This window comes from Vulpes lagopus, chromosome 1 (genome assembly GCF_018345385.1).
Source record: "Vulpes lagopus strain Blue_001 chromosome 1, ASM1834538v1, whole genome shotgun sequence".
Lineage (NCBI taxonomy): Eukaryota > Metazoa > Chordata > Mammalia > Carnivora > Canidae > Vulpes > Vulpes lagopus.
The window spans coordinates 38908142-38980230 of record NC_054824.1 but is presented as its reverse complement, the minus strand read 5'-3'; the positions used below and the strand labels follow the sequence as shown (position 1 = coordinate 38980230).

The following is a 72089-nucleotide window of genomic DNA, read 5'->3' as shown; positions in this document are numbered from 1 at the left end:
AAAATATTGCTAGAGAAACTGGGAGTGAAGAGAAAGCCTGCCCTGGCTGAGTAAGAGTAAGAGCTTTTAGTGGAGCCCAGGATGAGGTGTGAGGAGAGAAAGTTTAGGACTGATATGAGATAAAATACAAGTGCAGGAAGAATGGGAGTGGAAGAGGGAATTTTAAGGTGTGATTTACATGTTCATGGTCATCAAGGGACATGAATAACATTTTTAATAAATATTTAATTATTTTGTTGTGGAACTGTTTCTTCAAACATAACTCCATATGAGGCCACATAAACCAAAAGATTTATTTTGGGAAAGAAAAAAAAGTGCTTTTTATTGATACTCTCATATAGCTATCTCATTTGATTCGCAATGGAATCTCACAAGTAGTTTGGATAAGTATTATTATAACCATTTTACACGTAAAAACTGAGACTTTGAGGAATGAGTTAGAGGCCTAACCAAATTTATAGCTAGTAAGGGAAAGTACGGGAGATTAGCCAGGTCCTCCAAAGTTAGTCCCACCTACCACATGTGCCCTGAAGCCCTTCCACACTACCACAGAAAAAAAGCAGATAGAATACTTTATTCATTATTTTATAACTAAGCTTTTAAGAACAAAAAAATGGATAACACTTAAGAAATCATTAAGAAAGTAATCTTACAAAGTTTTCACAGAACTATACTAAATAGGGATCCCTGGGTGGCGCAGCGGTTTGGCGCCTGCCTTTGGCTCAGGGCGCGATCCTGGAGACCCGGGATCGAATCCCACATCAGGCTCCCGGTGCATGGAGCCTGCTTCTCCCTCCGCCTGTGTCTCTGCCTCTCTCTCTCTCTCTCTCTGTGACTATCATAAATAAATTAAAAAAAAAAAAAAAGAACTATACTAAATAACTAAATCTTGTCTTTATATACTTTCAGTGTCAGGTTAATATGCCTATTTGCCAAAAGAGGAACTTGTATTTATTTAAGTATGTTTCCTACAATAGGCTACACCATTATCTGACTAATATTTTTGTTCATTAACTTATTAATTTATTCAGCAAACATTTATAAGTACCTATTGATTCTAATCAGGAGCCTGAAAGGTAAATTAGGCACAGTCCCTCTTCTTAAGAAGTTCATTCATAGTGTGCAAGAAGATGCATTATTAGAAAAGGAGAACACAATGAAATTAAATGCAATGATAGAAAATAGACACAGCAAAATAAAACAAACAAACAAACACAGCATTATGGGAGCACCAAAATAATAAATAAAATGATTTAATCAGGAGATCGGATTAAGAAAGTCTTTCTAGAGCTTGACCTAAGCTAAGTCTTATAGGTTGAGGAAGGATTTCAGACAATGGAGCCAATGTAACTATAGACTGTAAATTGAGAGGAAGGACACTGTGTGTGTGTGTGTGTGTGTGTGTGTGTGTGTGTGTGTAATTTGACTATAATCATGTGCATGTCTTACTCAAGCATTATCACATGGTAAGGAGTGGAAATAAATATGACAAAGAATGAAGGGGCTTCATTCAGATTGTGTGGTATAGGTACACAATGAGGGACTCATTCACAAGAATACCTAGATTCTATCTATACTCAGATAGGTAACCCTGGATAATGGTTGAAAGATGGATTGAAGAGCAGAAGACTGAAGGTATTTTATTTCATTATCTTTAGACCAATTTATCCTAGGAAGCAAAGACCAATTAAATTCATATATTCATGAAGGAAGCAAAGGCAAAGCAAATGAATAACAGTAGCAAACTACAAGAATAGAACACACACACACACAAAGAATAGAACACAATTTGTAAAGCCTGGGTGGCTCAGTGGTTGAGTGTCTGACTTTGGCTCAGGTCATGATCCCAGAGTCAGGGGATCAAGTCTCACATCAGGGTCCCCACGAGGAGCCTGCTTCTCCCTCTGCCTATGTCTCTGCTTTTCTCTGTGTCTTTCATGAATAAATAAATAAAAATCTTAAAAAGAATAGAACACAATTCAATTTTCTTATGTTGTAAAACTAAAGTTTTGTTTACATGAATAGTGTCTGAAGATTTTAGGACTTCAGATTCTTGACACACATTTCAAGTTCCCAGCATAAAAATGAGGAAGCTATCAAATGATGAAAAAAATTCAACATAAAATCTCTATAAAGAGAAATTAACTGCCCAATACAGAAAAAAAAGATTTTTAAAAAAGACATTTCTGAAAAAAACAGCAAAGAAGTCACCAAGAGCCCATGATATGTAACAGTGATCAAGGTCAACACATTAAGTTGACATCAGATTTGGATATTTGGACCACATGATCAGAGGCTCTTATCTGACTAGATTTCTATTCATGAGAGAGAGCCTTAGTATCCCCAAACAAGAGAGACTTAAGCCAACCAATGCTTTAAAACCAGAGGATCAAAGCAGTTAATATTATGGACAAAGATCTATTTTTCTTATACTTCGCATACATAAAATGATGAATATAGATATACCTTGGATTTAAAATCATACAAGGAAAATATACTACTATATTTGGGATGGCAAATTGTTTTATATTGATCAGTGTTTCCAGGACTCAGAGAAGTAAGGGAGAGAGATCAATCTAAGCTTTAAGGGCTAAGACTGAATTTCTGCAGATGGTCTTAATCATCTTTCTGAATGATAATAGTTACTCTATTATAAAAGGTGATATTCTTAAAAATAGTCCAAAAGAAGAAAAATTGGTGAACTATTTCTCCAACCTGCACCCCAAGGATAATTTTAGCTCTGCATTGCCTGTCAGGCTGCTGTAATGCTAGAATCTTAAGATATAACAGGTTCCTGGGAATTCTTCCTTAACTTGTTCTAATGGATAGAGTCAGAGGCCTCAAACAATAACTTTTCTTTCAAGATGCTGCTGGAAGGAAAAAGCAGGTAGAAGATTTGAACACCCATTCAAAATGGATGTTTAAAAATTCTGCTATATCCAGCCATTCTGACTACTTTAACTGTTCTTAAACTTTGTAGGAATCCAAATCACTTGAAGAGCTTTTTGAAAAAATATCCCTGGGCTCTACCCAAAAACTACTGAGTTAGATATTATGGGGTATCTCAAAGTTCATTTTCACTTTGTGAAGTGTACAGTGATCAAACTTCTTTTTCATGGGTGACTTATGGTACAGTGCAATAAAGTGAGTTTTTAAAACACATGGCTACTCTCCCTAGTTTTCTCCCTACTAACACATACCTACTTCTTCAGTTTTGTTGATATAATCCATGTAAAGGAGAGCTCAGTAGGAGTTGGTTAAGTCAAAGATTTTATTAATTGTGGCAGTTCTAGTTATTTAAGTTCAAGAATTGAGTTTTCCAAAGAGAAAAAAAGAAAACAGTCATGGTAATATTTGGACTTTTGCAGTGATTATTATCTGAGACCTGCTCTTTGTAGAAATCTAGATCTGTAGTGGAAGGAGTGGTCTTAAATCTGTAGCTCTGATTTGGAACTACAACAAAGTAGAGGCAAAATTTAAGAGGTTTGCATACTAAATTTTGAAATTATTGGCACAGACATTTGGGAGTTAGGAGGTAGAAATGCCTAAGATTATTAAATCTGTTTGGTTACCCCTGCTGTCTGTGGTGGAAGTAGCTCCTGAATACAGCTAACTTTTAGGACTCCAGGAATTAACGCAGTTTTCTAGTGAGAATTGAGTTTCTCTGCTTAGGAAAGCTCAAGGATTGCCTTTCTTTAATCTTTTGGATTTTGGATTCCACATTATATGAAAACTGATTCATAAATTGGTTTCTTTCAAAAATTTTTCTTTATTTCAACTTATCACAGAAAATGAGATGAGTTGAAGATTATCATTGGTTACTTTGATCATTCTTTGCTATGATTTATGTCTTTGGTATTTTAGAGCTCCTCCCCCAAATAATGAGTAGATGCAAATCAAAAATAAATATTTCAAGAATTCACAGAATTGGGAATTCTAGACTGCCTTTACTTACTTTTAAGAGTTGTATACATTTGCACATTACAATGAATTTTATACAAAATTTTGTTCTTCTCAGTGTATGTTCTTTAACATTTATTTGCATGATATTTGTAAGGTATTGATTAACTGCTTAAAAAGGGGTGACGATAAACTTTCTAGAACACTCTATCATGGCCGGTGGGTTGTAGAACATCACCAGCTTGCTTTTACAATGGAAACTTTCATTTCCTGTATCAAAAAAATTAGACCATAGTGCAGTGACACCAGGGAATAGCTTATAAAAACAAGAAGTGTCTTCCTAAGTGACTTTTAGTGATCTTGTAAAAAAATGTAAAGTAAGAAATAAAAACTTTTTATAATCACAGATGCATTTTTATTTTCATGTTTCACTAATAATTTATTCTAGTGTATGCAGGTGGTTAACAATCATGTATTTGTACTTCTTCATATAGCTTACACAGAGAGTAAATAAGGAAATGGGTTGATTGAACAGATAGACAACATTCATCTACATTAAATATGTGCTACATCTCAATTTCACTGAATGATTTCTCCACTTTCCTCATCCCTTAAATAAAGAATGAGATCGTTTCATCTTAGTGTATTCTGGAGTACTTGGTATATACCCAGCTGCCTTCCCTGGTATCCATTTGTCACTCATTTGACTGACCTAATCAAATAATCAGTGACTGTCATGCACGTATCTCCTGGGGATTAAAGTTTGCAGTACAAGCCTCTTGACAATGCAGACACCAGGACAGCAGCATTAACAGCATGGAGGCAAGATATTATGGGGAAATGTGGAGAGCAAGAGGCAAGGAGCAAATGTCTAGGTTGAAAGAACAGATAAGTTTAGGGGACGTAGTCAAAGGAACAATTGAAAGAATAAGAAGATACATAGAATGATCAGTGTTAAAGAAGGTGAAAGCTCAGTCTTTTATCCTCATGAAGCCTCATAACTATATTTGATATAACAATATCAACCTGTCCCCAGCAACACCCTCACCTTTGGCACTGGATATTCTTTATTGTACCCAGGAATTATCTGTAGGCATATCCCTTTTCTGGAAGAAGTAGTCAGGTAAAGAGTTCCTCAGGTTAAGTTGTCATCAGACTTGTCTTACCAAACACTATCCTTCTTTGGCTTTTGAGTTTCCCAACCAGCTTTCAAAATGAGAGTACTGTAAGGCTAGGCTCTATGAACTGAGGGACACATACGTCCTAAGTTTTCAAGTTTTCAGGGGAAAGCCTGATACAGCATCAATTTTACTTTAGGTGAAGGAAGTTAAGCATTAATTAAATTACAGGTTTATTAATTTGTAGAATAAATATGTTATTACATAATATTGTATAATAAAAACATATGAGATATGAGATAAAATGCATACATTTTAAGACAAAACAGAAAACTTTAAAACAGTTTAGAAAATAAAATTTAAATTGAGACTTTAAAAGACTGTAAGAAAAGAGTTGGGAGATGAATAACACATATAACGGTATTATATAATGTATTGAATCTTCCAAGTATACTCTTGTCTATTTTTTTCTTTTTTAGAATTTAGTCATATCCCCATTATTTATATTGAGGCTAGATTGTAATATGCATACAAATTTATAATTATCATAACTTCCCTATCGATTGGATAATTTACCACAATGAAATAGACTTCTTTATATTTACTAAAGATTTTGCCTTAAAGCTTACTTGGTCTAAAATTAATATAAATATACCAATTTTCTTTTGCTTAGGGTTTGTATATTTTCCTTCAAAATTTGATTACCATTATACTCATTTAAAAAATAGGTTGGTACACTTTGTATTCTATTCAGAATATTTAGCTCCTTAAATATAATCACAGTTATATTTGAGTGTAAATTTACTATCTTACTATTTTTTTCCACCACCAGTTCTATTTGTTTCCTTTCTTTTTCTTCTTGTTCTCATTCTTCTTTATCCTCCATTTTCTTTTTCTTCTGAGTCAAATATTTTTATTATTCATTTTTTCTACTTTACTAGCTCGTTAGTTATACTTTAAAAAAAGATTTTATTTATTCATGAGAGACACAGAGAGAGAGAAAGGCAGAGATACAGGCAGAAGGAGAAACAGGCTCCATGCAGAGAGCCCGATGCGGGACTCAATCCCGGGTCTCTAGGATCATGCCCTGGGCGGAAGGCAGGTGCTAAACCGCTGAGCCACCCAGGGATCCTCTATATGTTTTTTTTTTATTATTATCCTTTAATAGTTAGAGACTACTGAAATTATCAGAGTACAATAAAAATTGGTATTTTATTGCTTTTTACATAACACAAAAATCTTAGATCATTTTAACTTTTTTAACTCTCTCCCAACTTTTGGGCTGCTTGTTATGCATTTTTATTCTATGTATAATTTATTTTTTTTTATTTATTTTTTTTTTTTAAAGGATGGCTCACGTTTATGAAGCATTTACTGGGTGTGTCAGACCTTCCTGTAAGTGCTTGGCACAAATAAGGCAGGGAATATTATTATTATTTTTCTTTATTTTTTATTTATGATAGTCATACAGAGAGAAAGAGAGAGAGGCAGAGACACAGGCAGAGGGAGAAGCAGGCTCCATGCACCGGGAGCCCGACGTGGGATTCGATCCCGGGTCTCCAGGACCGCGCCCTGGGCCAAAGGCAGGCGCCAAACCGCTGCGCCACCCAGGGATCCCTCTATGTATAATTTAAATCACACAGATCTTAATAACGTTGCTATATAGATAATACATTGGTTTAGAGTTACCCACACATTTAATGTTTCCATTGCTTTTAGCTCTCTTTTACACTGAATCAAGTTTTCAGTTGGGTACGTTTTTCTTTTGCATAAAGAGTTGGCTTTCATCTTTATTTTAGATGAGTTCTATTGTAGAAGAGTTTTCTTAGTTATTTTTCAGTTTTGTTTTTATTTTTTGAGAATTTTTTTTTGTAGCATGTAGAATTCTAAGGAATCAGTTATTTTCTTTAATCCCTTTGAAGATATGATTCTATTTTTTCTGGCTGATATTATGTCTGTTGAGAAGTTAGCTTTCAGTATTACTGTTGCTCATTTGAAGATAATATGCTATTTCTCTTTAGCTGCTTCAAAGATTCTATCCTTGTCTTTGATTTTCAGAAGTTCAATTATGGTGCACATATTGTGATCTCTCTATTTATCTATCTATCATCTATCCATTCATCCATCCATCTATCTTGGAATATGTAGGGATTCTTGAATTTGCAGTTCATATATTTCATCATTTTGAATTTTTTTTATTTTGAACATTTTTTGATCACTCTATCTCTATATATTGCTTCTGCCATTATTAGCTGTCTACTCTCCTTCTGGTACTTCAGTGGTTCACAAACTAATACTATGTGCCTCACATGTTTCTCATGCTCTTTTTTTTTTTAATATTTTATTTTTAATTAATCTTTACACCCAGCACAGGGCTTGAACTCACAACCCCAAGATCAAGTCACATGCTCTTTGATCCAGCCAGGCGGCCCATCTGGTCTAACTTTTTAAATTTTTTTTTTTTTTTTTTATGATAGTCACAGAGAGAGAGAGAGAGAGAGAGGGGCAGAGACACAGGCAGAGGGAGAAGGCAGGCTCCATGCACCAGGAGCCTGATGTGGGATTCGATCCGGGGTCTCCAGGATCGCGCCCTGGGCCAAAGGCCGGCGCCAAACCGCTGCGCCACCCAGGGATCCCTCTCATGCTCTTTTTAAAATGTTTCCTATTTTTTACTTTGTTTTAATCTGGGTGCTTTCTATTGACCTATCTAATAATTTGTTATTCCTCTCTTCTGCTGTATATAATCTTTCATTAAATCTATTTGTTTCTAAAAATTTAGCAATTGCATTTAATTAATTTTTAAAATTATTTTGTAGATTTGATTGGATTTTGTAATAGATGCTGATATCACGGTGAAATTCTTCATCTTTCCATCTATTTTTCTGAGCATTTTAATTACACTTACTTTAAAGGCCTTCTCGGATAACTTCAATTTTTTGATCACCTGTGCATTTGTTTTTATTGCCTCTCTTTTATCTTGGCTTTTAACATTTTGTCTTATCTCCCGGCATTCTTAAAAGCGTTTGATTGAAGGTTGAATAATATGGATGAAAAATATGAGGGCTTTGGCTGCTGTTTAATTCTTCTGGAGAGGATTTATTTTACTATCTCACAGGCAGTTAGAGTGCAGGAGCCTGGACTGGAATTGATGCAGTTTTGTAAGATCTACTCTAATTTTTTCTTACTCCTATGATAGTATCCTGAGTCTCACCTGGAAATCTTGGCTGTTTATCAGGAGGAGACTCCTCTCTTCCTTCGTGGTCTCTGAAGTCCAATTTTTGTCTCTCTAGTTTTATGATTTTTGCAAGAGCTCTGCTCATCTTTCCAGACTCCCTTCATGTGTTGTGATTCTCTGTGGAATAATTTCCCTGCCTGCCTCAGTAGCCCTGAACTCCAGGTTTTGCCTCCCCAGTCTTGGGAAACTGCCAGCAGCTCATTTTCAGTTCCTATGTTAGAAGCCTCTTTCTACTTTCCTGTTTCAACTTAAAAAATTAGTGAATATCTCAAGTGGAAAAGTACTAAAGAATATAATGTTTACCTCAATGTGTTTTTCTCCTCCCTGGCACTCTAGTTTGTTAGGTCCTATGTTCCATTGGTATCTCACTGATGCCTTCCAATAGATGTTTTTTCTGGTTTTGTCTAATTTTTCTAATTGTTCTGGGTGAGAATTTTGGTCATCCCCAGCTATTCCACAAATTGGAAGTGGAAATCTTTATTGCATATTTTCTTTCCATTATTTTTTCAGTTCTAAAATTTCCATTTGGTTCTTCTTTGTATCTTCTATTTCCTTGCAGAAAAATTTCTATTTCTTTTTCATTTTTTTCCCTAGAGCACTCCTAATTATTCACTGAAACTTTTTTTTTTTTTTTTTTTAACAATAGCTGCTTTAAAATCCTGGTCAAATAATTCCAATATCTATGCCATCTTGACATTGCATCTGGTGGATATGTCCTCTCATTCAACTTGAGATTTTCCTGGTCTTTGGTGTAAGAAGTTATCTTTTATTATTTTTAGATGATGTTGATCAGTGAAACCAGGCTAGACCCTGCACATGCAAGCACACAGTCTCTACAGACACTTACACCCCACGAGGGGGAGCCATGCTATTTCTGCTGAGTTATGGTCACACTGATCTCTGCTCACATAGTCCTGGTGTCATTTACCACAAATGACAGGTTAAAGAAGGCACAGCTTTTTTCTGCGGTGTGTCTGGTGTTGTCCAAAAGGTTATGCCCTACGTGGCCACTCCCTTCCAGGTCCTTTGGCTAACGAGGCCAGGCTTCTTATTTTCTTATATTTGTTTGCTCATGGCTTTTGCCTGTACTTGCTGTTCTTTCCAGCCTGTGACCAGGATGGGATATATATAAGAGGCAGAAAAAAACCCAAAATTCACCAGGCCATTCCTTGAATCCCAAAGTCCTTATAAATGCTCCCTTCTTTTTTTTTTAGAATTTTCTGATGTTTATTTCATGTTTTTCAATCTAGGGTTTATGGTTGTAAGAGGCAGAGAGGAATAGGGTAAACTGTCTACTCCATCATATCTAGAACTGGAAATCCTCATTATCTTTTAATATTTATCTTCCATTTAAACATTATTTTACAACCTTTTAATTTTCTAGCTTCTTGCAGTATGAAATTCTTAGAGTAATCACACTTCTGAGCAGAAGTAGCCATTGGGACAAGATGCTGTACAAATGACTTAGATTCTAACATCTCAGCTCATGCCCAGAGAACTGCACTCTGGTGGCCAGAATTCTTTTGTTTCTTTTATAAAATGAAGTTCATGGTCCTTATTTTTCTGAATATAAAACAAATCTTTGTTTACTAGAGTAAACTTTTAAAATTCCTATTGTTTTATTTAAGGCTTTAAAATTGCTCCAAATCACAACTTGTAAGCAAAAAAAAATTTTTGTTTTGATATATTTCATATCATTTTTAATTATTTAATACTTTTCTTTTCATTATAATATGTAATGTCTTGATAGCTTTCTCATTCAAAATAGACCACCACAGCAAATTTCTAGACTTCACAGTCTTCTTTAGCTACCACCAATCGTTTACTTTATCTGCCAGCCAATTTGTCAAAACACTTCAGTCTCCACTTCATTATGTGACACTCTGCAAACTGTTGCTGCCTGGTGTTCTCCACACAACCCTACCTCTGACCTTCACAAGGTCACTGACAACGTCCACATTTCTAAATGCAGGGAGCACTTTCTGGACTTTACCTTGCTTGACTTCTGACCAGCATTGATTACTATTTGACATTCCTCTTCCTCTTTCTTTTATTTGAAACAAAAACAGCATCTCTATTTTTTTCCCAGATGATTTTTTTAATCTTTCTTTTTCTCTTCTTACTGTATCAAAAATATAAAATCATAGAAAACATTCAAATCATACTTAAGGAAAACTAAAATTTAATTTCCTTATCAATTCTCAGTGTACTTCTCCAGAGGAAGGCATGGTTAGATTACTGCTTATACTTTCACCAAATAAAAGCTTTATATTTGACGTTAGTATTTTCATATGCTTAAAATGCATTTATAATTCATATTAATTCTTTTATTGTCCTTTAACAGTCCCCCTTCGGACAGTGTTAGCCCATGTCTTAAGAGAGTAAAAGAAAAGAGAATTAAAAAATCATTCCCGAGTTTTCTGAGTTTCAAATAGACTACTAAAACTTATGTTAGGTAGGGTGCCTGGAAGGCTGTTGGTTAAGCATCTGCCTTTGGCTCAGGTCGTGATCCTGGGGTCCTAGGATCTAACTCATGATTCCAGGGTCCTGGGATGTAGCCCCACATGAGCATCCTGCTCCCTCTAGCCCTCCCCACTGCTATGCTCTCGCTGGTGCCTGCTCTCTCTCTCTCTCTCTCCCCCTCCCTCAAATGAATAAATAAAAAGTATTTTTTTTTTAAAGAACTTACATTAGAGAAGAGTTTTGAGAAGAAAAGAATTTGAGTTTTAAATTCATGCACTTTGAGTTATATATTTTTCCAGGGTCTCCTTTTTCACCCAAATGGTGTCCCATCTATATAATTTTGCAATTCAGAAACTCAGAAGTCACCTGAGCACCTCATTCCCACGTTCCATTCACTATTATTCTTATTTCCTAAACATCTCTAGCTTATTCTAGTTTTTTGTCCTTACTACCATCACCCTAGTCTAAACTACTAGCATCTCTCCTCTGGATTTCTTACTATTGTAATTATTATTCTAATATATCTCCACCCAAAACTTATCATACTCATCTATGTGGCTCATTTCAAAATGGTTTCCATATTTGCAGCTAGAATATCCTTGTAGAGTGAAAATACTGTGGTCTCCTATCAAACTCCAGAAATTTCTCATTGCCTTAACAGAGAAAAAAAATATAAATCATGATTTACAAAACCCCACATGTTATGCCTCAACTTTAAGCCACCAGCTTCCTTTTTCATTCTCAACCTCTCATGCTCAGCTCAAGCTATACTGGCTTCTCAGCTCATTCCCTTCTGTTATGGTCAGGACCCATTCATAATCCCTGAATCCACTTTCTATGGTTTCTTCAAACGTTTATTCTTAGATAATTTATCTTTTCTGATTTTTATTGTATATTCTGATGATTTTTTTAGTTTTTTTATTTCCCAAATCCTCTTATTGCTTCATTACTTTCTAGAATGATTCCCTATAATTTGCAAATGTAAAATATTATTGTACTTAAATAATAATAATTGTGTTACCCACTTAACAATATGTATTCTGCTTGTTTTGTCCCCTTGTTAAATTGCATTGGTTATACTCCTAACAATACTGTCATAATGGAGAGAGCAGGCATCTCTTCTGATTTTTTAATGTGTCATCAGCCATCATTCTGACTTTTGATTTTTATCACTCTTCCAAGAGTCACCCCAATTCCTAATAGCTTTTTCCATGCTAGTTTCACTTCATATGTATTACAAGTAAGGAGGGGGAATTCCCTCTTATTTGAGTGGATCTCTTTTCTTTGACATAAGAAAAAGAAGTTAAACAAGTATTTTCACTTAAAGTTTTACAAAATTCTTTTAATAGTTGAATATATTCAATGTGGATAATGACAATAATCAACAGTTGATTGCTGTTTATTCAAAATACTTTCTTTTTATTAAAATCTCTCTATAATAAGCACTTTTATACTTCAAAGTCTTTGCATTTTAAATGATTTATTCTTAGGGTGTATTCTTAGAAATTATGTTCTGTATCAAATATCTGACATTTTTTAAAAGGCTATTGATAGGTAAATATGGCCAATTGCTTCCTGAAAATTTTCTACTAATTAATAATTCCATTAAAATGAGCTTAATTTTCAAGCTTCTCCTGCAATAAAAGAAGTAAAAAGAGCCTTAGGCTGCTAAGTCAGGCTGGCTGCTCATACTCTGACAATTTTGCATCTTCTCCTCTACACCTCTTCAGTCTCTTCCCCTAACCCTCTTCACCATTCACAATGGTGCTGACAGGTCAGGCATGATGAGGATACCGGGTTTGACTTAGGAAAGCTATAAACACAGAAGAGCTCGCTGACTCCTGGTACAGTAATAACAATATTGGTGTTACTATTTCTATTCCTACTTGCTTTTGGCACATGACAGCCTGCTCTGGAAAAACTGAACATGTTTTTCACTGCCAACATGTCCTACTAATGATCACTGCAAAAATGCCAGCTGTAGCTACAAAGGGGAAGATTTTTCTGATTTTCCTGCTTTTAGGGACAGGAAGGGGGGAAAAAAGTACTAAATAAATGTGAATTGGAAGCCAGTTACTTAGACATTCTTCCTTTTCTGGTTTTATACCTTTACCCAAATCTCTTGTGCTGTGCTGCTCAAGATAAAATTTTCCCTATTTGCTCTCTAACCAGGTTTTTCTGCTTAAACGTGGATTACATCCTCATTACATTCAGAAATGGTGTGGGCTGTATCATTATATTCATATGAAAATAGGAGAGAGGTGCTAGGTTCTCTTCTAAACTATTCTGCTCGCCTGCATTCTTCGATATTTCTGCAAGGTTTGTTGGGAGAATCAGTGCTTCAGGCAGTGTCCATTTCATGTTCTCTGTTCTCTGGAAGTGGCTCTGATCAGGACCATACTTAGGGAGCACAAATGCTATTTGGAATTAATATCCAGAACCAAATTCAGCCAGTGACAAGGCAACTACTTCTCTCTTGGAGCATTCTGTGAGTGGAAATGAGGAGCTTAATTGCACTCCACAATCCCCAAGGCCACCTGGCCATGGTGTTCACATTTATTTCAGCCGTGGCCTTGTCAGGTTGATTACATAGTTAAAACCAAGACTCTTTTGCATAGGTTTCTAGAGCAGTTCAGCTGCTTAGCTGCCTAGAAGCATTAATAACCTGGAATCAGAGTGACAGGAAAGTTCCAGGCCCCAGTCCTCTACTGGGAGCTCCGGCCAATGTCTGTTTGTCTTTGAAAGAGCAACTAGAAAATGTGAAATTTGCTCATGCCATTTTTTCTTTAATAATAAATATGTGTAGTGCTCAGTGAGGGCTTACTCTTTTCTAGAGGCCTTACATAAATAATTTTCAATTCTCATAACCTTGCTAGGTAGTTATTTTGGATTTTATTTTTGAGATAAGGAAAGCACAGTTCAGAGTCTTTAGGGGTTCCACAAGGCCACAGCACTAAAACTGACAGAGCCAAGATCTGATTCAGGATTGCCTGACATCATAAGGTAGACTCTTCCTCCCAGGAAACACTTTTGCACAGTCTTCATTAGTATCTTCATGAGACCAGCAAATGCATCCTGCCTAGTATTAATAAATGACATGACAGAACCACAGCAAGCCAGGGTTTGGGTCATGGAGAAAGGCAGCTGAATATGTTAGCACTGGGAAAGAGATGTGGTATTTAAATTTAACTAGAGATTTTAACATGAGAGAAGTTCTTTATACTTAAAGCCTACTATTAATATTTCACAGCAAAGATCTAAACTGCTTTGCTTCCTCATTGGCTCATTGGCTCTCATTCTGTTCCACATGGGGAACAATTTAGGGCCTTCCTCAGACTGTGCCAATCAGATTTTGTCATCCCTCCACTTACAAATCTTAAACGATTTTCATCACCTTAAGGATCAATTCCAAACTCCTTAAAGTGGCAAATTGAATTCTTATCTTTCATTGCTCCCCATCTATTTCGCCATCCCATCTTTTTCTCTCCATATGAATTATCTGGAGTTCCTTAAGCAAACCTTTCTTACCTGTGTCTCTAAGATACTGTATAAACTGTGGCTCCTGGCAGGAACACCTCCCTAAATGAATTCATCCTGCACTCCCATTTCTGTTTTCCACTGTACAATAACTTAAGGGCTGGTCACCTACTCTCAGAAGCCCTCCCTGACTGATCATTCTGACTGAACAGCACACAGCATGCTGAGCTGTGATTTGGTTTACTTGAATTCTCTTGGTCTAGACTGTGGAGTCCTTTGGAATGTATACTATCCAGGAACACATATTAGGCTGTTAATAAACACTGACCACAAAGAATCAGGCAAAGGTTGGGTGATCTAGTACCTAAGTTCTTATTTTTATTGGTTCAAAGAAGTAAAAGTCTTCCGGATTACCAGTTTTCCTAAAAGGGATAATTGATTTTGAATCATTTCAACTTCAAATATTTATTGAGCTTTTACTACAAGGTCTTCTTGGAGTCCTATTTCTCCAGGGTAAATAAAAATTGTACTATTTATCTAAAAATGGGGCTTCAGGAGATAAGATTACAAGCTAAAGTTTTTGAAACAAGAATTTACTTCAAATAATGTGAAACATGTACTGTATGCCAAATTGATCATATTCAGCAGTTTATAACATAAACTAAAGCCCTGGTTCAGTTAATAAACTGATGTGTGCTGTGATACCAGGTACAAGGAGTGAATGCTAATGTCCTCTGGAGGAGTTAAACAAAAAAATCAAATATCTCCTTAAAATATATCCTCATATAAAACAAACCTTTGAGAATAATATGGTTTAGTTGGCATCAATATATGTTCTTAAAATTTTTTTTTCTATATGCAGTTAGAGAAAATAAAGTATAGGGTTTAATGGTTTAAAGAAAAAGTTTAGTTGAGCCTGAAATTAACATGTACATATTCAAAATGTCTTATCTTGAGCAATACTCTTGTGTCCAATCATAGATTTAGCTTCAGTGATTTAAAAGGCACATGGGTTGCTCAGTTGGTTAAGCATCTGCCTTTGACTCATGTCATGATCCCAGGACCCTGGGATCAAGTCCTGTCATTGGGCCCCCTGCTCAGCAAGGAGTGTGCTTCTCCCTCTTCCTCTGCTCCTCCACCCTGCTTGTGTGTACGCTCTCTCTCAAATAAATAAAATCTTTTAAAAAAATAAGTAGAAACATAGGTGCGATAGTATTATTTTATACATAAATATCAAATAGAAGTGGTTGAACCACAGGATTGGACTCCAAGGAGAAAGTCTGCATTTTCAGTGGGTATACTACTACAGACTCTGTGGTACACAAATGGAATGTGGTATACACTCCACAAGTAATGATAATAGCAATAATAGAGTTTCTTACACATTTAAGGAAGAATCTATTCACTCTCCTAATTCTCATTGTCCTTTTCTTTAGGAGAGTACTTTAACTCATTACTACAAAAAAGAATGAAAAGTATTATGCATACTTTTTTATTTTCAGAATATATTTTCAAATTATTAACAAACTAAAATAAATATATATGGATTATCTGTACTGGTATTTCACATTTGTGAGTTAAAACAAATATTGAGAAAGAACAAAGCTAGAGATATCACAATTCAAATTTCAAGATATACTACAAAGCTGTTATAATCAAGACAGTATGTTACTGGCACAAAAATAGACACATAACTCAATGGAAAAGAATAGAGAGCCCAGAACTAAACCCACAGTTGTATGGTAATTAGTCCTTGACAGAGGCAAGAATATCAATGGGGGAAAAGACAGTCTCTGCAATAAATAGTGCTGGAAAAGGGATTGCTGAATGCAAAAGGATGAGTCTGGACCACTTTCTTTCACTATACACAAAAATAAACTCAAAATAGATTAAGAACCTAAATATGAGACCTGAAGCCACAAAACTTCTAGATGAAAACAGGCAGTAATCTCTTCAGATGTTGGCCTTAGAGATATTTTTCTAGATATATCTCCTTATGCAATGGGGACAAAAGCAAATATAAACTATTGGGACTGTATCAAAATGAAAAGCTTTTGAACAGTGAAGGAAACCATCAACAAAACAATAAGGCAACCTACTGAATGGGAGAAGATACTTGCAAATGATATATATGACTAGGGATTAATATCCAAAATACATAAAGAATTTAACTTGACACCAAAAAAAAAAAACCCACAAATAATTTCATTTAAAAATGGGCAGAGGACCCAAATAGACATTTTTCTCAAAGAAGACAGAATAACCCTTGCTCACTGTTGATGGGAATGATAATTTGTACAGCCACTGTGGAAAATAATTTGGAGGTTCCTTGAAAATTTAAAATAGAATTACCATATGAACCAGTAATTCTACTCCTGAGAATTACCTAAAGAAAATGAAAACACTAATTCAAAAAGATTTTTGCACCCCTATATTTATTGCAGTGTTATTTACAATAGCCAAGATGTGAAAGCAACCCAGTGTCCACCAATAGATGAATGGGTAAAGAAGATGAGATATTTATACACACCCCCCCACACACAAACAATGCAATATTTCTCAACCATAAAAAAGAATGAGATCTCACCATTTGCAATGACATAGATGGACCTAGAGGATATAAGGTTAAGTAAAATAAGTCAGACAGACAAAGATAAATACCATATGATTTCACTTATATATGGAATTTAAGAAAACAAATGAACAAACAGAAAAAAGAGACAAAAAACAGACTCTTAAATACAGAGGACAAGTTGATGGTTGCTGGAGAGGAGGTGGGTGGAGGGATGGGTAAAATTGGTGAAGGGGATTAAGAGTACACTTACTGTGATGAGCACAGAGTAACATATAGAATTGTTGAATCATTATATTGTACACCTGAAACTAATATAACACTATGTTAATTATACTTAAATCTAAGAAAATAGGGATGAGTAAACTATAAAAAATAAAAAAGCAAACAATAACAGAATAAGTAGAGTTGATCAGTGTGATCAAAGAATAAGCCAACTACTACAGTTAAAGAGCTTCTTTTTAAATGATTTAATTTCTCAGCCTTTTTAAAACCATCAGCCCCCTTGATTAGGAAGATTTTATATAGAGTTTAACTTTCTGCATTTGGCACTGGGTTCAAGCTCACATTATTTGTTTCCCAATTATAACAGTGTATTATTAGATGTACTTTTGCAAATTGCATAGTACCCTCCTCCTATCTACCTTGAAAATCACATGTCAGCTTTTGTATACACAGAAATTTACCCACCACTTAGCCAATCACCAGACTTGAAAAGATATGCTTTGATGAGAAATACTTTGATAAGGTCAGCTTCTACCCAGAGTCATGATGCAGTCCTTGTCAAATGGAGGGAGACCCCATCCTGCAGGAGGGGTTGCATAGAGTGATTAACAGTCAGGAAAGAACTCACGATATGTAAGTCCACTTCCTCAGAGGGAACACAACATAAATGGAAAATTGGGAAAGCACTCATTTTACAATTGTAGTTTCAGCTTTTTCCTCGAACTCCAAGAATTTTGCTTATACATACATATATATATAAATCTTGTGTCTGTATAAAACTTCACTTCTAAATATCATAAAACTATTGCTATGTTTTTAAAAACAAAATATAAAAATCTTTCAGGATGTATACTTTATTTAGTTACATTGTAAAACTTCATTAAGCCTTAGATAGCTAAAACTCTTGATTAATGATTTGAAATTTGAGGGGTGCCTGGGTGGCTTAGTTGGTTAAGCGTCTGCCTTTAGCTCAGGTCATGATCACAGAATCCTGGGATTGAGCCCTGTGTGGAGCCCTGCATAGAGCTCTACATTTGGTTTTCTGCTCAGTGGGGAGTCAGCTTCTCCCTCTCCCCCTGTGCCTCCTTGTGCGCTCTCTCTCTCTCTCTCTCTCAAATCAATAAAATATTTTTTAAAAAAAGATTTGTAATTTGAAGAGATGAATATTTTAACCCTTTTTCCCCTTGGGGACTTTCAATTTGGTAATCTATTTACTGTTTCATTAGGTGAGCAATGTAATCAGAGACCCATAGTGCTAGAGAAATTACCAAGTTTAATGATTCAGGAATTCCCCTGAAGTGAAAATAATAACTAAACTGAATAATCTAAATTGATTAGTTTTACTTGTATCATAACAACTCTTGGGACCATAATATTAAACCTATCACTTCATGATTTTCCATGAATTCATTTGTATATCTCAATATCCAAAAGCAATTTTGCAAATGCAGTTACCATTTCATTAAAAAAAAAATGCTTTTGGTTTTGTCCTTAACGGAGTTTTTATCTTTTATAATGCAAAATCATTAGGTAAATCTCATAACAAAATCAAGTTATTTCCATTATGAGGGCCATTCTCTGATTCCTGAATTATACACTAAAGCACTGTATAGATTGTACTGATGTCTGTTGGTGAGTACACTCTGGCCATCTTATCAATCAAGAATAAAGTTGTTAGGCATTGGGAAGGACATATATTTGGGAGGCTGAAAATCTGTCCTCAGGGAGCTTAGAATCCGTGATTTTTTAGAAGACAACATATAAAATAATTATTTTTGAAAAATATATGGCACATTGGGATGATTGAAATATAAAATGTAATCTATACATTCAAAAGAATATTGTCATTCAAAGGGCCATTTTGGCAAACTATCTGTTAAGTGTGTTAATACTGCTTCAGCATAATAATTTTAGAATTGACATTAGTAGAATTCATCAATATATAATATATAATATTAATAACATAGTTTGTGATAAGAATTATTCACCAAAAATAATGGTTTATTCCAGATATGCAAGACTGCTTCAATATTCAAGAATTAACCAATCAAGGTAATCTATCATATTAATGGAAGAAAAATCACATGATCATATCAATCAATCCAATAAAAGCATTTGACAAAATTCAACACATATTCATGACCAAATTCTTAGTAAAAAAAAAAAAAAAAGGCATAGAGGAGAATTTCCTTATCTTGATAAAGAATATCTATTTAAAAAAACTCTACACCTAGCATTGTACTTAATGGTGAGAATGGTTGCTTTCCTCCTAAATTAGGAAGAAAGTAAGATGTTCATGTTACCACACTCATTCAACATAATACTGGATGTTCTGGCCAGTGAAGTAAGGCAAAAAAAAAAAAAAAATGAAATACAAGATACACAAACCAGAAAGGAAGAACTAAAACTGTTTTTATTTGCAGATGGTATGATTATCTACAGAGGGAACCCCAAAGAATGCACAAAAAGCTTCAAAATTTTGGTCATAAGCTTTAAAATTCAGGTAGATATGCAAAGGACCCAGAATAGCTGAAACAATCTTGAAAAAGAACAGTGTCAAAGGACTCACAATTTCGATTTCAAGACTTATTATAAAGCTACAGTGATTAAGCCAGTGTGGTACTAACATAAATATAGAAATATAAATAAAAATTTTTAAAAAATTTAAGAAATATAAGTCAACAGCATAGAATTTAGAGTCCAGAAATAAGCCTTTATATTTATGGTCAATTGACTTTCAAAGCAAGAGTGTCAAGATAATTGAATGAGAAAAGAATAATCTTTTCAACAAATGGCCCCAGAACAACTGAATATATGTATGCAAAAGAATGAATTTGAACCCTTACCTTCCCCCTACCTCATAATACACAAAAATGGACTCAAAATTGATCATAGCCCTAAATGTAAGAGATTGGGCTATGAGCTCTTTGAAGAAAACATTGGAATAAATCTTTGTGGTCTTGGATTAGGCAATGGTTTCATAGATACTACACCAATTTACACTGACAAAACAAAAAGTAGATATATTGGAATTCATCAACATTAAAATATTTGTGATCCAAAGGATACTATCAAGTAATTGAAAAGATAACCCACATAACTGGAGAAAACATTTGTAAGTCATATATCTGTTGAGGGATTAATCAGAATATATAAAGAATTCTCACAATTCAACAATGAAATATTAATAACCCAACTAAAAAATGGGCAAGGTGTTTGAATAGACATCTCTCAAGAAGATACTATACAAATGGCCAAGAAGCAAATGAAAAGTTTCTTACTATCATTAGTTTTTAGGGAAAAGCAAATAAAAGCTATAATGAGGGGATCACTGGGTGGCTCAGCGGTTTGGCGCCTGCCTTTGGCCGAGGGCACAATCCTGGGATCCCAGGATCAAGTCCTGCATCGGGCTCCCAGCATGGAGCCTGCTTCTCCCTCTGCCTGTGTCTCTGCCTTTCTCTCTCTCTCTCTCCCTCTCTAGGTCTATCATGAATAAATAAATAAAATCTTTAATAAAAAAAAAAAGGCTACAATGAGATACCACTTCACATCCACTAGAAAGACTATAATAAAAAAGATGGACCATAGCAAGTATTGACAAGTATTTGGAGAAATTGGAACCCCCATACATCATTTGCGAGAATGTATAATGTTGAAGTCACTTTGGAAAATAATTTAGCAGTTCTCCAAAAAGTGGAATAGAGTTACCATAGACCCAACACTTATACTTGTAGGTACATACCCAAGAGAATTAAAAACATGCTCACACAAACATTGGTACACAAATGTTGATAGTAACATTATTTATGAAGATGTGGAAATAATCCAAACATCCATCAATTAATGAATGGATAAACAAAATGTATTATATCCATACAGTGGAATATTATTTGGCCATGAAAATGAAGTACTGGGATCCCTGGGTGGCGCAGTGGTTTGGCGCCTGCCTTTGGCCCAGGGTGCGATCCTGGAGACCTGGGATCGAATCCCACGTCGGGCTCCCGGTGCATGGAGCCTGCTTCTCCCTCTGCCTGTGTCTCTGCCTCTCTCTCTCTCTCTGTGACTATCATAAATAAATTAAAATAAAATAAAATTCTTTAAAAAAAAAAGAAAATGAAGTACTAATACAAGCTACAATGGGGATAAATCATGAAATATTATGCTAAATCACATCAGTCACACACAAAAGTCCTCAAATTATGTAATTTCTTTATCTTAAATGTCCAGAATGGGCCAATCTATAGAGATAGAGAGTAGATTTATGATTACAAGGGACCCCAGGGAGAAAAATGTGGGGTGACTGCTAAGTAAGATGTGGTTTCATTTGGGGGTGATGAAAATACTCTAAAATTGCAGAGTGTAATTATTGTGCAATTGTATGAATATACTAAAAGTCATTCAATTGAACAATTTAAAGGGGTGAAGTTTGACATATGAATTATATCTCAATACAAGATTCATTAAAATAATAATAAGCTTAGTGTATAGAACCTTTAAAAATTGTCAAATTAAAATTTTTTATGTAATATCATATATTAATCAGAAGAGTAACATGAGCTGCCTGTGGTTGTAGACCCTTCTCCACATCTAATCTTTCCACATTAGAGGAAAAAAAATAGGTTGTTGGATTAGAAAACTGAAAACTTTATACAGCAAAACACTTTGCAATACCAAAGTCCATTTATATTTACCAGATAATTACTACTGATTTTAGTTTCTAACACCTTAGAGTAAAATAAAAGCATTGTAAATTTGGAATACCTCATAATAATGTAAGATTTCTAATTTTCAAATTAACAGTAAATAATAAAACATCCTGAACAATGTAAATATCCTACATTTTGAAAATCAGTTGGAATCTGGTAAGTCAATACATACTTTCATTATTTCAAATTTTCATTTAAGAACTTTGAATATTTTTTGGCAGGAACAGATTCAGAGTTATGAACATTCATTAACATATAAACAATGAACAGATGTTATTAAAAAATATATACATCTTCTCCAAATTAGATAAATCATTCTTGCCTCATGAAAAAAGTCTTGTGCGAGGTGGTTGAATTTCTCATGATGATAATCATATTGAGAGTTTATAATAATAAAGCAATCCTTCTGTGTTGATCTTTGTTTTTACAGTTTATTTGCTTAACTATTATGAGAAAATAGGAAGGAGGGAAGGGAATGGAATAATTGAGTTGGTCAGTAGTTTGTTTCACTGCCACAGGCCTCCTATTTTGGATTCAGGAGAAACCCCTCTGCCTCTGTCTTTATTGGCCTAGTCTATGTAAGTAGACCAGCATTTTGTTTATTCGTTTAAGTGCTGAAGTCCTTCTTGGGCAGCAAGCCTACTCCTCACATCTTGCTTAACTCTAACAAGGTTGTTCTCCTGCGAGGGTGGACCTTTTTAGGAACTGGTCTTTTGCCTACCACTTCCAGTGGGATTATCCATTTGCTAATTGCTAATTGCTAATGGCTTCTGTCTATTACTTGACCCCTGATGCAACATTATGCTAAACGGAATAAAACAGTAACAGGTGGTAGCACAAGACCAAATAGTATGATTTTGTTTGTATGAAATGTTTTTAATAGGCAAATCTATAGAACATAAAGTAGATTGGTACTTGCTTAGGTCTGTGGGGATGAGAATACAGGAGAGTGGGAGTTAAAGGATAAGGAGTTTCTTTTTGAGATAAAGAAAAAAATGTTGTAAAATTGACTATGGCAATGGTTTCATATGTGTGTGAATATACCAAAAAATGTTAAAGTATATACTTCAAATGGATGAATTTGGTGGTATGTGAATTCTCTCTGTGTGAATAATATTTCAATAAGGATGTAATAAAAAAGAATGGACAAGCAAATGTGAAAAATACTGATCTCTGTTGGAATCAATTCTAAATTTACAGCATCCCTCAATAGGAGTCCTGGTAACTCCTTGCATCCTTGTTCTCCTTCCATGCCTTCCACCCCCCTACCTCACCCCCACACACCGTGAGCTAGCTTAGTTTCTCTGTTCTTCTTTATTCCATCTTCCTAACTTTCCTCCTGATCTTTTCATGATCTTTGAAAGAATCATTTCAAGAATCAAGTATACCTGGTAAGTTGAGTTTTCTAAGGATTCCATGGTTTGAGATGTTGTCCACACTGTTCCCAGTGTGGGAGCTGCTCTCTATAAATTTGCCCAATGTCTAGTCAAGTTTAAGGCTGTAGACTTGACAATGTCTAGTCAAATTTAAGGCTATAGCTGAGACTATTTTACTTCACGAAAAAAATAATGTTTATCAGACCTCAATAGGCTTTATCCAGAGATGTTTCACTGCCATCTCTGTGTGGGAAAGGGTTCATACTCTAGCAACAAACATGAAGATATGGGAAAGCCCTTAGCAGTTTTTAAGAAAAGAAAATAGCTTTGCCAAAGCAAGGATTGAGTAAGTAGGACACTAGAAAAGCAAGCAGGGACAAGAGTATTGGGGAGGGCTTGTATCCTGTGCTGAGAAATGTGAGAAGGGGATTACCCTTAGGCAGTGGAGGATCTCTGAGTGTTTGATAATAGTCAAATACAAGAATATATTTTATCTCTGTATTATTTTGGTGCTTTTTGATGGTTTCTAAATCTATTCTCAATTTGTAGCATATGGTCACACAAAACTAATTTTCTTCCCTTGAAATGATCATTTCATGTTTTAAAACCATCGTTAATTTAATTTTATACAACTCTAATGGTTATCATGAGTCATATTCATTATCACCATTTTTATTATATAAGTTTTTGGGTTAAATATTAACTAGGCTTTTAAATTTCTAGCTAAATATTTTATCACAGACCCTTTGATTTTGTGGTAGTTGTTTCATAGTAGCTATTTGGTAGCCATAACTGAGCAACCTGAATGTTTCAAATTTTTGGCACAAAGGCTACATAATTTAGAAATAAGAGCTTTTTTAAAAATTAAAAAAAATTGACAATCTATAAACATAAAACTGCTAAATAAAACTAATACAAAACTCCTAAGAATCACAGTGATCAGATTGTTAGATTGATTAATTTTCAAATCAGAGCCACATAAACAAGGTGCATTTTAGTCATAGGCTCCCTGTCCTATTTCTCCTGAAAAAATTTTAGTAAGATTCTGACAGGACCCAGAGAATCAGTTTTGATCACTGCCACTCTATTTTCCTTTCAACCCATTTAGATAATTATTAACTTAGCTATGCTAATTATCATCACTCTATTTATGAGCAGTCTCTAGAACATTCTCAAATGGAAGTGATCTCTACCTCTCTTTAAGTCTCAAATGTTTCAGTTGTCACTCATTATACCTTTTGCTTCCTACCTAGTGTCTAGTATATCTCATATGTATGCCTAATATCTTTAATTGTTGATAAGCCACTTGAAGTCCAGATCATCTTTTTTTCCATCCCTCGTTGTGCTTAGGGGAGCATCAGCAAAGAGTAGGCTCTCAAGTATCTTTGAACAAATGAATGATATCTTTTTCTCATTATCCTCTCTTAAGTTTCTCTCTCTTACAGCAACCTTGGTTAAAATTCCTCCTTTCAGGGGCAGCCCCGATGGCCCAGCAGTTTAGCGCCGCCTTCAGCCCAGGGTGTGATCCTGGAGTCCTGGGATCGAGTCCCACGTGGGGCTCCCTGCATGGAGCTTGCTTCTCCCTCTGCCTGTGCCTATGCCTCTCTCTCTCTCTCTCTCTCTCTCGAACAAATAAATAAAATCTTTAAAAAGAGAGAAATTATTAGCATCCATTATATTTCAATGTAAATTAGTGAATATCTACTTAGAAAAAATAGCACTATATGAAGAGGCTAAGAGATGGACAGAGTAAAAAAGACCCTCAAGGAGACTATATAGATAGATAGATAATATATATATTGAAGTAGTATATTATAATCTTTCAAAAAACAAAGATCATAAAATTAGAGATTGTCCAGATATATCTTACACATTTTTGTTACTCATTTTTGAAAATTGAACTAAAAGAAATTTTCAAAGAATAACTAGAAACACATCTATTTCAAATAAGCAATCTCGGTTTATCTGCACTCACACACACACACACACACACACACACACACAAATGCATCTTTTTTGTCCCACTTTGATTTTTTTCAAAGAGAACTTTTTATGACTTTTATGTACAGAAAATTCAACAACACACAATTAGCCCAGTTTGGTAGCCAGTTCTTTAGCTGTTGCCTTTTCCTCCTTGGCAACTTGAGCTGCTGTCTTTGGATTTAGGACATTGCCTCCCTAGTGATGGCAGATCTCATCGTATCTGTCATTGTATTTGGTCCTGATGGTTTCTACCTACCTAGCCAGAGTTCCTTTGTCTTCCAAGTTAAGCTGTGTGAAAATGATAATGGTGCAGATCTTCCTGTGGACCAGACACCCCTATTTGGCCTTCTCCTTGATAATGCAGTAGGGAACTCCAACCTTATGACATAGGACAGGCAGGAAGACAGCCAGCTCATTGAGATCCACAACATGTGCAATCACTACCAGCTGAGCTGCTCATTTTCCATCAAGGTGGTGACACTATTAACCCTAGCTTGAAGGACAGGCAGCCTCTTAGTGGGGACATCCCCTTTGCTGGCAGCTTTCTTTTCAGCCTGGAGCAACAATCTCTGCTTCTTCACCTGCTTGGTCTCTGGTCTGTATTTGTGGGCCAGCTTAAGCAGTTGAGTAGCTGTTTGGTGGTCTAGGACCTTGGAAAACTGGTCATCTCAGGAGGCACTTTTTGATATATAGAGAGAATAGCCCTTTGCCACTGCAGCCAGATGTAAAGGGGCCGTTTGACAAAGTGGATGAGGTCCCTTTTGGGCTAGAAATTCTGTCTGATGCCAAAATCTTGGGCCTTTTCTCAAACAGGGGATTGACCACTTTCTTAACCTCCTGCTTCTCCATGACAGCAGGGCTGGGGGCTACTTTTTTCCCCTAAGCCTTCCTTCCTTCCACCACCCTGGATGGCTGGAGCCATCTACTTTGATTTTTAAAAAAAAATTTTCTTATTTGAATATAGTTGATATGAAATGCTACATTAGTATCAGGTGTACGACTTAGTGATTTGACAAATTCATACATTATGCTATGTTCCCCACAAGTGTAGCTGCCATCTGTCCCATTACAGCACTATTACATTATCATTGACTGTATGCTTTATGCTCTGATTTTTATTCCCATGACTAACTCATTCCATAACTGGAGGCCCTTTCCCCTTTCCCTGTTTTGCCCAATGCCCTTCTCTGCTCTGGCAACCATCAGTTTGTTCTCTGTATTTTTAGTTATGATTTTGCTTTTTGTTTATATATTCTTTTTTTCCACATTCTATTTATGAGTGTAATCATATGGTATTTGTACTACTTTTGATTGATATCATTAACAGATGGGTTTCTTTAAGTTAGGGTCACAGATCAAACTTACTCATACTGTCTTTCTCTAATAGAAATCATGATTTTGGTTGACAGTTTAAGCAACTATTTATTTTTAACTTATTTTAAGGTTGTTTGATTTAACTGTTTTAAACTTTTTAAATTCTCAGTTTCTATTTAACTGTTTTTAAACTTTTTAAATTCTCAGTTTCTATATAAAGTGTATGGCTCATGATCGTAGGATATATCCAGCTGTTGCAATTGTTTTTAGTGCCTCTGTGTCAAGTGACATAGAGGAGGATTGATGGCAGGCTTTGGAATTCTTTTTCTGTAAATGAATATACAACACATTCCAAAATAAAATATGTAATATGCCCATAACTAGTAATGAATTTAGGATACACAATATTATTGCTACATTTATAAGTTACCCAACAGAAGGAAGCAAATTCTAGATCTCACTGATCTTCATCAAGATTTAATAGGTAACCTGGTTGCCCCAAGGCTTTCTTGGCTGGTGAACAATCTTGGCTGATGTGAAAAGATTCCTTTGAAGTGTTGCGGATTTGTTTCCTAATTTAAATTAGTCAAGGACAAGGAAGACTTGAAGACAGATGATAACTCAGTGAAGAGATAGACCATTGTAAAGAAGGAAGAATCTTGCAGCACAACAATTCTGGGAAATAAGAAACTTGAGTAACTCAGGCAGTATAAACCCAAGTATTGGAGGATTTGAGGTGTGAAATAAAAATCTAATAGCAAGGACAGACCCTTTCTGAATGTTTAATCACAAAGTACAAAAATTAGCTGAGTGCAAAGTCATTGCTGAAAGTTGGAAACTGTGAGCTCTTAGGGGGTTAAAGCCTGTGGCAATATATCATAAACTTGGAAAAAACAACAGTATTTTGGTGCTGCTAGGACAGGCAATGTAGAGAGAACACCTTATGGTGGGGAATGCTCCTCTTATAGCCACGTGCAGCAGCCTCCACAGGATTAAGGGTCCTGGCCTCCCGCCACACACTTTATTCACTATCCCTGTGAAGAAGGCATGCATTATCCCTTTGATGGATCACAGGTGTTGATTTGCTTCTCCACTGGGGTAGAGTAGGGAGGGGATAATCTATTGAAATGACATTGTTTGGTATTTGCTGATTGCATTTCTCCCCTCTCTTCTCTGGATTAACGTGAGGTGAAGATCTTTTATTTTTAGAATAAATTACAATGGAATAGAGAGTTCCCACATACCCTACACCTAGTTTCCCTTATTATCTTCTTACAGTATTAGTGTGGTATATTTGTTAAAATTAATGAACCAATATTGATACATTATTATTAAATAAAGTCTATACTTGATTCAGATTTTTCTTCTCTGTTCCACCGAGGTTATCATGTGACATTTAGTCATCATGTCTCCTTAGGCGTCTCTTGGCTCTCACAGTTTCTCAGACTTTCCTTGTTTTGCTGACCTTGATGGAGTTTTGACGATTTTTGGTCCAGTAATTTGTAGGATGTCTCTCAGTTGGGATTTACTGGTGTTTTTCTCATGACTAGAACAGGATTATGGTTTGGGAGAGGAAGATCACAGAGGTAACATGCCATTCTTAACAGATCACATAAAGGGATAAACTATCACCATGACTTTTCACTGTTGATGTTGACTTTGATCACCTGGCTGAGGTAGTGTTTGTCAAGTTTCTCTAGTTAAAACTTGTGTCCTTTCCATAATATATTATTTGGAAGGAAGCCATTGTACACGATTCACACTTAAGAACTAGGGAGTCCTGCTTCACCTCTTTGAGGACTGGCTATACACTCTGTTCAATGTTAACATTAAGCATTTGATACATGTATTTGTTGCTTTGCAACATTTTATAAGGGAGTTGTGCTGTTCAGTTACTGGAGATATTTATGAACTTATAAGGCAACTGACAGAAAATTGTGGTTTGGGCAAAGGTACAGAAATGAGTAAGGAAAAAAATGTATTCTTCATTCATTGGACATTTTTTTTTTATCATATGGCCCTGGCTTCAAACTTGATGTCAATATCAAAGACTTGCTCTCACGGAGGTATAGTTAAGCACAATAAACAAACAAATATACAAAAAAAAAAACCAGCAAATCTATAATAAAACATGTAGGCAGAAATTTAAGATATAACTGTTTTTGCTGCCTGAAGGCAAATTTCTATAGAATAGAGCAGTGTTTCCCGGAGTTTAGTGGGGATTTATTGCAAATGACACAAAAAGGTGGATCTTTCAAGTAAGCCAGAATATGACCCTGTTGATTTCCTAGAGAAGTGTGGTACATAACTCTCAGTCTTCAAAGGTGGGTCCCCTACAGGGCCTGAAGGCAACATGATCCTCTGTGAGTTAAACAACAAAATGACTGGGCCAGTGAACATAATTCTCTCATCATAACCAAATGAATGTTTCACAAGCAGCCTATTTATTCATATCACTTCCATTTGAATTAAAATATTAATTTTACTTTACTTCTTTAACTATCATTTAGGCTTTAGATCCTTACCTATATAGCCTAGGCAAGAAGTTCCTAAAGAATATTTCAAATCACGAGGTCACAGGATGTCAATAGACAGTACACACAACATGTTAATCTTGGAATTCATTGAGTTTGATGAAATCTGAGGTTTATTTTCTATTTTTTCTTTGTATTAATTTTTTTAGGTTTTATTTATTCATGAGAGACACACAGAGAGAGGCAGAGACATAGGCAGAGGAAGAAGCAAGCTCCCCGCAGGGAGCATGTTGCGGAACCTGATCCCAGGACCCTGGGATCACGACCTGAGCCAAAGGCAGACATTCAACCACTGAGCCATCCAGGTGCCCCTTCTTTGTATTAAGTAGACTTAAACATGACTGAAATCAGGAGTTCTGTGAATGCCAAATTATTCATTTTATGCTTCTTCCATGTTGAAAGAGCCCCAATATTATATGATGTCCAGCTTTCCCCAGATTGGCTCCTAAGCAAGATATGACTGTTATAAACCCATTACAATGATCCTATTCTAGCAAGTGATTTATTTAGGCTAAGATCTGCCCTAGTTCTGAGACATGAAGGAAATCCCCTGAGAGTAGGGACTTTGGGAAAGAGTTTATATCACTTCTTCAATTAGATGAACAAAGAAGAGATTGTATATTTTCCTATATGGATTGAGTTCCTGGTCTGTGGCCATTTGTAAGCACCAAGGGTGCTAGCTTGGGATACTCAGAAGTGTTAAGAATGACAAAACAGTCAGATGAAAAGAATTTTAGTGTCATAATGTCATTGAACAACTCAATTAACAAATTCTGGATCATTTGTTTGTGAAATGACAAGCTTTCTACCTTTTTGTTTAAGCCAATTGAGTCAAGGTTATTTGCTATTTGTAACCAAAGCATCCTGTAAGATACTAGGGTTATATACATAAAATCCCATAGATGAAAGAATTTAAGACTATTTAAGATATTTCAAAGATAATTTTGTCTTTAAATGGTTTTTCAGTGTATGACTTTAGAGCCTAATCCCTGCTTAGAGGCAATTCCGCATAATGTTTGTTGATGAAAGACAGTAATTACTTCTTGGTCTAGCATCTCTCTTGTCTTATACATAGTCTGAGTTAATATCCTAACCTAGATTTCCCTTGTCTTGGAGTCTTCACCTCACTCATTGGGTGGACTTCATTGTGTCTCAATATCCTTAACCTCTAGATATCTTTTGGACAAGCGTAAGCATCTGGCCCAAGTCAACCCATTTAGACGCTTTTTCCAGGCATTTTGGATTTGGGTCTGTGAGACATTGGTCAGTCTCTTTTAGCTCTTTCACTGAAAAGAGCCATGTTTGGCTTTATGCATGCCAAAGCAGAGAAAGCAATTAAGCAAAAAAAAAGAAAAATTGAATGGGGAGAAGCAGGAGTAAGAGACTACATCAATTCAGAGAGACAGAAAGAGTAATTTTGATATCCATTTTCTGGATCTATTTGCTTCTGAGGGCTGGCTTTGGATTTCATGAAATAAATCTATATTTGCTAATGTTTCATTCTTCTTGAGAAAAGAAATCGAGGGGATCTATGCTACTTGCAACCTTTTGATTTGAATAAGGTACTGATAGACTAAAAGAGAATTACTTAATAAGATTTGATTTTTTTCTGTTTTGGTAACACCATAGCAATTGACATTCTTTTATGGCACTGATTTCAATCTGCCTTATATTAGAGAAACTTGGTGACTTGTATAATCCACTTAGTCTGTGAATTTAAGAGCAAAGATTAGCCTTATTAATTTTTTATATTAAATCATGGAGTAATATCTTTTGCCTATTATAGAAATTTAAAATATTTGTTGAAAGAGAACTATAGCCTGAGGGAGCAAATGGGATTTTTACCCTTCCAAATTGAATGTTCATTTCAGTTATCCAAGAAATACCCTGAACCACTGAATTAAGGCATATCCAAATAAGAATCATTTTGTTTGTTCAAAGTTATCTAATACAATTAAATCGTTTTCAGCACTAATCAGCATTGTCACTCTAGGAATGTTTCAAAATCAAAACAAATGCCATTGTAAGGTTTTTTAATATTGTTGGAAGTTAAGTAATTCTTTTTAAAACAAACATGTTCTTTTTTAATTAATTTGAAGACAATGAATTCCAAATGTGATTTTATTGACAATAGTCTTAAAAACTTTTATTAAGAGGTGGCATTGATGTAGGATTGGCATTGCTCTAATGATCCTTCTTTGAAATAGTACATGAATTATCCTCTTTGAGCAGTGAGAGTCAAAGAAATCCTCAAAAATTCTGACTAAGATGGCTCAACTCTAGGTCCCTGACCTCTCTTTTCTTAGAGCATTTACTTTGGAAAACCTGTAATTGCAAATTATCTGCTCCCTTGGAAATGTATGTAAATCTTTCCCCTGTCTTTTGCCAGTATTTCCATTAGGAATGTCTTTCTCAAGGACCTGGGAACCATTGTTTGTTCTTGTTGTTGTTGTTGGTTTAATTTAAATTCCATTAGCCCACATATCATTAGTTTCAGATGTAGAGTTCAATAATACATCAGTTGCATATAATATCCAGTGCTCATCATATCATGTGCCCTCTTTAATGCCCATCACCAATCAACCTCATCACCCCACCAACCTCCCCTCCAGCAACCCTCAATTCGTTTCTTGTAAATAAGAGTCTCTCTTGTTTTGTCTCACTCTCTGATGACTTCCCATTCTGTTTTCCCTCCCTTCCCCTATGATCATCTGATCTGTTTCTTATATTCCACATATGAGTGAAACCATATGATAATTGTTTTTCCCTGATTGACTTATTTCACTCAACATAATACCCTCCAGTTCCATCCATGTCGATGTAAGTGGTTAAGTATTCATCCTTTCTGATGGCTGAGTATATATTCCATTCCATACATATATGTACCAATCTTCTTTATCCATTCATCTGTCAATGGACATCTCAGTTGTTTCCATAGTTTGGCTATTTGTGGACATTACTGCTGTAAACAGTGGGGGTATACATGCCCCTTTCAGATCACTACATTTGTATCTTTGGTGTATATACCTAATAGTGAAATTACTAGGTCTTAGGGTAGCTCTATTTTTAACTTCTTGAGGAACCACCATACTGTTTTCTAAAGTGGCTACACCAGCTTACATTCCCACCAACATTGTAAAAGTGTTCCCCTTCCTTCACATCCTTGCCAACATTTTTTGTTTCCTGGCTTGTTAATTTTAGCCATTCTGACTGGTGTGAGGTAGTATCTTATTTTGGTTTTGATTTGTATTTCCCCGATGCCAAGTGATGTGGAGCATTTTTTCATGTGTCCGTTGGCCATTTGTATGTCTTCTTTGTAAAAAAAAATGTCTGCCCATTTATTGACTGGATTATTTACTTTTTGGGTGTTGAGTTCGGTAAGTTGTTTATAGATCTTGAATACTAGCCCTTTATCTGATATGTCATTTGCAAATATCTTCTCCCATCCTGTAGTTTGTCTTTTAGTTTTATTGACTGTTTCCTTTGCTGTGCAGAAGCTTTTTATCTTGATGAAGTCCCAATAGTTTACTTTTGCTTTTGTTTCCCTTGCCTTTGGAGATGTGTCTAGCAGGAAGTTGCTGTGGCTGAGGTCGAAGGGGTTGCTGCCTGTGTTCTCCTCTAGGATTGATGGATTCCTATCTCACATTTAGGTCTTTCATCCATTTTGAGTTCATTTTTGTGTATGGTGTAAAAAAATGGTCCAGTTTCATTATTCTACATGTAGTTATTCAATTTTCCCAGCACTGTTTGTTGAAGAGACTGTCCTTTTCCCATTGGATATTCTTTCCTGCTTTGTAGAAGATTAATTGACCATAGAGTTAAGGATCCATTTCTGGGTTCTTTATTATCTTCCATTGATCTATGTGTCTGTTTTTGTGCCAGTACCATACTGTCTTGATGACTACAGCTTTGTAAGATAGCTTGAAGTCTGAGAGCCATTCCTTTGTAGTGTAATCATCAAAGAAGATAGTGCCTCTATCATCTGCTATCAGATATCGGGAATCTCCCAATATTCTGGGAGAGTAGAAGCTAACTTCCCTAGGCACGTTGCTTCAGATTATAAAAGTACCCCTGACATGAAGATATGAGAAAGTTAACTTTCCTTTAGGTAAGGCCAGTTAGCAAACACAGGTTCCCTGCCGTCCTCCCAATCTAGTTCTTAAAAATTCTCCAGCTTCTTTTTAGCAGAGTTTAGTTCAGACTGAGCTATTGTCTCTCTCTTATTGCAACGGTTGAGAATAAAGTCTTCTTTGCCTGTTTAACTTAGGCCTATGAAGTTTTTGCTTTAGACAATTTCACTGAAAGGAAAAGGTAATTTCTTTCAGCAATATTTATAAAATGCTATTAGGAAACTATCATTATTACATGTCTTCAATTTAAAGATGCTTATTTGCCTTACAAATTTTATTTTGAGGTAATAATAGACCGCCCTTATATTAGAATATGCTGATAGGCTTTGTATCACTTACAGGCAACAAAAGAAAAGGCACACATATTCTCACCACTCAAGATTATCAGTGAACATCAGATTCCTTTTTTTGTGTGTGTGCCTACCACTGCACTCAAGAATTGAAATGAATTCAATTCAATTGAATATACTAATTAAATGGTAAACATACTATATCTCTTCCTGTGATACTAGCTATTCCACAGTCTGTTAAAGAAGAGGTCTAAAAGGCCTATAAATCTGAGACAGGAATTATGGGATCATTAGCATTAGAAAAAAAGTTCTTACAAAAATAGATATTAATCCTCTTTGAATATTTAGGATTTGTTAAAGGTTTTTGCTTAATTTGTAGTAACTATTTTTATTTAGAATCTCCAGATACCAGAAGTGAGTTCCTTTCTATCTATCATCCACTTTAACTAATTGCTATCTCATGATAAATTTTAGGCATAATGAGCTGTCAGTATTTATTTGACTTCCCCACTGTAGTCTGGTCATATGGGAGAAGTTGCTAAGTGTAAACTGGTCATGGGCTGTGCATATGACAAGGAAGATCTGTGTGCAGGGCCTTGGAGAGGTACTAGTTTGCAGAGGACAAGGCCATGGGCTGGTGGATGGTTAGAGAAAGTGATAGGAACCCTGGATAGTAGTGTGGAAGAAGAATGATTTAGGGAAGAACAAAAATAAGGAATGTAATGTTAAGCTGATTGATGTGGGGTGTGCATTTAAATCTCCTCTATTTCTCCTCAAAATCTAAAGTAGAACCTACTGGATGAAATCACTAGGAAAAATCCACATTTCTTACAGCTACTTCTGCTAAGAGTTAACTCTTTGTGGTGAATAAAGAAGGGCTAAATTTGACTTCAGTAGAGGCTCACTTGAGCCAGCCACCTTAGGCTTATCTCCGAAAGTCTTCATGTGGAAGTCCTTCACCATGTACAAATGGAAAAACAACTCAATTGCTAATGTTTAATGAGTGCCCACGCTATGTAGATCTTGCATTAAACTGTTAATTGAATTTTATATCTGATAAGAATTAACACAGGCTATTGGGATTATCCATTTTACACATTGAATACAATGGTTTGTTCCATCATTTTTATACAGCCTGGCTAGACTTAAATATATAAGCATGGTTTTATTATTCCTTGGTCATGAAATTACTCACTAACTTAGCTAACATTTATTAGGCAGTATTATGTTAGAGGCCATAATGCCAGAGATGGCTTTTCTTAAGTTGCTCCTGATTGAGGAGCTGAGGCAGACATCTAAACAGATTATTATAATACAGTACAACCTGTGTAATAACAAAGGAATTTTTAAGTGGGGCTCCTGGGTGGCACAGTCAGCTAAGCATCCAACTCTAGGTTACAGCTTAGGTGATGATCTCTGGGTCATGACCTTAAGGTCTGAGATCAAGCCCTATATAGGGCTCTTCCTCTGCCCTCCCTCCCCAATAAATAAATCTTTTTTTTTAAGTGTTACTTAAGCACAGGAAAAGGGAATGAGTATCATTTGGATGCAAAGCAGCTTAGGAAAAATGCCAGAGAGTATACCTGCAAATTCTATTATCTTCCATACCAGAACTTTCTACAGACTATTATAAAGGCTTTCTAATTATGGTTTAGGGGCAGGAGCTGATCTAATAACATGGATTTAGTTTACTAGAATGTGATTTTTTTTTTTTTGTTTTCTGGTCAGTTAACAAACATTGGCATTAATGTACTAGCTATAAAGCCTGGCACCCACATTTTAGAGTGGTTGAAAACAATTCAAAGCAATCTGCTCCAAAATGAAGCCAACAAGATATTTCTGCCAAGAGATGATGGCAGTGTTCTAAATAGAATCATTTTGTGATGGTAGAACTGTTTCTCATTTTCTTTTCCTTTATAGCATATCTTGTTTACATTTGGTTAATAAATGCAAATGCAATTGTTACCACAGAGCAGGCCACTTTAAACCAGTCTATTTCTAGACACTTCCATTTAGGTTATGTTTGACTCACATTTGTCTATGGAATTCTGTCACTGTGTTACCCACTTAGAATGCATCTAGGTAACACCAAGTAACAGGACCCACTGAACACATATTTGAGTTTCATGTGAGGCATATGTTCATTTAGGCAGCTACTGTGGTTTCTGTGTTATCAGTGGAATTCTATAAAGTAATTAAGACAGTATGTACAAGCCCAAAGACCTGAAAACCTGTAACTGAGTAGTTCCCCTTTCAAAGTTGAGGCAAAAGAAATCTTAGATAAAGAGGCTGTATAGGCATGCAAATATTTGAAATTGAATAGTAACAGTAACAATTTTTATTTAAAAGAAAGGTTTAGGAGAAAATGTGGTATGAGTAGATTATAGGACCCCTACAACAAGAAAATACATTGAAATCTTGGATGGGTAGAAGATAACAGGTGGAGAAGGAAATGTCCTCTCAGTAGGATACCACATTCAGATGCAGTATTTGTTTGCTGTTGTTACTATTGGTGGTGTGGTGCTGATTTTTCCTTTCCGTACATATATTGATACTTACTTTAGAGAATTTAAAGTTCATCCCAATCCTTCAGAACCTCTTGAAGAATGGGATCTGTGGAAAAGGGAACCTGAGAATTGAGAAAAATAGCAAAGGTTGACATGGATCTGTAGGGAATTTGCAGACAGAAATGGGAGATGATTCAGTGGCTAATTATATATCAATAGTTCGGGATAGAGGCCTTTGTAGTCCCTTCACTTTGCATCTTATGAGGATGCAACTTTATCCTCTGGGTGGACACAGAGCCCATCTCAGAGAAAAGGCAGAGGGAGGTGTCAAAATATAAATTAAATTGATTTCTGAAAAATTTATTCCTATATGCTTTGTATACACCCACTTTCTGTATAGTGATTGGCTTGGTAAGATGTCACCATGGAGGCCATGTCCTGAGGCCTGCTAATGTCATCAGAGAAGGAAAGCCAAAATATCCTCTATAGCATGGTCTGGAGTAGGGCCACCATATGGACAAAGAGTCATGGGTCAAAGAAGCACTCTTGAGTCCAGGACATGATTTTCCTCCGGATCATCCTGAGTCTCAAGACAGCTTTGTGTTAGTGGTGTTCTGGAAGTCCTTTCTTTATCCTGATTACCAGTGTGGAAGAGAACAGAATGAGGTTTCAGAATAGGATGCCACCACCTTTTGCAGTAAGATTTTTGTCTACTCATCAGTCCCCTATGTGACCTGTGCTGTCAGTGGATATACATAAGGTGAGTGGCTCAGATTCCTGCTTCATCTTCTTTTAATTTGCTCTTTCTTAACTCCCCTATAATTCTATAGTACAGGTTCAATTTAGTTGCCCTGAGTTTTTTAACCAGGGGGCTAGCTTTCCAGCTTCTAACCTCTGGGTACATTTCCTTTTTTTTTTTTTTCTGGGTACATTTCCTGACCTTAGATCAACTGTTGGAAAATGTTTTCTTCAAAGGGCCAGAGAGTAAATATTTTAAGGCTTTGCAGGCTGTTTGGAAGTAAAGCCTTTTTTTTTTTTCTTTTAGGTAGGTTCCTTGCTCAGTGTGGAGCCAACATGCAGCATAGAGCCTAAAGCTCAGCATGGGGCATGAACTTACAACCCTGAGATCAAGACCTGAGCAGACATCAAGAGTCAGATGCTTAATGATTGAGCCACCCAGGGATGCACCCCTTGGACTTTGCAGGCTGTTCATCTCTGTTGCAACTACTTGACACTGCCATTATAGCACATAAACAGCCATAGATGATATGTAAATGATGGGCATGGTTATGTTTCAATAAAGCTTTACAAAATAAGCAGCTGACCAGATTTGGCCAGTAAAGCTACTTTGACAATTTCTGTCTTAGACCATGGCTCACCCCACTTTTCGTCTAAAAATCTGCGGGTTGGAAATCAGGATTTGGACTATGGTGGGAGGGATAGTCAAACTAAATCTTTTATTTGCCTCTCCAAACAACATACAGGACTAAGCTTGCATACCCTTATATAGATTAGATTATTGGTATTGTTAAGACTGAGTAACCCAAACTTTGAGAAGGGGTTTGAGCTCTGGTCCTAGTTATATGAGTCAATTAGGCCACATTGGTAGAGAATAAAATTGCCAAAAGTGCAGCGGATTTTCTCCTAATCAGCCTAGGGCATGAAGGACAGAATCTTCTCTCTGGGAATGTGAGCACATGGTATAGGACTTAGGTTATACTTCACTTCTGAGGCATGAAGAGTCCTGTCATTATGGACTCTTGGGAGCCTGATAGGTCCTTAATGCTAGATTTGGAAGAGTCAGGTTGGCCACTTCCAGCAGCAGTAATTGCACCTCCTCCACTGTACTTCCCTTGTCCCCAGGCTTTCTGAGACTTCTGTTGTGTTGGAGAGACATGGGAGGCAGTATCTCTCTATAGGGCCAGAAGGGGCACTTTGGTGGTGATCACTCATCAGCTGCTGCTGTGAGTAAGAGCCCACAAGGAAGCCAAGGGGTTCACTTTCAACATGTATGAGCTAGAGGTCAAGAAACTCCTAGAACAGCCACTAGGAATGTTGTAAGCAAGGCAAACTTTTGACAAATACATAAATGGGGTCTGGGATTATGATAGTTGGAAAATACAAAGAAATGTAAGCTCATTTCATATTTGGCAGCAGATGAGGCCACTAAGATAGTCTACAACGGATTTCAAACCCACCCATATGCACTTACCAATATACATATATTCTAAGGTTGCTTTGTTATATGTACCTTATTCATGGTCAGTTTTATTGTTAGGCTTCCTGCAAATATTTAGAAAGATTCAAACTTTCAACTGTTATAAATACCTTTTATAATTATCTTTGTGAATAAAATACAGTCTGTGTTTTTCAAATGATGTTCTTGAGATAGATTCCTAGAAAGAGATTTGCTGAGTCAAATTACATGAGCATTTTTAAAGTTCCTGGTACATGCTGACATTTTGCTTCCAACAAAGTATGAAAGTGCCTGTCTCATTTAGCTTTTACTAACACTGAGTATGTGGGAGATCGTTGCCAATTCAACAAATATTTTAATTTTATTTATTTTATCACTAATTAAGTTGAATATTTTATGTTTATTAACCATTTTTATGTTGCTTATTTTTTAATTGGCATGCATCATTATCTTCATCTTCCAAACAAGGAAGCTGAGACTCAGAAAGCTTAAGTGACTTGCCTGGGTCAAACAGCCAGAAAATTGCAGGCATGGTGCTTCATTCTATGTTCTGGTTCTTCTTACTTATTCCATTGAACAATAATGTCCTGAAAGAAGAGGAAATAGGGCTTTCATAATTTCTGTTTATGATCCTATCACAGTATTTTTTTATTATAAATTCCTGGAAATTGCAACTGATACCAAAAATCTCTGGGGAAATTTATTATAAGAGCTTGTGAAGCCTCATTCAAAGATGAAGGTCAACAGACACAAAGTGGATCCAATTTTAATCTGTTTTAATAATCAAGCCTGATAGAAATAATTCCTTTCTGTGTGTGTGTATATATATATATATATATATATATATATAAAGCTGTTGCCGTGGTTTCTTTTCAAAAGATTTGATCAACTAAGCAGTACCTAGTACAGTAGTCCTCCTTATACATGGATTCACTTTTTGTGGTTTCAGTTACTTGGGGTCAACTGCAGTCCAGAAGCAGATGATCCTCCTTCAGACAAATTATCAGATGGCAGTAGTAGCCTAAAGTTACGTGGCCAAGCTTGTGTCATTCACCTCACTTCATCTCATTATGTAAGTATTTTATCATCTTACATCATCACAAGAAGGATGGTAAGTACAGTACAGAGACCACATTCACATAACTTTTATTACAGTAGATTATTATAATTCTATTTTATTATTGTTGTTAGTCTATCACTAATTTATAGAATAGACTTTATCATAGGTGTGGAGGCAGAGAAAATTAATTTTCCATTCCACTTTAAGTTCAGCGTTAGCACAAGTACAGCCATCCCAGGCCCCTGTGAATAAGAGCTGAACTTTACATTACTTCAATTACAGGAAAAAAACCAGCTACAGCTTAACGTCCTAGAAAGCCCCATATGAGAATGAGAACAGAGCCCAAGCCAATGGCAGGAAGTCCCATATTAGAATGAGAACAGAGCCCAAGCCAGTGGCAGAAAGTCCCATATCCGAATGAGAACAGAGCTCAATGCCCTTGAAAGCCCCATATCAGAATGTAAACAGAACTTGAGAAATTCCTCCACCCCTTCTAGAGGTCCCCTAGACCAGCCCATAAAACTAAGCTGAAACCCACCTCAGAGTCCAAGTCCCTGCTCCGCTGTGTCGGGACCCAAGCTCGAGCTTGTAAATAAACCCTTGTGTGTTTGCATCGGTGTCAGCTCCTTGGTGGTTTCTTGGATTCGCAATCTTGGCACAACAATAGGTATATACATATGTATAGGGAAAAACAATATTTATAGGATTGGGTACTATCTGCAATTTTAAAGCATCCATTAGGGGTCTTGGGAGAAAGGGAGACCACTGTATTTCACAGATAAAATTAACCTTTTTCCTGGTGTAGAAACACCTTGTTTTTCGGGATCTATACTTATTTTCTATTAAAAATTAAATTTGTGAAAAGTAGGATTGAGTTATGTCAGAAAGATGAAAGAGAAGACTAAGAAAGTCCTTCAGCAAAAGCCAAATGGGAGTATTTACTCCAGTTCAGAATTTCTATTGAGTCGTTTCCTCTTGTCTTGAGACTTTTGTCTCCTCTGCCTCATTCTCTGGTATCTCTGGAGTCTATAACCTTTACTTCCCACTTTGAATTGTCCTTTGTCTTCATATTTCCTCTCCCGAGGAGTCCTTTCCAAAAGGCTTCTTAATTGAGGCAGCTGCCATTGAGCCTCTGAGTTTCTTGGATAATTTTCCTTCCTCTAGCATTAGAACACATTTCCTTTCCAGCTGGCTTTTCCTGAGAGCCATCCTTTAGTGCAGGTACTTAGGTTCAGGGGCATGTGGGAGGAACTTATCTGTAGACATGATTGGATTTGCATTACTTTGGGGTACTAACAAGGAGAAAAAGTAATTAGAATAGCACCCAAGAGGAAGGGGCAAGGACCTGTCGCAGATTCACATCTAGTTTGAGTCTGGTAGTAAAATAGCCAAAGATTGATGAGAGTCATATGTGGGCTTTTTCAAAAGGCAGGAAACCAGATGGAGACTTTGAGCCAGGCCTAAGTTAGTAATAAACAATAACTAGAGAACTTAATGTATGGGGCTTTCACAGTAATAGGAAGCTGTTGAAGACCTATGTATTTGGAAAGATAATTATCTCTTTCTCTTGAACATAACTAAAATTTACTATAAGCAATCATGTTATTTTTCCTTAAATATCAATACAACAGAAGGTCTTCAAAAGATACTGTGAACAAAAATAAATTTAAATCCTAAATTGTCGCTTGGTAGATTTGGTTTTATATTTTCACTATTTTATGTTTTCTTAATTTGTAAGCTGAAATTCTTAAGTTCTTAGAATCATGTAACCTTATTTTGCTTTAAAATAGTTGAAATAGGGTGCCTAGGTGGCTCAGTTGGTTAAGTGTCTGCCTTTGGCTCAGGTCATGATCATTGGGTTCCCTGCTCAGTGGGGAGTCTGCTTCTCTCTCTCCCTCTGCCTGCCCACTCCCTCTGCTTGTGCTCTCTCTCACTCTCTCTCAAATGAATAAATAAAACATTTTAAAATAAAATAAAATAGTTGAAATAATTTCCAATCCCTAATTATGACATGCATTAGTTTGTTTTTTTTCATTTGACTCTTTCCCTTGTCTCTATAATGTATGTGCATAGTCAGTTTATTTTAAAGCAAAAATTTAAGTAGTCTATCTAAACAGATCTAATTATCTTCTTGAATATATTTCTTTTTTAATAACAGAATTTTAATGGTAAATACACCATTTAAGGTCTCCAACAGCAACAATGTTTTATGTACATGAAACAAAGTATGTATGTTTCATGTATGTATGTAAGTATGTAAAAATAAAAATTACATTCAGAATAAGAAATGACTTCAGAGTTATTACTAGAATTAGTGGCCCTCTGAATCCTTTAGTTATTTAGAAACAAAGGACAAATAAGATATTATTTCTGTTTACTATTATTTCTGTGTCCATTCCAGCAAGAAAAATAACAATCCCAAATACTTTTGCAAACATAGTTTTCTTTCAATTTAAGCATCATATTGAAAATTATTTGATGTGGTTTATTGATTTGTGATATCTTTAAGATTACATGTTAATATAATAATGTTCTTTAACTGAAAATAATAATGTGTGTATTTTAAACCCTTTGTGGAGAGAAATTGAGAACTTGCAATTACATGCATTACAAACATCTATAGTTGAAATGTTATTCAAATGTAATGTTCTAAATGAGAAAAAGGCTGTTGGGAGTATATCTTTCATTGTTGCTATTAGTAGAACTATGTGATTTTGCTTTAATTGAAATTTTATTAACAAAGTTCTCCTTGAATGATGGGCTTTCTTATTTTAGCAACATTCAACATCAATTTAAGAACTTCCAATGGCTTTCCATTTATTTGTCCCTTGCCTACTTGTTTAAGTTAAACAACAAATATTGATTCATAATTAAGGAAACAAGTCCCGAATGTTTCCATGGATAATGAGAAAACAGGAAATAATTCCAAGTCTGTTTAATAGAAGAATATAAAACATTGTTGCTGTTGGAGACCTTAGAAATCATAGTGGAGGGGTATCTGGGTGGCTCAGTGGTTGAAGGTCTGCCTTTGGCTTGGGTTGTGATCCCAGGGTCCTGGGATGGAGTCCTGTATCAGGCTACCTGCAGGGAGCCTGCTTCTCCCTCTGCCTATGTCTCTGCCTCTCTCTCTGTGTCTCTCATGAATAAATAAATAAAATTAAAAAAAAGAAAAGAAAAGAAAAGAAATCAAGGTTATGGTGTAGCAGGGAGAGGCCTCCATGCCTGGGAGTTGTGAACACAGACCGCAGGATAGAACAGGCCCAAATCCAAATCACACCTGCACTCATCAACAGCATATCTTGGGAAGCTGACTCTCTGAGACTGCATTTCACTATCTGAAAAATAGAGATCATAATAGTCTCCTCAAGGAATCTTTGTGAGTATTAAATGAGAGTGAATATAAGGATTTAGCATAGTGCTTGGCCCTCAATTCATTGGAGACTTTACTATTATCTTTATATTATTATGGTGATGGTGAATAAGTCTATCTCCTTCATTTTATTAGATGGAGAAGTTGAGGTTCAGTAAGGTAAAATGACTAGCCTAAGATGCTTCAGCTTATCTTTTTCTTTCTGTGTTAATTTTATAGAATCCAACTTGATTATCTAATTAAAATAAAAATTTCAGTCTGAACACTAGGGTCTCTAACATCCCTAGACATTCCCTAACATCTCTCTGTCCAGAAATATAAAGATACAGCTACTAAACATTTGAGGGAAGCAAACTCAAATCACACATACTACAAAGCAAATTGGGGCTTATGAATACATGCTCATATATTGAGAGAGAAATAAAATACATTATTGGTTTATTTGTCATGTTCCTGGAGAACACTTAATCCCTGAATGACCAAGAGAATGTTTTTATGTGTATTTTTATGAATGTTCTAATCTAGAGACATCTGTGGGTAGTCAAAGCTAGCAACTGTCCAGGGGTTGGAACATCTGCTTCTTAGTTCTGGTGCCCATTCTGAGATATGACATAAACAAGAAAATCAACCTCTCTGAGCTGCCACGTACTCATATATATATATATATGGAGAATGATGATGTTCATCTTCTAGCTCTGTTCAACACTTTTAAAAGTATAAATGTATATTTCAAACTCTAAACACTATACAACTGAGAGAAATTAGTGAACAAACTTAAAAACCAAGTAACAGGTAATTATCATAGTTTATATGAAAAGAAGTTTTAGTTAATAAGTTAAAAGGAAAGCATGGATTTTAAAGTCAAGGGAAAAAACACATCAAAAGGATTTGAAATTTTTATTTTGCATTGACCTATCTTGATAGTGTAATAATAAGACTAATTTCTTCTTACAATCTTATGATGTTTTATTTGAAGTTATGGTCTTCTAAATAATTTTGTTTTGATTGGAATACAACAGCAAAATCTATAACTAAAAATTAGCCAATTTTAAAGTTCTGTTATTTATAAGCAGTTACTAATTACTAATTTATAGGCTTATAATTTTGAAGATAGGGAAAAGAAATGAGGAATTAACACCAGACTCATAAATTGGAGGAGTATGAAAGAGAATGAGTAATGAGAAAAATGAGAATGGAGAAGACTTAAGGGGGAAAAACCATTGTTCTTAATCTTTTCAGTAATCTTGAATTTCAGTTTGTCTTTAGTCACCAGGATGAAATCAGTTAGGTATTGAGATCCAAAATGTTATGGTTATTTCCTATTAACTATCAATGTGCAATTAAGATGGAATCACCTCGGGACACCTGGGTGGCTAAGCGGTTGAGTGATTTGAGCCTCTGCCTGTGGCCCACAGCGCGATCCCGGAGTGCTCGGATGGGTCCCGCCTGGGGCTCCCTGCATGGAGCCTGCCTTTCTCTGCCTATGTCTCTGCCTCTGTCTGTGTGTGTCTCTCATGAATAAATAAATAAAATCTTAAAAAAAAAAAAAAGATAGAATCACCTCAGAAGAAAGTAAGTAGAGAAACAGAGGGCAGAGACAAAGAAACATTATTACATTATTTCCAAGCAATAATGAGATATATGAAAGGACAGCCCACGGAGAATGTAATCACTAAATCCTGAGTAATAGCAAGACAATGGATTAAGGAAGAAGAGAAGGGGACTGGAGCAGAGTTGAAAAGGGGTGATAGCAAGATTCACGATATATGGAGACTGTGTTCTGTAAATAGAAATGTAGGCATTTTGTAGAATGATTTCAATTCATCCATTTAGGATAAAAAAAAAAAAGGATTCTTGTTGAAAAGTAGGTAGGAGCCAATATGTTGGTAATGGAGGGTGGTGGGGTAGTGGGAAAAGGAGGGGAGATATGAGAAACATTGCAAGCAAAATTTTAAAATTCTCTTCCATTAGATTAACTTTGGTGATTTTTATTAGTATGTGTGAGAAATTATTAGTAGCCAGAAAATAAAGCTTTGTCTGCAATTATGTTTTCAACATTTTCTAAATATCTCTATTAATGAATATATTTAGGTATTACCATGTATATTTATGTGTGTGTGTGTGTTCCTAAAACTATTAACATTTGTATAAGGGCTACAATATTAATGAGTGTGTACTAAAACAAGTTCATCAAAATATTTTACATAAAACAGGAACAAATTATGTAATAGTGTCAGGCCTAACAGAAATAAGAAGTGCCTTGTATTTTCTAGGTGTTAATTGGTATATTCAGAAAAATCACAGCATTTGATTTTGGGATGATTTTAATTAGATTATTAAAATATTGAGCTATAGGAAAATGGCCCCCAAATAGCAAAGATGATCTCTTTCATAGCATCATGGTTTCAATATGATCTTTTTAAACAAATAAAACATTTATGTCAGTAGTTAATAGAAGACAATAATATATGAAACAAGGTTGTTAAAAATATAACACAAAAAGGAAATGGGATTTACAAGGTAAGTTTTTTACTTTAAGACAAAATGTTACTATCATTGCCTGATTGAAAGAAAGGAATCTATTGAAAATATTAATTTACAAGACTGAAAACAGTATCAAAATTTATATGAGGTCTATATAGACATAAAAAATAAAATTATTACTCAGCAAATAGCCATTAATTGATTCACTCATACCTTAAATACATAAACTTGAACACCTACTAGGTGCTAGGCACTTCCATGTCCTGGCCACTGCAATGCACACAACAGACTCAGTCACTGATCTTGTGTTGCAAATGCTCTGGTAGGAGGGCACAGACAACAAACAAATATATGTCAGTTGTTATAGTGACTGTGGGGAATAGTAGAGAAGGACAGGGATGAGAAATAATACTTTAAACGGGTGGTTAAGGAAGACCTCTATGATGGGAGGTATTTAAAAAGGAACATGTAGATAAAGAAAGATAAGCTATGTGGTTATCTGAGGAAGAACATGCCAACCAGAGGGAGCAGGAGCATGCCTGGAACACTCAGGAAGAGTGAGTGAAACACAGGTATATTATTTTCAGTTATTCCAGGTGTTTCATTTGCCAGAACCAGAATAACTGAAATGTAGTGAGCATGGATAGAGAACAGAAAAAGGAGATGGAGAGGTCATGGGGGTCTGTATCATTAGGGCTGTAGAGACTACTGTAGGAGCATAGGATTTACTCAGAGGGAGGTCAAAAGCTATTGGAAGGTTTTGAGCAGAAGAATGATGTGATCTGACTTATGTTTAAAAAATTATTTTGGCTCTTGTATGCAAATAGAAGGTGGAAGTAAGGAGATCAGTTATAGGAATAACTAGAAACAGTTTGGAGTAGGATGACAAAGGTGATAACAAATGGCCATAGTCAATACACATTTTGAACATAAAATCTACAGGATTGGCCAGTTGATTGGCTGAGGGACAGTGAAGAAAGAGGAGTTAAGAATAATTTCAAAGTTTAGAAGCCTGAGTGACTGGGTGAAGTATAAGATCACATACTGATCTAGGGAAAACTAGATCATATAAGCAAGTTTTGGTGGGGGAAGAGGGATTGGGAATATAGTTTGGGATATGCAAAGTTTCAGATGCCTGCTGGGCATATAGGACTCCAGATTTCAGGTGAAAAGTTTTGAATTGAGATTTCATTTTGGAGTATTTGGCATCAGAGATGGTATTTAAAGCCAAAAAGACTGAATGTGCTATCTAGAGAATGCATGTGGTTAAAGAAGAAAAGGAGTCTAAAGGATTGATCTCAGTATGATACTAAGAAGGCTCTTCAACATTTAACATTTGGGAAGGAAGTAGGATATAGTAAAGGAGGACCAGCAAGAAGATTCAGAATGTTAGGAGATGAAGAAAGTATTTAAGGTGGAAGTGATGGCCTGTGTTACATATTGACCACTGCATTTGGCAGCAGAGAGATAATTGATGATCTTGACAAGAGGAGATCAAATGGAGCAATGCTGGTAAAAGTCTTACTGGAGAGTGTTCTAGATAGAACAGCATTATCAGAAGTAGAGAGAACAAATAAAGTCAACTCCAGAATTCTGCTGTATAAAAAGGAAGCAAAAGAAAATCAGTTTTTTAGAGGATCTAGGTTTAAAGATCAATTCAAAAGTTTTTAAAATAATTCTTATAATACATACAATGGGGAGTGATAATATAAGAAACACAGATATATTATTTTCAGTTATTCCAGGTGTTTCATTTGCATTTCTGAAAATAAATCTATGTTTTATGCATACAATTACACTTAAAATTCACTGTGAAAAAGTTGCCTAAAGCACTGACAACTTTTCTGTCTTCTTTCATCCAGATACCTCATGATCTTTGTATCTAGATATTATATATACTTTCAAACTTTCAACTTGCTAGAGGTAGTCATTTCAGTTGCCTTTGAAATTACAAGTGAAAACATTTCTAAATCATAAAAATTGTGTTAGATGGTGTTAGTTGCCTGGCCAGGAGCCATATCCCCTTCTTCCTTTTTTTTTTTTTTTCCCTTCTTCCTTTTTAACAGAATCTCAACTTTGTATAGACTGGAAACCTGTTTGTCTCCTAGCAATGAAAACTTCATTCCCCTTAGGGGATTTTATTTTTGTAGATATGGCAGCTGTCTTGTGATCATGAGGGGAAAAGCCAATAATCTGAGGATGGCAAATGAGAAGAGTAAGAACAGTCTTGGTCATTTATAATATTTTGAGCTCCTACACCAAATCAAGGAACACCTTACCACTTATTTTCTTAATATGTATAATTATATCTCTTCATTTATTAAGGTATGGCTACTATTACTTACGCTGGTAACAGGTATGCTGTTACTTACAGAGGAAAACATTCCTAACTGCTATTATTTTTATTTTAACTGATGACTAGATATCACAGATGGAAGCAGCTTAGACATCTTGCTGAATATTACCCTATATTCCCATTTCAGTGCTTTTGTCTAAAGGATTCTATACATGTAATAATAATAATAATAACAATAACAACAGCTAATGTTTGTATAGCACTTCTATGATCCAAGAACTGTCCTAAGTATGTTAATTATATTATTTCATTTAGCCAAATGAGAGAAGTACTATCATCTTTCTTGTTTTTACAGATGGGAATGTGAGGCACAGAGATTAATTAATAACTCCCCACAGTTACACAAATGGCTATTAGCAAAATTGATATTAGAACTTGTGATATCTGCCTCCAAAGTTTGTGCTCTCATGGTCAAGTCTCCCCAGGTTATGAGAAGGGTCTTGACTTGTTCCTGCCTTTAACTTCTTTTCCACCATGTCCCCATTATACGCCTATGTTCAGTAAGTTTTGATTGCCAGATGTCCCTTCTTAGGTTACATTTTTCATAAATAATGTATCTCATCATGCCATTCAAATTGTAGGGTCAAACAAAGCCCTTATCTTCCAGGAGGAAGGGCATTCTCTTGATATTTTTTGCTAGTCCACAATCTTGCAACATGCTACTGGACTCTTTCTACCTAGTTATTTTTTGTGATTATCAGTGCTGATTATTCTTTCCTTTTCTTGGGGAAAGTCCTACTTTTTCCTGGAACTATAGCAATTGTTTTTGTCCACCTGAACTGCTAACATAGATTGTGATGAATATATGAAATATGTACATTCAACAGAAAAATAGAATGTTTACATATAATGAACTGTTTTGTGTATAATTGCTAGGTAGGATATTTCAGTGGACATGTGTATACTCTATAAATAGTGTGTTTGTTGGAATAATAATATAACTTTTACATCTAAACATTGTATACATAGTGGATATATTGTCAGTTAATTTTTATAAATCCCTTTGACATATTGTTAACTCTATCTCATATAGATTCAGGGAGAGGTTAAGTAACTTCTCCAAGTTCACACTGTTGGTAAGTGCCTATATCTCTTCACTATGAACTTGTATAACATTGAATATCTCTCCTTCCTAATGGTTGTATAACAGTGTAGCATATATTTATTTTTATGACTGTTTGATTGTTTTACTCATGTTAAATGGCTGGGTCCATGTGTTCTTTTGTTCAGCATTTTGTATCGTTACCTAAACAATAACTGATGTATAGTAGCTACTCATTAAGTATCAAAAAAAATTTTAATTTGAAAATAGTTTATTACAGTAAATATTTTAATATTTTAAAATATAATATAAAAAGTAAAGTTATAGCATCAACATTCAGACAAAAATCTGACTCCAAATCTGATGATCTTTGGCTAACTTACGGCAGTATCTTTTCAGATAACTCAGAAGTATCTAGATCAGGGATGTCAAATCAAACATGCATGCTGCCACTCTCTCCTGGTGTTCTCACGGCATGTCTTGCTGAAAATCATCACTTCTTTGCCCAGTAAGTCCGATTAAGGCTTCAGGATTATTCTCTATCTCTATTTGATAGATAATCCCTACCAAATAATTGTCTGAGATAGGACACATATTTGCCATTCTAGATCTGGAAGATAACTGAAAGAAAATTTGGTTCTATTTAATTGATATTGGCTTTATCTCCTCCATAAGTTATTGCAACACAACAGAGGGGAAAAAACATGGATGTTAGGAACTGTTATATTTCATCATTACACTCATTACATTCTGGGAGTAAAAAACTGTCTGTGGACAGAGAAAGAAAGCTCATATCACTCTTTTGTCAGAATTTCCTAAAAAAAAAATCCCTCTTTTTAATGCATAGGCCCAAATGCTATGGGCCAGAATAATAGGTGTCCCTTTATCTCAAGTGAGTCATGCCTATTTATGAGGATCTCTGTGCAGGAAAACTGCCATCTTGACTGGCCTTTGCCTCACATAATGATTTCTTTAAGGAATATTGCCTTTTGGTCATAGGCACATATTATGCAGAAGCAGCCTCAAAATGGCCACCATGCTCGCAATTTCCTTCTGAGGAAATTAGCACATTTCCTTCCTTCCTTCCTTCCTTCCTTCCTTCCTTCCTTCCTTCCTTCCTTCCTTCCTTCCTTCCAAGATTTTATTTATTTATTTGACACAGAGAGTGCAAGAGAGCACAAGCAGAGGGAGCGAGCAGACAGAGAGGGAGAGGGAGAGGCAGAGGGAAAGGGAGAAGCAGACTCCCCACTGAGCAGGGAGCCTAACACCAGGCTTAATCCCAGAACCCTGGGATCATGGCTTGAACCAAAGGCAGATGCTTAACTGACTGAGCCACTCAGGTGCCCCAGAGATCAGCATATTTTCTAAGGAAGGAATCATCTCTAGGCAGTTCCTTATTCATAAACTGCCTCACTGGTATTGTCTGACCTCAGGTCTGATCACAGGTGATCAATTAGATATGCATATTTGTGTAAGGAAAGCACAGTAATAGGCTGGGCAGGGAGTTTAAGGCTATGTGACCCCTGGATTATCTCAGGAAGTTTAAATGAGACATAACAAAGGAAATGGATGTTACCAGTAAAAGCAGGTGCTGAAAAGACAGGGAGGCACAGTAGGAGGCAGAAATCATGAGACAATGGGGGTTGGGAAGAATGTATTTTTCTAGTTTGCATGTCTGTATGAAAAATACAAATATCAAGGTATACAGATATAACTGGTCCAATGTACCAAGTATGAATTTTTCCTGATATGCTAAGAAATGGTCTCTATAAAATTAGACTAATTTTGGGGTGCTGGCATGGCTCAGTTGCTTGTCTGCCTGTGGCTTGGGTTATGATCCCAGGGTCCTGAGATTGAGCCCCACGTTAGGCTCCCGGCTTGGTGGAAAGCCTGCTTCTCTCTCTACCCACTGCCCATGCTGTACTCTTTCTCTTACTATTTCTCTCTCTAAAATAAATAAAATCTTTTTTTAAAAAATAGGCTAATTTTTACAATACCTTCATTCACGAATTTTAATAGTGTTCCCCCAGTATTACCAAGATACACAATTAAATTCACACTTAATAAATTTCCAGGTTTGGTTCTCTTTACTTTTTCTAAAAATCAGTTGCTATTTGATTTATATTCCCTAGAAAACATATCGTCTCTTTATAAATTCTTGGAAGTTTCTGTGTGGAGATCTCAGGATGTTCTGCAGGTTATAATACCAAATGTTTAGATTGGTCAATAATGACAAAGGATGTAGAGTACTTTAGGAAATGGAATTCTAACTTAAGAGATGTAGTACCTCATAAAGGAAGAGAAGATGTTCATTGATTAGGTGTTGGATGAGTGTATATTAATGACCTCAGTAAATGAGATTTGCTAATTTTCTGTCTGAGTAAACACACTAAGGAGACTCATTGAGGGAGCTGTTATTCCAGGTTTTTGTTACAATGTGACTGAGACATACTGATTTGGCTATGACTCATAGACTTGTACATGCATTGTGGCTCCACAACTGGTCTCTTTTCACAGCATATATGTGGCATAATTCAGGGTCATCAGGAAGCAACAGGGGCACGTTAGACAATTCAATATTCTGATGTCTTTTATAGTCAGAAATATCATTATTACTTTGATTTTCTTATTAATGCATCAAGATATTTTAAATTTTGAATTAACTATGCTTTTATTTGAAGGTAATCATGACATTTTCTAGCATTTATCAATAATTTTTAGCTTGTTTTTTGTATGTGTTGCTCTCATGTTTATTTGGTTGGCTTGCTCATCTTATTTGTTGTTCTGCTTTGGTCTTTTTAATTATCTCTCATTCTCATTATTTTCTGGTTAAATTTTTTTCTTGATTAAAATTCAATTGATTTTTATTATAGAAAGTTGGAAAATAAAAAAAACCCAGGAAAATGAAAATAAGAATTCTTTAAGTTCTAAAAATGACCAGTATTTTATCCTGTTGATAGTAAACTATCATACTATATTACCTGAGAAAAATAAAGAATGAATTTGGGTGTTGTAAAGTATTTAATTCATCTTTATATCTAACTGAGAGAACTTAGAGAGTGATTATATATTTTTAACTATAAGGTGCAAATAAAAACTCATATCAATGTTCCAACTTTGAATATTAATTAGATATTTACACAAATAAAGAAGTGATAAAGAAGAAGAATAACCTCATTTTTTGTAGAAAGAAAGATAAGAGCAGAATCAGAAAATTCATATGTGATAGAAAAGACAAGTGTTTCAGAGACTATTCATTTTCCCTATTATCTATTTTCATTTTATACTTATTAATATTATACTCAATATTTATGTGGGTACATAGTGGTCCAGAAAAATAACTACAGTTGCAACTAGTGTAGTTATGGGACTAGGTTTTGTTCAATGATAAGTTAGTGTATGTGCTTGTGGCAGCTTTGCAGAATCTTCCTTAAAAGAGAGCTACTAAATTCTGTTTGCTCTTAGTTCTTTTTTTCCTCTGTTTTGGGCCATGAGGACAAGGATGAAATGATGTAATGGAAAGATCTTGATTCCTTATGATCTTCACGAATAAAACCTCTATGCTGACTCTGGAGAGTGAGATAAAGATATAACTATATTTATTAAGCCATTATTATTTGAAATTTCCCTATTTCTGTCATCTAAAACTAGCCCTACCTAATAAAATCAATAAAGCCAAAACATAGGGTTTTTTTTAAAAAATTAATATTTGCAAATATCTAGGTAAATTTACTCTTCTCTCCCTGAAAAAGGAAAAAAAAGAAGGCTCAGATCAGTAATATGAAGAAAAAGAAAAAGGGATGTAAGTTCTGCTGACATTAAAAAGATAAAAAAGAGGATAGTATGAAAAGAGTTATACCGGTAAACTTGAAGATATAGATTAAATTCCAAGAATTATATTACTTATCAAATTGACTTAAGAAAATCTGAGTAGTCCTATAAGCATTAAGAAAATTTAATTAGTAGTTGAAAATCTTGCCACAAAAAAGTTAACGGAACTAGTTTTATCAGTAAGTTCTATAAAATATTTAAGGAATATAATATTAGTAAATTTTGAAAAGTTTTACTATGTAGAGGCAATCTTAAAGTAGAAGTGTCATACACAGTATATATATATATATATGTATATATATATACATTTATATATATTTATATATATATATATTTCTTGTCCACATTATCTTATGTCCTTTTTCTTTATTTTATTTTTATTTCTCTATCATGAGAGACAGAGAGAGGCAGAGACACAGGCAGAGGGAGAAGCAGGCTCCATGCAGGGAGCCTGACACAGGACTGGATCCTGGGTCTCCAGGATCCCACCCTGGGCTGAAGGCAGCGCTAAACCACTGAGCCACAGGGGCTGCCCCTTATATCCTTTTTCTTACTGCAACCTTTCTGTAGCTCTTCTCCAGCCATGCATTAGGATTATGTCTTCTACATGTCTTTTAATTCTAGAACTCAGACTGGATTAACTGACCCTATTCTGCATATGTCTTTCCCACCATAGGGGACAGAGAAGCCAGAAAGACCCTGCATAACCATTTATTTGCACTATGGCTTCTGATTCATATGGCACTCACTCATTCCATTAGCCAGATCAAGTCATACAACCAAGTAAAAAAATCAATGGGATCAGAAAGTATACCACTTCTAGAAAGTACAGAGTTTGGAGGGGAGAGATATTTGTCAATAAAATAATAAACTCTATGTAGTTACTATATATAGTATATCCCACTGTTTACATAAACTCAGAGTAAGTGAAAACCCTCTAACTCATTTTATGAAGTTATTACAAAATTGGAACTGGAAAACAACAGGACGGTATCAGAAAGAAAAGTGATAGCCAATCTTAGTAATGAATACAGATGCAAAAATTCCAAACAAGACAACAAACCAATTCAGCAATGTTTAAAGAAATGATATTTAATGATAAAACTATTTTATCTCAAAAAAAAAACTATTTTATCTCAAAAGTGCAAGTTTTATTTAACACTAGAAAAATAAAATAACGTAGTTCAATATACTATTTGATGAAAGAAGAAACTGTTGCTCAGCATAATAGATAGATTCATTAAATAAATTTCAATATTTTAATAAATTTTTTAGTAAAGAACAAATGGAAATTTCTAATTAAAAACTTTTTTATACTGAAACAAATCCAGATTTACCAAAAACTTGCAAAAATAGTACAAAGGATTCCTGTATTACCATTTCTCAGCTTACCCGAATGTTAAAATCTTATATAACAAGACTGCAGCCATCAAATCCCCAAAATTAACATCATTATGATATATTATTAACTAATCTACAGAATTTATTCAAATTTCATCAATTGTCCCACTAACTTACTTTTTCTGAAACCAGAATTCAATCCAGGATCAGACATTGATTGAATTGTCATATTTCCTTAGTTTCTTTTAATCTTAGACAGTGTTTCACTTTTTTTGTTTGTCTTGGGTTCTATGACACTGATAGTCTTGAAGAGCACTAGCCAGTTATTTTATAGCATGCTCTTTAATTTGTGCTTATTTTTATGACTCCTAGAGATTAAATTCAGATTTTATGTTTTTGGCCACAAGACACTGAAGTGATGTGCCATATCTGTGCATTAAATCAATGAGCATGTGATGTTGATATGCTTATTAATGGGGATGCTATCTTTTTTTTTTTAAGATTTTATTTATTTACTTGAAGTGGGGGAGAGAGAGAGTACAAGAGTGCAAGAGCAGGGGGAAGGAGAAGCAGATTCCCCACTGAGCAGAGAGCCTGACTCAGGCCTGGATCCTAGGTCCCCAGGATCATGACCTGAGCCCAAGGTAGATGGGTAACTGACTGAGCCACCCAGGTACCACATGGGGATGCTATCTTTAATCAGCTGTTTAAGGTAATGTCTGCTAGGTCTTTCCATTGCAAAGATAGTTTCCCCTTGTAAGTAAATAGGTATCTTAGAGATTCTTTGGGGTTATGTAAATATCCTATTTCTCATGATACTTTTGCCTACTGATTTTAATATCCATTGATGATGTTTGACTGCAGAAATTATTACTGTGTTGTTTGCTAAAGTGGTGATCATTTAATTCCATGATTCTTCCTATATTTGATAATTGAAATTTTACTGTAAGTAAAATCACTCTTTTCTTCCCTCTTTATTTACTTAATTATTTATTTATATCATTATAAACTTATGAATATTTGTTTTACTCTGTGGGTTATAATCCATTACTCTCATTATTTTTTCTATTGCTCAAATTGCCCCAGCTGTGGCCTTTGGGAGCCACTTTGAGTTGATTCCTATATCCTTTTGAAATGTCTCCATAATTTTTTTTGAAAATTTTCATATTTTCTGAACTGAAAAGATGTTTCATGCTATTTTGTACTTGTTTTGTGCCAGTCCTAGAATCAGCCATTTCTCCAAGGAAGCTCTGTTTCTTTTCACTGGTGAATGATTACATACAAATGAAGATCTGAGTGCACTGGGGTATTATTTCTTTTAGACTTCAGTTAGCAAACAGTATATAAATGAAATGTTCATTTATATGAAATATAAATATTAATATATATTAATAAATAGTTATACATCTATTTATAAATATCTATTTAAATATATATGAAAATAGTGAATTCATACTGATACCATCTATTTAAACCCCTCATAATTCATTTTAGCCTCTCTCTTTCCTTATTTGTAAATTCCTTTCTTTGACAGTGAGAAACCTGGTTCTCATTTACCCCATGTATATACTTATTACTAAACCTGGCATATATAACAATTAATCACAGAATTGTTAACACATTTACCAGACAGAGCACAATATTCCTGTAGAGTTCTTTCGTCTTTAGCCTTAAAATATATTGTCAGAAAACTCTCCCGAAGTTGCTTAGGTTAGTTTTCTTTGTCCCATCTTTTTAGTATGGTTTGTTACTCATTTGTAATGCAGTTAGAGTCAATTTGTAAATGTTTCTTTTTCATGGGGTTATTCCTGCATTCTGCTTGATTCTAACTATATATTTATTTTTAAGTCTGTGAACAATTAGCATGTTTGTAAAAGTCAGAAAAAGATGCACCTACAGACATACCACTTTCCTTCATCCCTTTTACCCCATTTCCATTTTCTATTCTTTCCAATCTTATTCCAGCCCACCTCTGTAGCTAACCACCATTTGTTTTCTGGTGCTGCTGTAAAGAAATGGCCACAACATTCATGACTTAAGCTTATTTTTTCACAGTTCTTGAGAATAGGCATCCAAAATCAAGGAGTCAGCAGGACTGCACTCTCTCTGGAGGCTCTGAATGAGACTGTTTCTCACTGCTTCCAGTGTCAGGTGGCTGTCTGGCATTCTTAAAATTGGTTGGCTTATAGCTGTGTCACTCCATTCTATGCCATTATCTTCACATTATCTTGTCCTCTGTGTGTCTGTGTAAAACTTCCCTCTTTCTCTTAATGAGATCCTTGTCATTGCACTTGGTGCCCATCCAGATAATCCATGATAATTTCCTCACCTCCAGATTCTTAATCACATAAGCAAAGATCCCTTTGCCAAGTAAGGTAACATTCGCAGGTTCTGAGAATTAGATATGGACAAATCTTTGGAAGCCAATAGCAGCCCACCACAGTAAACTTTCTCACTAGTTCCCAATTTATCTTTTCTGTGATTTTTTTCACAAATGAACCATTATATGTACATTTTCTTATTCATTTTATTACATGAAAGGTAGCATATGATAGATAATCTTTTGCACTTTGTTTTTTTCAGTTAACACTATATCCTGGAAATAGATCTATATCCATTAAGAGATCATTTCATTTTTTTGCAGCTTCATAGAACTCTCCTTTGTGGATATGTTAGAGTTTATTCATCCATTCATGTATATCCACAAAGTAGATACCTGATAATATCCATATATATGGATATTTAGATTATTACTAACAATTTGTAATTTCAAACAGTGATGCCTATTTTTGTATTGTTGAAAGTATATCCTCGGGGTAAATTCCTCAAATTAATATAGCCAGGTCAAAAGCTAAGCATGTATACAGTGTTGGTGGTATTCCCAAATTCTCTTCTGCCTTAGTTTGTTCAGGCTGCTGTAACAAATTACCATAAGTGGGTGGCTTAAATGACAAACATTAATTTCTCACAGTTCTTGAGGCTGGGAGTCTGAGATCAGGGTGACAGCTCCAGCAGGTTCTAGTGAAAACCCTCTTCCAGACTGTAGACTGCCAGCTTTTCATATTCTTTTCATATTCCAGATAAGAGACTGAGAGAGACCTCTGAGGTCTTTTCTCTCAGGGCATCAATACCATTCATGAGGCCTTCATGGCCCAATCACCTTCTAAAGGCCCTACTTCCTAATACCATCATATTACAGGCTAGCATTTCAACATGTGGATTGGGGGGAGACACAAACATTTGGTCCATTGCATCTTCCAAAAGGGTTCACATTTCCAGCAGTTATTAGTAAATGACAATTCCTGTTACCCGATAGTCTCAGCACAAATTATGTTGCCATACTTTTTAATATTCATGAGTCTGATAGATAAGAAGTGATTCCATTTTCATCTCCCTAATCGTGAGGAAGGTTGAACATCCTTTCATATGTTTAAAAGCCATTGTAAAAACTTTTATTCTAAATTGTCTTTTTATGTATAAGAAACTTCTATAGTCCGATAAACTGTACCCCTAAATAAGTCTACAGACACATCAAATTAATAAAGAAGTGTTTAAAGTATTTCATTTTAAATTAGAAACAATTAGAGAATGACTGCTATCACTATATTTATTCAATATGGAATTGGATGTCCTGGCTAGTGAAGTAAGGCATGAAAAGGAGTCAAAAGTAAAAGGATTGTGAAAAAAGAAACAAAACCATCATAGTTCACAGTTACCACAACTGTCTATGTAGAAAAATTAAAAGAATCTATGGTTAACATAGTAGAACTATCGAGATAGTTTAACAATGTTTCTGGTTACAAAATAAAAAATAATTGCATTTCTGAACACCAAAAAAACAATGTAATTTATAAAACCGTACAATGAAAAGTAGAATGAAATGTTAAATACCTAGAAAAATTCAATAAAAACATTCAAAGCATTTACAGAGAAAATTATACATTTTACATTTTATTGAAAAATGCTAAAGAAGATCTAGCAAGTGGAAATATATGTTGATAGATGAAAAATACATTATTGTAAAATATAACAGGCTGAGCATAATTCTACTAAAAATTCTAACAAGTCATTACAGTGGAACTTAACCAGCTGATTTTAAAATTTACATAGAGGAGCAAAGCTATTCCTAAAAAATTAAGAACAAGATTGAGGCACTTGGCTGATAAGACATCAAAGTTTCACAGAAGAGGAAATCTGAATTAAGAAGCATGGGAAAAGATGCTCAACCTAACCCATATTCAGAATATCATTTCACATTTATCTAGTTAGTAAAAATGATAAAGATGGACAAATATTGCCCTAAATAGGAAGCAAGTAGAACTTTATGCCTTGCTGTGGGAATGTAAAATTTAAAAATATGCTCTAAAGCATTTGGTTGTATTCAGAAAAGTTTAAAATGGGCATATATTTACTTTGGAGAAACTCCGTTTTTGAGACATATACCCTAAAGAAACTATTTGACATGTATCCCAGAGATAAGTACAACAATGTTCATAACCGCAACATTTGTAAAAATAAAACATTGGTAAGAACCAAAATTTCCACCCACTAGAGAATAAACCATTGTATTGTCAGACAATAACAAATCTATATATCAGTGAAAATAAATGGCCTTCATCTACACCTGTCAATGAGGATAAATCTCAAGAACATTACTGAGCAAAAATCAAGCTGCAGAAAATAAATATATTCTATACAGCTTATAAATAGATAAAGCTAAACAATATATTGCTTAGAAATACATTGCAAATGATATAAAGAAAACTATTTTTAAAAAGTAATGGTATGAAAAACACAAACTTCAGGATAGTGACTGCCTCAGATGTTGGTGGAAGGAGTGGGCTGAGATTAGAAAATCATCCATAAGCTTTTAAGGCACTGGAATGTTCTATTGCTTAAAATGGACATTTTCTTCATTCTTTACACATATGTCATACTTTTGTAAATATGTAAAAACTGTAAAAACTAAAAGAGATGTCAGAAGCGCCAACATAGTATGACTTTTTTTTTTAGAAAATGGCTACTTCTGTGCTTTGCCTTGAGAGTTCTAATAGCCCCTCTACCCTGCCCCACCTCATGTGTACACTTGTACACCTCTAGCTGAAGGTTTGGGTCTAGAATTTCATTCGCTACTTAAAAACAAGGCTCAGAGAGATTCTACATCTTGGGACTAGAAAAGTCCAGAAAGACTCCGATGTCTTATTAGCAGAAAGCAGGAAGCTTTTAGAGGGATGGAGGAAGAAATAGTGACCCTGTTAGAACAGATAAAGTGATGTCTATCCACAGAGTGAGTGCTTCCAGTTTCATATTGCTAACCCTTTGAGTATCTAAAGGAAAACAGTGAATATAATTAATTTGAAACAGCTGAGTTTGGGAAAGGTCACGAGCCCATAATAATGCTGATAAAGAATAAATGACATAAGTTGCAAGAAGACCATAAATATGAGTGAATTTAATATGAACTGGTTGCTCCCAGGTGAAGGGCGGGGTTAAGTCATCTGATTTTAAGGAAAGTGGACTACTTTGACTTGTTTAATTAGAACAATACTGTTCTCTCACTGAGTAATTCGAGCATTAGTGAGGTGCATCGGTTCTACTCAGAGTGAGATGTAAGAAATGTCTTACAATGACAAAGAAAGATGAGCCTGCTAAATTAATACTGTGGGATATTGATCTGAGCACAGAAGCTGGGTTACAAAACTAGGCCCTAGGCAAGGCAGAAGAAATGTGCATCGGGGTCCTCAACCTTCAGGGCTGAGCTGCAGGTGTTTCCAGGCCTGAGCACCTCCTCTGATAAGCAGGCAGACATGGAACTAGTGTCCAGTGAGGAGGGAGCTTCTTAGGGCTTAATGGGATCCTCATTCCAATCAGGTGGAATTATTGACACCTGATTCTTTTTATGTTTGTGAAGCCAGTGCTGCTGGGTCCTTGTTGTGTGGAGATATCTGTTATAGCCTTTACTTCTGTTAAAGTGCATGTAGTCTTGGCCTGGGTCTGCATATTCATCAATCATTGATACTATTGTGACACCTATGCATGTTCCAAAAACACCAGTTCTAAGGCACTTTAAAACGTGTCATTTAAAATTAAAAGTATTGTGGGATCAAATGAATCTGGGGAATTGTGTGTCAATCAGAGTTAAACAGGAGTCTTTGAGATTTCCCAGAGCCTTTAACAGGCATTGCAAATCTCCATAGAAGGGATTACATGCAGGCAGTTTTCTGCCCTGATTTTTACCATGATTGCCTTATTCCAAGCAGCCTTTTCTCTTCTCAATATTCAGAGGAATGTATTATGGGAATTCCGAGACCATTCATCATAAGGGTCATCCCTAGCCCTCCACCATAAGGGCCACATTACCAGCCTGAAGAGGCATGGCATCCCATCCAATTTCCTGTATCTAGTGGAAAATTTATGTTTCCTTCCTGCCTTTCACTCTATTCAATCATCTTTCTTCTGAGCCACGGGGAAATAGTTGTACCTTGTATTATCAAATTAGAATTTTGGATTGTTGATAAAATTACTGATAATATTGATTAGATATACATGAAAGGAAGGAAGCAACCAATAATAAATTATTAGGGACATGAGAAGACCCTAGTTTCTTCATGGAAGACATTTTTCTTTTTTTTTTTTTTAGAAGACATCTTTCTAACAGAGAATGAAACTCACAGATATAGAAAGAATAGGCAAAGTACAGAGAAAATTTATTCAGAGAACATCGGAGGCTTTTACTTTAGGCTAGGCATTGGGTCTTGCTTAGTGATACAAAGATGTTCTCAAGGAGCTCCCACAGACTAGTGGGGCCTGAGAAATCGATTCAGTCATTACAGGACAAGGTGATAGTGATAGAAGTATACCCAGGATGCTACTGGCATAAAAAAAGAAGGCACACAAATTTGGGAGGGATTGATTGTCATTCCTGCTTAGAAAACTATGACACTTGATCTGTTTTGCTTCTTTTTACATTCCCAGTGCCTTGCACAGAATAAATAGATGCTGAGTGGTGATGAGCAATGCTCTTGGTGAACGAATGTGAAAGAATTGATAAACCTGACTGCATCAGTCCACTGGGAAGTCTGGTTTATACAGTAAAGTCTGGTATATACAGTAAAATGGGAGCAAGAAACATTTCTACAATCGTCATTATTTATTGAATGAAGTTTTGTGCTAGGTATGATTCTAATCACTTTGTATACATTATCTCATTCAATCTTTATAGTGGCCCGTGAATTGAGTATTATTATGTATTATTATTACAGATGATGCAGTGAAAGTGCTGGGAGGTTAAAGTTAAGGACTTTGTCCCAAATATAACTGGCAAGTGGAAAAGAAGGGATTTAAACTTAGGTCTGACTTCATCCTTTGTACTCCTAATGCCTCATGTAGCCAAGCTTCTACAGAGCAACACCTGAAATCTAAAGAATCAGTGGCCAGTTAAAACACTGGTTGCTGGCTTTGAAGATCAAGGGAGGGGGTCAAGAGTGAAGGAATTCCAGCAGCCTCTAGAAGCTGAAAAAGGCAAGGGAACAGATTATCCATAGAGCATCCAAAAAGAAATACAGCCCTACAGATACCTTGATTTTAGCCCAGTGAGATCTATGGCAGACTTCAGGTCTGTAAGATAAAATTTATGTTTTTTTAAGTTAGTAAAAATGTGGTAATTTGTTATGGCAGCAATAAAAAAACTAATGCTTAACAAAATTAGAATTTTAAGCTGGTATTTGAATTTCACACAGAAGGCCTCAAAATAGTGCATATTTCAGTAACTCAGATTGGAAGGTTTTGATGACTTCTCTACCTTAAGTCTTCCCTCATAAATAAAAGCATATTCACTCAGTGAATACTGATTAGCTCTCTGCTTGTTTCAGGGTCTAATTTGTAATTCGGTTAAATAATATTAACACCTCTTTCACCAAAACAACTTAAAATTTATTTTCCCTCTGTCAGATGGTGATGGACAACATTTTTTGAGAGAAACTATGGCTCTGATGCTAGTCAGTAGGTTTTGCTTATTGTCTGTTGTGTTTTTTCCTGATCTGATTGGTTATGTCCTTATCATGAATCTGGGACAGTTAATGAAAATTTAGAATTCTTATACCATTAAAACGTGTGACAAGAATTTTAAATATATTCTATATTTTTAAGAGCCTGTTTGTTTTTTGTTAATTTTTTATTTATTTTTCAGACAATGTAGGGGTATTGTTTTACCTCATTCATTATAGAAGGTATAGTCTTCTGCTTTATGATTCATCTTATTACCCTCCTTCCCCCAGAAGAAAAGAAAAGGCAGTTGTACTGGGAATTATAACTGTTATCAGGCTCAAAACATTTAATTAAACAATATATTTGGTTACTTCTAATCATATTGAATTAATCTTCTTAATTTGCCCTTATATTAGTCAGGAAAGGCCAGGCTATGCTGTAGTAATAAATAAGTTCTCAAAGGCTAAACACAACAAAAGTTAATTTCTCATTCAATGGCTGCAACCTTCTTTAATTGGGTTCCCATATGTACTAAGTAAAAATTGCAGATTGTTTATTTATTTATTTGAGAGAGAGAAAGAGAGAGAGAGAGAGAGAGCACACCTGCCAGCACAGGTGAGAGGGACAAAGGGAGAAGGAGAGAAAGACCCCACACTGAGCACAGATCCCGATACAAGGCTCAATGTGGGGCTCCATCTCACAAACCTGAGATCATGACCCTGAGCTCACAACCTAAGCTGAAACCAAGAGTGAGATGCTTAACCATCTGTGCCACCTAGGTGCCCTGAGAAATGCAGATTTGTTTTAAAGTATGTCTTGATACCTCGTTTTGAGGCCTCCTTTGTGCCTAGGAAGAAGGGAGAGCTGGCTTATTCCAGCATACTGTCTTTTATAATGGTTTGGTTTAAAAGTGGCACTCATCATGTCTACTTATTTTGCAGTCACATGGACCCCTAACTTTATGGGAACTGGGAAACTACGAGGATCAAATGGATAGTCAATAAAAAGTAAATGTCTCTGCCACAGTTCTCCAAGTCCTAATATCCAGTTTCACAGAAAACCTCATATGACAGAAAATATTTCTACTGGTAGTTTAAGGACAACAAATACTGTACATTATGCTTCTTTGTCATATGGCACCAAATTGATTGGCTTCATAAATAATTGGATATCAGTTATTTTTTAAAAAGCTTGATCACAAGGAAATAAACCAAAACATACTAATAAATGACAAAGTAGATAGGAGGTCCCATTGATAAACAGCAGACCACATGCAGTATGGGGAAAGAACACCAGGTGAGGAATTGCTTTTTTCCCCTATCTTTGCATGTTCCATAAATACTCGAATGAATGAATTCCCAGTGTCCTGATATTTGAAGAGACATCATTGCTTAGACTTTTTTCCATGTCTAAAATTTAATCATTTGCAGAATTACAGCAATCTAAGCTTCCAGTAAGTATCAATGATTTATTTAAAACAATCATTCTCAAAGTCTGGCCTGGGGATTCCCTAGAGATGGGTGAGACCCTTTCAGGGTCTGTATAGTATTGTAATGATGGGTATTTGTCATTGTACATTTTTTTCAAATCCACAGAATATGCAACATCTAGTATGAACTCTAAGATAAGCTGTGGCCTTTGAGAGATTATGATGTGTCACTGTAGGTTCAACCTGGGTAAAAATGTACCATTCTGCTAAGTGATTTTTGATAATGGGAAAGACTATGCATGTGTGGAGACAGAGGGTATATGAAAAACCTCGCATCTCCCTCTCAATTTTATTGTAAACCTAAAGCTTCTCTTACAAAGTAAAGTCTTAAATAAACAAAACAAAATAAAAACTACTAGTCATATTGGATTAGGACCTAACCTAATGACTTCATTCTAACTTGTTGATCTCTATAAAGACTCAATTTCCAAATAAGGTTATATTCTGAATCACTGGGGTTTGGGACTCCAACATAGTTTTTAGAAAGGGTTTTGTGGGGAATACTATTCAACTTACAATAGCATCCAAAGTCACAGCTATCATTGGGATGATTCTATACTCCAATATTTCAGTCTATTATATTTCTGCTAAAGTGGTACATACTCCTTAAAGTATGTATCACCTTTGTCAGAACCACTTGAATGTGCATATGTGTCTATGTGTTGAGTGCAGATTCCTAGGCCTCACCTCAGACCTTCTAAGTAAGATACTTTGAGGATGAGAGCCTGGAATTTTATTTTTAATATGCAAAACATTGACTTTTTTCTTTTTCTGAAAGTGGTTCTATGAATTTTAACACATGTATAGATTCATGTAACCACAAATAAAATCAGGCTACAGAACAGCTCCATAATCTCCAGAAATGTTCTTTAGGTCATCCTTTTGCAGTTACATCCCAACGCTATCCCCTGCAATCACTAGTCTGTCCTCTGTTACTATAGTTTTAAGGTTTTTTTCAATATTATAAATAGATGCAAATATATGGTATGCTACATTTTGAGACCATCTCCATTATCTCTTCATACTGCCCTTGAGACTCATACAAGTTGTTGCATCTATCCATAGTTCTCTTTTTTATTGCAGAGTAGTATTCCACTTTGCAGATGGACCAAGGCTGGTGTATCTGTTCACCGATTACAGGATATCTGAGTTGTCTTCAGATTATGACAGTTATGAATAAAGCTGCTATACATTTGTGTATAATTTTTGTGAGAATATAAGTTTTCACTTCCACAGTGTAAATATCTAACTGTGAGATGGTTGGCTAATATGGAAATGTATGTCTAACTCTATAAGAAACTGACAAATAGTTTTCCAGAGTGGCTGTACCATTTTGCTCTTAAATCTGATGTTTTCACCAGTGTCTTAGGTGGTTTTTAGGTACAGAATGGTTTGAAAATTCCTGCCTAACGCCTCTAGTGGTTCATCCAGAAAGCAAAACTATTAGCTAATAGCTATAAAATATATGGAGAAATGGGATTTTTTTTCTTCTAAAATAACATTCGCTGTCTATATTAAGTGAGTATAAACCATGTACGGAATTCTATTATCAGTACTCTTCCCTAATTTAAAGGATGTTCCTCCAAAGACAGAAGTACAAATATTCACAGACAATATTCCTTCACATCTAATAATAACTTGCTCTATATTACCAAAATGCTTATTAGAGCAATTTTAAAATGTACTACCTTAAATAGATACAGAGAGAGGAGATTATGTATAAATAGTTGTGCTGAATAATTAATTCAGATTTCTCTCTGGAAGTATATATTATTTATAAAAACTGTCTCAGGTATGTTTTTAATGTTTAGGATTTCCTTAAGCAAACAATAAAAACTTATATGAGACCTATCCCAATAGAAATGCAAACTCTTACTAATCTTTGGTGTTCAAAATCTCTTGTAGACTGAAATTTGTCTCTGTTCTGTGGGATGCTGTAAATCCATACAATTGAGGACTTCTCAGGAAAAAAAAAAAACCCATAATGATGGGGATATGTCAAAGGGACATAGGGACCATCTGAAGAGCTCCCAAAAGCCAAAGTCAAACAATTTGAGCAAGAAAATAAGAAAAGTAGTATTATATAGCTTAAAGCATAACATAAATATCCATGAGTCTATACTTATATAAATGATTGACTAAATAAATGAGGAAATAGACAAATCTCTCACATAGGAAAATTCCAAATAATTTATGTAGATATTCCACCCTTAAGGAGATGGAACATAACTTCCCACTTCTTAAATTTGGGTTGTGCATAGTGATTTCCTTCTAAAAGGTACTGTGTGGAAAGGGTTAAGATAAAGATAAAGATATATATATATATATCTTTATCTTTATCTTTTTATATATATATAAAAAGACTTCACTACTTCACCCAGCAGATCAACATCAACAACAGTGATGAGTCATTGTAATAGTTTGTGCTCTTAATGTGGTGTAATAAAAATGGTGCTTTACCACTATGGCCTTCTTTCCTAAAACCCATAATGCTAGTCTAACCATGAGGAAAATATCATACAAATCTCAATAGAAGACATTGCACAATAAACCTGACCAGTACTCCTCAAAACTCTTAAGGTCATCAAAAACAAGGAAAGTCTGAGAAATTGTCACAGTCAAGAGGAGTCCAAGGAGACATGATGACAATATATAATGTGGTATACGATATGGGATTCTGGAAAAGAAAAATGATATTAGGTAAAAAGGAAATTTTAATAAAGTATGAACTTTACTTAATAACAATGAATCAACATAGGTTTATGAATTTTAACAAATGTACCAGACTAATGTAAGATGTTCATAATAGGCAATAAGGTATAGGATCTATGGAAACTCTCTGTACTACCTTTGTAACTTTTCTGTAAATATAAAACTATTACAAAATTAAAAGTTTATTTTAAAATTTGCAGTAGAGAATCAACAAAATACAATGTATAAAACATCAATTTGGGATAGCAAATACTGCCTTCCCATTTTCAATCAGAAGAAAAACTGTGGGAATGTGATATTGATTTGTTTATTTGCACTTAACAGATCCTTAATGAATTTGCCAAGGATAATTAATTAATATGCTATTTCACATTGTGAATCAAAGTGAAAGAGATAGTTTTTATATTTATTGAGCTACTTCAATATTCAAAGCATAATGCTAGGCACCTAATTATTTAATGATTACATCAAACCCATGGGAATTTTGCCTTTTTTTTTTTAAACAAAAGGAAAATCAGGATGTTAGCTGCTAAGAAAAAGGTCTGTATTCGTTTGCTAGGGCTTCCATAACAAAGTACCCAAAGAGTAGGTGGCTTAAACAACAGAACTTTATTTTCTCACAGCTCTGGAGGCTATGAATCTGAAATCAAGGTGTCAGCAGAATTGGTTTCTTCTGAGGCCTCTCTCCTTAGCTTGCAGATGGCTGATTTTACCCTATGTCTTCACATGGTCTTCCTTTTGTGTGTGTCTGGGTCCTAATTTCCTCTTCTTATAAGGACACCAGTCATACTGGATTAGGATCACTGACTGACCTCACCCTAACTTGATTACCTCTTTAAAAACCCTGCCTCTAAATACTGAAAGTACACATTTGAAAGTACTGAGGGTAGAACCCCAACATATGAACTTGGGAAGGGAACACAATTCATCCTATAAAATGTCTAATTTGGTCCCCTTCTCCCAGTGAAGGAAGTGTGGCTCTAATCAGTTTTTATTATTTTAAAGCCTTTGCTCATTTCTTTATAGTAATTGGTGTGGTCATTAGCCATGGTTTATTTATGTCTCCTATGATAGTTCAACCATAAGAGAAGATGAATTCATATAGCTTTACTTTTTTTTAACCATTTAATACATAGTGAACTTTCTACTTGGATGTGGGAGTTGTTAGTGCTATAGTGGTATAGTAAAGTCCAATCTGACAGATCTAGATTTAGATACTTGTTCTTTTACTATATAACTGTGCTATCTTCCTCCTAAGATTGTAGGGAGTGTTAAATGAGATTATACCAATAAAAACTTAGCTTGATACAAATATTATTAGCATTGCCCTTATTTAGAGAACAGAGTATTATAGCAATTCTACCTTTCTAGTAAATTTAGTAAATATATGAAGAATACAGTGAGAAGTTCTTCAAGAATTTGGAAGCAAAAGAAATATGATTGCCTTTTGAGAGTTAAACTTCACAATCAGCACATAATGGATAAAAACAGTTTCTTCTTCTACAGCAGGAGTTGACGTAATATGACTGGAGCTATTAATACAGCTAACGGAAGGATGTGTCACTCTGAGGTAGGGGGTTAGACAACCCATGGGAGTTTAGAAAAGGAGTCACAGAGAAAAATATCAGCAGAACCCATCTGGGCACTTTCAGGAAACAGGGAATTTTAGGCAGTAGTGTTTTTAAAATACTAAGGTCCCATTGTCAAGCTCCCAATTAGGGAATTTATCCTTCAGCCTATCTTAGTCTTAAAGAGTAAAAATATTCTTACTATTCCTAAGAGGATCTTGTGCCTGAAAACCAATTTTACCTGACCACATGTGGCATCAATGTGCTTATAGAGTTTATGTAGACCTATCATCCTATTGAATATTCAGTGACATGCTATTTGCTTTTTTATTGTAAGCAGACTTTTCTGAACTTGGATAATGTGGTTGAACTATGGATCCAATATCTGTTTACCTTAGAAAGTCTTGTGTCTGTCTCAAAAAGTCTGTGGACCCAATTCTACCACATTGTGAATTTAACCTAGGTCCAATATTAAGGTTGCCATATTTAGTAATAAATATATTTAAAAACCCAGTTAAATTTGAATTTCAGATAAACAATATTTTTTATTAGAATGTCTCATGCAATATTTAGGATATTAAGGTATACATAATAAGTATCCCTTGTTCATCAAAAATCCAAATTTAACTGGTCATTCTGTGCTTTAGCTGGCAGTTCTAGAGAGAGCTCTCTCAATACAGCTTCTAGTTTTAATATACTTACTTAAAACTCTTAGCATAGATTCTAGTACATAAACATAAATGGTGGCACATTCTAGCTTTTTATAAAAGAAGTTATGGTAAGTGAAAAGTAATCATGTTTGCTGATACCTGTTAACTAGAAAAAACACAAATCTTTGTCTCTTTACTCTTAAAAATGAAAACCTCAAAAGTCAATTACTGATCCTTCTGGTCAAGCAAGAGCAGATTGCTTGTATTTTGTAAGACAGGATATTTATGAAATGACTCAAAATGTTTGCTTCCTCCTTAAGCCTAGATGATTATGAAATAGTCTAAACTCTATTTGAGATTCCTTCCCCTTCGCTAGAATGGACTTACGAGGGACGTTAACCCCAGAGTCCCAGTGTTTAACAAAGTGCTTCTTTTCAATCCTGCCACAGGGCATCTGGTCACTTTCTAGTAGCACAGTGGGAGCAATATGGAGGGGCAATCAATAGGAACTGCTCTAAAATTTTCTGGGCAAGAAGCAGTTGACGTTCAGGGTGATTGAATGTCAGAGAATGAGCAAGGCTTAGTAAAAGTCTGAGACTAGGACAGTTATAGTTTGGGCTATGCAAAGACAATCTTGATGGGTAATTTTTAAAGTCCTTTTCTTACCACATTTGTCCACAAGTTGAAATTTTTCCATAAAATTAAAAGCTGTTAACTGCTGTTTTCAATTTCTTGGTGGATTGCTGTCCAGGCAGTAACTTTCTTCAGATAATTTGTGTCAAGTTAATCAATGTATTCCTCCTTTTCTTTTTCCTTATTCCTGCAGTGTTCTTTATGGAGACTCCTAATGCCGTAAAATATACCACCCGATTCACTCTTCACTGCAAGGAATCCACTTAAAGCAGACCACATGGAAAAGCAATCTGTTATTTTAAAGAAATGCTCTGTACGATGCCTCACTTGAACATACATGACCACATAGAAGTGATCAGTGAAACTATGTGGTTAAGCCAGAGTTGGGAGGTGTTTTTTACATGAGTCTACTTTTTGATATCTCTTTTTTCCTATTATGAGAAGACAATGGCAGTATTAAAAAGTAAATGAGCTAAAAAAAAGTAAATGAGCAAAACACATTAAAAGAAGTATATTCTAACTGTGCTCTATATTATCATGCAGCATTCTATATTCATGTATGCTCTATTTTAATATGACAACATTCTGAAATGAATATAATTATAAAGCAAACTTTCCTTTGTGGAGATTATATGTAAAAGCTCTGGACTTTCTTTTCCAGCCTGTTTTAAAGAAGCAGTTAAAATAAGCTCTCCTCCTGTTACTTAATTTCAACAAATAAGATAAAATGGAGGTTTAAATTATGTGTCTTGTGGAGTGATTTGGTTGGCAAAGCCAAAGTGTGTGCATTCTTTAGGAAATAATTACCCTAACAACAACAAGCATTTACTTGGCTTCTTTTTCAAAGACTCACAAGATGCCTTACAATTAAAACACAGCAAGCCGACCTAGTTTCTTAAGGGTGTTCAGGAATAGGAATGAACAGATATGTCTTTAGTTTTAAGTGTCCAGACAGAAGGGTACTATGAATAGAATCTGGAAAGAAATTCTGGGACTCCAAGAGCCTGCAGCTCATGAGTGGGATAAAGCAAACAGCCTGCTGACTCTGACCTTAATGATCGACTAGGGACATATGGTCGTCACAAAAGATCTAACAAATTTTCTGGGCCTCAGCCATTAACCAACTCATCAGTGAGCGATACACCATTTAAGTTACTATTGAGTTTTGTGGTGATTTAATTCTGGATTGTATAACCGGAGGGTTTAGCCACCTAAGTCCTGCAACTAACACTACCAAGAGCTACCTACCTTGGCTTATGCTTCAGGTCCCTATAAATTACTGTATCACTGGTGATCAAGGATGAGGCTATACTCTGAGGTAACAGTGGGGAGGAGGAGATGTCTACAAGATTGCAGCAGGAGCAATGATGGAACAGAATTCTCCAAGGCCAGCAGTAGTAACATGCAGGAGAAGCTTTTAGCACCAACAGTTTCAAAGGCTTCATTCGACTTTCAAGCCAAAGCAGAGTTAGCCAAATTGCTCAGCCATCTACTCTAGATTTCAAGAGGGGCATTTATTGTCTCTGGCTGGCTTTCCTGGGAGATGATTTGAAGGAAGAAACTGAACACTTCCCAGAACTTTGGACTCAGCCTCTGCTATTTTTCCAAGAGGCTGGGGGGGCCCCAAAGACTAGTCATTTGCAGATATGTGCAAATGACCAGCTTGTAATAGTTCAGAATAGAAAGTATCAAGCGGGGATCCCTGGGTGGCACAGCGGTTTGGCGCCTGCCTTTGGCCCAGGGCACGATCCTGGAGACCCGGGATCGAATCCCACGTCGGGCTCCCGGTGCATGGAGCCTGCTTCTCCCTCTGCCTGTGTCTCTGCCTTCCTCTCTCTCCATGACTATCATAAATAAATAAAAATTTAAAAAAATTAAAAAAAAAAAGAAAGTATCAAGCGTCACATCTATGTGAATGATTAAGTGACAGGAATGAAAGGTACAGCATAGGGAATAGAATATAATAGCATTGTATGGTGACAGATGGTAGCTATACTTGTGAGTATAGAATAATGTACAGTTATCAAATCACTATGTTGTATACCTAAAACTAATGTAATATTTAATGTCAACTATCATGCAATAAAAAAGTGTTACACCAAAATTTACTTTTTAATGACAAGTATGATTATCATGGGGGATCATTTCATAAATATATAAAAATATCAAGTCACTATGATGTACACCTGAAAATAATAGGATATTATATGCCAATTATAATTCAATAAAGGAAAAGTATTCCAATATCAGGGTGGATCAGTGGTTCTCAACCAGGGGCAACTTTCCCCCTCTCACGGCCTCATGATATTTGGCAACTGGGGGATGCTACTGGCATCTCTGGCAGAAGCAACGAATGCTGCTAAATATCCTACAATGCACAGGATGCCTCCCCTCCAGCAAGAATTATCCAGCCCAAAATGTAAATAGTACCACAGTTGAGGGACCCTGGATTATATTATGTCTCATTTACATTATTTTGGTCTAGTTGGAGAGTCATTCAGATAATCTGAGAAAGTTGCAAGATAGTGATATTATGGTCTAAATTAGGATATAATCATATATCCTGCAGGATTTAAGGATACAGCCCAAACAGGGTGACAAAGAGCAGGTAGGAAAGAGTTCAGGGAGGAAGTATGGTTTCAGGTACAATTATGCAAGTAGAAAGGAACCATTAGTGGAAGGAGAAAGAGTACATCAAAAATGGAGAGTCATGTTCAACAGTGCAGCATAACCATCCTGTGTCTCCAGCTCCAGGTGATTCTACAGACGATTGGACAACCTCTAAGAATTTTACTGGCACTGAGTGCCTCCCTCTCTTTTACTGCCCCTTCCCACATCCCAAAAGTACTCCAAATGATGAGACTTGTAGGAGAGGGGATACCAGATGGGAACTGTGAAATCACTGGCCAAATGCAGAGTAGTGCTTAGAGTGCTGCTCTATGGTCGCCATATTAGTGGCTATGTGGAATTTTGGTCTACAAGAGGACTTAACTACCAGTACATTGAGAAGCTTACTAATTAATGTCACCTCAGATTTCTCATGTCTTCTATGTTCCTTATAGTCAAGGATGTGGGGCTTTGCCTCACTCACATGGGCTTTATTAACAGCATCTATCATTTACTTCTTTGTTTTGCACAGTGGCAAAAGTCATGGGATTCTAAACCATTCTATCATTCCCATTGGCCTAACGAAAGACCCTCCCTTTTTAGTAATCAGTGCATGTGGGCACAATGAGGTAGGGACAAGGTAAAAAAAAAAGGTGACTCTGAAATTTGAGACCGTGATGGATGAGGTTATCCTGTCACAGAAGGGACTCATTCTACCAGATGGTGGTGACAACCTTTTCTAAGTGTCTGTTTAATAGACCAGAATATGCTTTTCAGGTAGAGAAGTTTTGCTTCAACAGATATGATGAAACTTATCTACAACTGTATTGGACTATGTGATGAATATTAATTGTCTCATAAGGAGGACTAGTAGTGACTAGGTCACAGATAGTAAGTAGAGGATCAGGTTGATAATTTGCTACCAGGAAGTTA

At 35.4% G+C, this 72089-nt stretch overlaps 1 pseudogene; it reads right to left on the bottom strand.

The window, feature by feature from the left end:
- Nucleotides 1–25160: 25160 nt before the first annotated feature.
- Nucleotides 25161–69994, bottom strand: LOC121486593 (annotated as a pseudogene).
- Between the last annotated feature and the right edge of the window lie 2095 nt (nt 69995–72089).